This window comes from Terrapene carolina, unplaced genomic scaffold (assembly GCF_002925995.2).
Source record: "Terrapene carolina triunguis isolate 2854851 unplaced genomic scaffold, T_m_triunguis-2.0 Scaffold232, whole genome shotgun sequence".
Taxonomy (NCBI): Eukaryota; Metazoa; Chordata; order Testudines; family Emydidae; genus Terrapene; species Terrapene triunguis.
This window is the reverse complement of record NW_020664583.1, coordinates 3503345-3571265: the sequence shown is the minus strand read 5'-3', so window position 1 is coordinate 3571265 and position 67921 is coordinate 3503345. Positions and strand designations below refer to the sequence as shown.

Here is a 67921-nt window from a genome sequence, read left to right as displayed (position 1 = left end):
ACCTGGCACCTACCTGCATCGTTGGCGTTCCAAATCCTTTTATAAATCTGACATAAAGTGTTTTCCAGTAATGTTACTAGAGAATTTAGGGGCTGATTCTGATATTGTATTTCATGTTGAGTAGCACCTTACTCTGCAAATAGTCCTTTCAGAATTGATAGGGCTGTTTATGAAGTAAGCCACCACTCAGCGTGAGTAAGAGGAACAGAATCTGGTTCTTAAAAGATTTACTCAGCAAACATCTCAATTTTGGGACAATTGCCCCCCTCTCCTTCACACACACGGAAAAAGGTTCCAGGTAGATTACATCTCCTCTAATGGTCAACCATGACTATATGCTCATTTTATAGATGCTAAGCAGGGTAGGTTTTAGGCAATGTATGTTACGGGGTGATAAGAGGGGGAAGTACAAATAGGAATCTTGTAAGTATATGCTCAACGCATGAGATGGTAACCCGCTGTTCCCTTCTGCTGGGAGCACTAGAGAGGCAGACTAGTCTGAGATGACTCTCCTGCAGCTTGGGGAGATAGAGGGCAAGATTTGGGGATATTGTGAAGCTCCAAACTGCATATATCTTTCTTTTAAACATTTTAAATCAATTTGATCTAAGCCACCTCTTCACTACCCCAGTCACTTGGCCACCCACAGGGTCTCAACATTGATATGGCTACAGCTTTAACTTTCAGTGCATCAACTTTGTGTTTTACTCGCCGGCCAAAACAAATATCAGGAAGTCTTGCATAGTTCCAGCTTAGAGTTTTCTAATGGAAAGGGAGGTTTTCCTTATGTGTCATTATTGTACTGCTGCTTGAAAGAAGATGGTTGAAAAATCTGAACCAAAAACAGGAAAAAGAAATATTCCTTCCTTTTTTTGGTTCATCATTTTGTTGCTCAAAGCAAAATGCAGCCCCTGTGTGACAGGGTGCTAAGCAGAAAACTGCTTAGCCACCCCTCTGTCACTCCAGCTCCAATTAGGGGAGGTGAATTGGAGCTGGGTAGATCACCCGGCCCTGACTGGGGAAGCTGAAACAGCTGCTGCCTCCTCAGGCTGGGGCTGGATAAAAGCCCAGGGGAAGGAAGCCAACGGAGGAGCTGGAAAGAGGGAAGTGGCATTAGAGGAAAGGCAGTGAGGGGAAGCAGAGAGAGAGCGTTTGCCCCCTCTCTCCTGCCGGTGGATTGTAAGAAGGGGATTATATGTATGGTGGAAAGGTGGTGGGAACACAACCTGTAAATTAAAGCACCAGGTGAGCACTGCACCAAGGTCTCTGTGTGACCTTCTCAGCCCAGCGGGGGCAGGAGCCAGGAGGGCTCTGTTATACCCTGATTTTCTCTCTGGTGTCAGCACACAGAAATCATAATTTTCAGTACTGCTGCTTACTGTTTTTTCCCCCTATTTTGTTTATTTCATAAAATGGCTTTGTGAAACCCAGCATTACTGTGACAAAACCAATCCTTAATGCCAGCATCAGATCCCCAGCTGAGAGCTCACAAGAGCTGTGGCAAACCCAATCAAGTAAATGCAAGGAAATTGAAGCTAACTTGTTTTGAAACCCATAGTAGAAGTAGCTTGAAAGGTCAGAGGTAGGACAATTGTGGGCAAGAAAAGTCTGGCTCTCCCACAGAATAACCTGCAGGGAGTTTTACATTAACCACAAGACCTGCAAAACCTCATCACCAATGTCCATCTTTGGTTTTGGCCCAAAGGATTTCCACATTGAATTCAGTGGGACTCTGCATAGCTGCAGGGTCCATGTGTAGGGGAGCTCCTTACCGTGTTGGAGCCTTAGATTTGAAATAGCCCTTAGGTTTTAAATAAGTGAACGGCCTGTCTATGCTTATTATTATTTACCTTTTGAAGAGTGCACATCTGCATTTGCCTAAAATAAGTGATTACATAGGTGGTTAGTGTCAGATATGATAACAGAATGCACATTTATGCCTCTCTAAACTGGATGGCAGGTTGCAAGGGGAGTAACTTTAGTACACAATAGGCTAATTTTTTTTAAAATGTCCATTTAGCAAGACCAGTCTAGGGTTTGAATTTTGCCCCCCAAAAGAATTCTGTTAAAAAGAATGGCCATTCAGAGCATTACAAATCTGAGTACCTGCCTACTGAGACTTGCACATCCAGCTGCATTTCCTTCACTACTTGTGGCTGTGACAAGTTCCAAGATTTGTAATAGGAAATGTAAATCATGTAGTCCATCAAACAATACAGGAGGCCAAATCTTCTGTTCGTGTAAATAGGCACAACTCTATCCAAAGAAGTGACACCTATTTATACTAGCAAAGGGTCTGGACTATTATGCATGGAAATGTTTAGCAGATATTCCAAACACATTTCACAATCATTTGCTTGTCTTTACATAGCTCCTACAGAAATCATATTCAAAAACATATGGTATACAACAGTGGATATTATTTTATTTTGCGTGATTAAATATTGCTCATACACAGACAACATGGACATTTAGTCCAATATGCAGTTACCCAGTAATCTGTAAAAAGATGTAGTTACAGTGTACTTACAAAGCATTTACAATTACAGGTGAGCATATAGTGTACATGTGCATTTTTGTTGTTTTTCAGGGTCATCCAATGCATTTACACTTGAAAATTTGGTCTAAAGTGTTTACATTACAAAATGTTTTAAAATGAATATTATCACATCCGTTACCAGGAGTTCCACAAAGGGCCAGATGTTCAAAGGTATCTAGGTGCTTAACATGCAAATAGGAACCTAGGATGATTTTCAGAAGTGCTATTGATAGGAGTCAAGGACTTCTGAAAATCCCACTAGGTCCCTATCTTCATCTTTAGGCACCTAAGTACCTTTCAAAATCTGACCCAAATGAATGTGTGTGGTAAAATAGTACATGCAGTATAGCATCGTATTTTGCATATGTGTATTGCATAGTAAAGAGGTCACTTATGCAGGCAGTAAATGACAACTATGATATTTTGGCCCTAAGAGGAGCTTGCTCATGGATATCATGGTATGGGAGGTGACCATTTCAAATAGATTCAGCAATCCCAGTTTCATGCACCAAGTCTACTTTGGTATGTTGCTTACACATAGTTTGTTTTACAACTAAAAACTTGTGGTGTATGTAGAGTCAATATCCTTTGAACATAGTTCACCAATACAAATAGAATTCTAACAACAGCTTTCACAATAGGCTTAATTCAGCTACCACTCAAGTCAATGGAAAGAGGCAATGAAAGTTAGATCAGGCCAACAGTGTGTGTGCGTGTGTAAGGCAATGGTGTTTAGAATTTCATAGAGCTAAGTTGCTAGAACATAGCCTTGAGCCAGGACCTGGGAGCTGTTACACTCCAGTGAGGGACACAGTGGATAGTATGGGGTGAAGCTAATGGAATCCTTGACATAGGGGGCTCATTCATTAAAAGGAAGCTTTGGTTTTTCATATGCTTGTGTGTGTGTTTCAGTTTCATAGATTCCAAAGTCAAAAGGAACCATTGTGATAATCTAAGCTGATTCTTGTATAACACAGGCTACAGATCTTCCCCAAAATAATTCCTAGAGCATATTGGTTCCATATCCTACCTTCTCGATTTTTGGTACCATTTGTAACAGACGTTGCTGATATCACTGTGTGCTTGAGTTGTATGAGGCCAGTTCTTGCACCCTTGAAATACATCTCTTAGCAGCTTCGGAGAAGGGGATTTAATCCTTTTGTTAATTAAGTGGCAATATAGTGCTCTACCTCTTTCCTGTCCCTCCACTCCCTGATTTATTTACATTACCTTGGCTGCAGTTTGTGCTAAGCTAATAGCCATGCTTCAGGAATGTGGTCACAATGCAGATCGTTCAAATGGCATCCAAAGAACTGTTTGAGGGGGCACGAAGGGGCAAATCATGTCCATTTCAGCCATTGTGAAGACTCCCTGGCATCCGAACCAGTGAGGTTCTGCTATGCAATGAGGGCAGTGAGACAGGAATCCAGGGGGCCACCCAGGAGTGTCCACCCTCAGTGTGACATGGAACTGTAGCAGTTCAGAGTGGGCCATGGGAAGACTGGAAGAGCAGAGGCTTGCTGCTAGATGGTTCTTTCCATTTTCTTCCCCACATCCTTTTTTTTTTTTTTTTTTTTTAAATAGGTCAGGATTGAAGTGCATTGGTCAAACTGGGTTCCCAAGCTTGCTCAGCTTAAGGTTGTTTAGCATCTTCCCACCCTGTGGTTGACTGTAGCTGGAGCTTTTATTCCTTATTATCATAAGCACCACACCCATATTCAGGAAACCATTGCATTGTCCTGAGACAGACTTTCCAACTCACTTGAGTTCCTTTGAAAATTTCAGCCTATGGGAGATGGACACAGATTTGGACACCTGTCTCCATAAAGGCTCCTGGGAAAATCTCAACCTTAAACCCTAAATAAAGGAGTAGGGTGAATATTTTACCATTCGTGTGTATTTAACTAGCCTCCAACAATTCTTTTTTGCCAGAATCAGGGAATATTGGGCCAAATTAATCACTCCCCTGACTTCAGTTGAGCTATTGAAGGGGGAATTTGGACCATTGTATCACAGCATAGATATTGCTATTTTAAAGTGAAAGTTTTAAAATAAATGTCCAGGTTGATAAGCCCAAAATGTCTCTTCTGATTTTTTTCTGTTGACTGGCACAGGCAGTTTTATTCTTTCTATAAGTGGATAATAAAACCCAAAAAAGCAATGTGCATGGAAAACTTAAAGAATGAATCTGAGGAAGCCAAGCAGTCATCCCGCAATGATAAAGTTGTGTGAATTTGTTATGGAAGAAATGACCGCACCGCAGTTAAAGTGGGGGGAACGTTGTCTGGGCTTGCAGAGGGAAAGGCAGCAGTGCTTTATGGTGGAGGGGGAGGGAAAGGGAAATGAGATCAGAAACTGCTGCAAAAGGTGAACAGGAATGTGAGGTCGGAAGGCTCTAAAGGTGCAAGTCCTGGGCATTGGAAGCCCCTTTTTCCATACGGCAGGAAAGGCAGCACCCACCTTCCCCACCTTCCCTCCCCTAGAGGTGGTGAATATCAGATTGGGTTAGGACCTGCTGTGGGCTTTGTGCTAGTCACTCCTTTTTAGGGGGACTGGGAAATAATTTTTCCTGCACCACCAGATTGGCTTTGGTGGAGTGAGGTTTTTTCACCTTCCCCAGAGCTGGTGTCGGGGAGGACCTTTTCTGGTAAGAAGAAAAGGTGGTAGACAATATGTCGCAACTTATTTTGTAAGTGTGGGGCGGATGTCCAGTGCAGGTACTCCATAGGGAAGGCATCCAGTGACCAGATAAGTAGCCTGGTAAAGGACTTAAAAGGAGGTGCTGAATAAAGGAACAGAACAGGGGAGGTGGGTTGGGGACACCTATGATTGGTACGGCAGGGAGCCAATCGCACCCCATTCTTATAGCTCACCTTAACCATTCTACGAGGAGGGTGGGTGGTAAGGTCCAAGCTATGGGTTGGCTGAGGGGAACCTGGATGGAAAATGAAGGGGGGCTGGTGCGTGTAATGATTTGAATAAACATGGATTTGCCTGCACTGTACACTTATCTGCCTGGTAGACCCAGACAACTATATAATAAAGTTGTGGCCCGATTAAAATCCATATCAAGTGTCTCCTGTCCTTTCGGCATACCAGACAATTATTATGTATACATAGTGCTTTAAAGAGCTTAGTGCTTGTCCCAAGAAAGCTTAGAAAGGCACAAATGGGTACAGTACAATGCCAAAAGATAGTACAATGTATTGTAATTCTGACCAGTAGGGCCCACCACCTGTAGGGGTGAGAAAATAGTTTAGTCTCTCTCTGCTTTTTGCTCAGACAGTCCTTGGCTACCATGATAACATTTCCAACAGGGATGCAAGATATGGTGGTGAGTCAGTGATATAGATCTCAGCCATACTCCCAGCAGGAGTATCTATTCTACTTTGCCTTTTCCTCACCTTTCATTAGATTCAGCCCCCTCTTTCTTGAGCACTTAGTATGTGTTAATAACAAGAAAGCACAGCTTCAGTTGAAGTTCCGATGGAAAATGCCACATATTTCAACATAAAAAAGATCTGAATAGGCAGTAGAACACTCAGTACCAGTTAATTTCCCTGTAATATCCTTTGCTGTTCAGCAAATCAGCAAAGTAACATTTGCAGTTCTGTATTTTCATCAGTAGTTTGGGTTAGCAAATTGTACAGTTGCTACTACATAATAGCAGAGTTGCCTGTGGTGAGACACCATGAGTTTCATAGTGTGTCCCTGATGGGGAAGGCCAAATTTTCAAAATGACCTCAACCTCATGTGTGAATCTGACACTGACACACACACACGCTCATTCTTGAGTACATGTGTCTTTGCATGCACAGAAATCCCACATTTTCCCGTGCAAGCTTTGTTTACAGATACAAATCAGCGAGCTAGTTGTTTAGCTATCCAAACTTTGCATATAAATTTAGGGAATGGGGGATTTTGCCTATCCAAAAAATCCTAGCACAAAAACTGCAGATGGAGATTTAGAAGCCACTTTGCAGCAACTGTCCTTGATCTGAGCCTGTGGCAAAGAAAGAGAGGTTGTTAGAAAAGAAATGCGCTATTGTGTGTTACAATGGTACAAAATGGTAAATGAAATGACTGCTACCTTGGAGATGCTGGGAATGATCACAGCTGCTCATCTTTAGCCAATCTCACTGGTGCTCTTGCCATTTACAGTATTGTAAGATTAATCCTTGGTTACCCAGTGCTTACAGCCAGCTGGAGCAGCATTCTGATACCTACATCTGCAATTTTTGGTCCAGATGTTGGCAAAACGATGTTCTTCCCCCCTCTTAAAAATCAGAGATAACACGAAGTTTGCTGTGCTCGCAAACAAACACCAACATGACCAAATGGCAAGGGGAGACTGATTTTTCCCAAGGCCCACACTCCTGCTCCAAAGTTGGCAGCATGCAGACCCAGATGGGAGCCTTTACAAATAATATGGATACAGTGCCAGATGCTCTTACCAAAAGGAAAGTCTCCAAGCCAGAAAATCAAAGTAAATGCATTTATCTTTTAATTTTAATCTAATGGTTGATAAACTGGAAAGCATGGAAGAAATATCTGATATGTGGAGAAAGCTGGAGATACATGTCATCACCAATCTCTGCAGTCAAAACAACTGTACATAAGCATGGAATATGATGGAGAGAAGAATCAAACATCTTGAGCAAGACACACGTCTCAAGGACATGCTTTATGAACCTGGCTGACTTGTATTTAACAAATCCTTATCCATCAAGTATTAAATATGAAATGGGATATTTAGTATATTTTTAGTGCTTGAAACTAATCCTGCAGAAAGATCCAACAGACTTGCACCATAATACAGAATATGGTAATTTAAAATATGACCAGAGATGTATGATCAGAGGAGTTGTGCTCTGAATTGTAGCTCAAAAGGAGGAGGACTTAATAAGAGAGTGATATAAATTGTTGGTAATTCTCAATTTGAGTCTAGCAGCAAAATGGAGAGAAAAGAACATAATGTTATAAAAATGTATTTGTGATTGATGGATGTGTTCTTTCCAGCACAACTCCAAGTGATTTATCCAAATGAAATCTTTCTATTCAGGGATGTGACCTGTGGATCAAAGAGGAATAGAAAGTACTGTGTGATTTGAAAAGTTTCAGAGAAGGACTGTTTATAACTGAGAATCTTTTAAACTCTCAGTTACAATTTCTGTTGATTATAAATACAACCTACAGAGTAAAGCCAATAAACTCTGTCTTGTTTGTTTTTATTTCAGGAAAGTGTGAGTAACTTGTTCTTCCTGGGCTTTGTATCACCCATACTGCTAACACAGTAACAACATGTATGATTTCTATAGGCAGCATCCAAATAACTTTACAGTGAATCTTGTTGCTTTCATTCCAGAGTTCAGTTTTAATGATTGTTAACTAACTGAATGCATGCTCAGCCCCCTCCTTATTAAAATCATTTGCCCCCTTGCAAATGACGTATGGATGTTCAGTATTCAAGAGCTCATATCCTTAAAGATGTTGGTTGAATTGAAATTAAGCCATTGAAGTCAATAGGAATTCCAGATGCGTAGCACTTTGCAGGAGATGTCACAAGTTATTTATAGTACAGTCATGCCTATTTTCTGCTGCTTCTCCTGTGTGTACTCAGGCCACAAAAGAGTAACATGGACATGGTAAAGCTGTGCAGAATGATTGATTCAGTACTAGCAAATGCTGTTTAAATGGCCCAAGGGTGTAACCCATACCAGAAAATACAGGGCAAGGATGGTGTGATCATTATAGCCTGTTACCTTAAATTACAAGGTAGAGTGAATAATCTGTGCTCTGTATGCTAGCCGTTAATTGTAAGAATATATAAGTGTGTGACTTACTTTACTTCAGCCTTTAAGGGTTGAGCCTTGTGGTTCAATATAACCTACTATTTGCAAATTCCTTTGGGAGTCTCCTGGATGAAAGGTGCTGTTATACATGCACCGTCTTAATAATAAGAGGACAGCAATTATCTGTAGAAAATAGCACTGTGATAGTCATGATGGCTCCCTGCAAATAAAGAGAACCTGCAATTATCATGGGAATAAATCTTTAACATGTAAATGTAGAATGTCAATGATTTGTTAAAATTTGAACAATGAAAACATTCCTCTTTTAAACTCTTAAAGCAGCAATTTCATTATTGACACATCATGCCTTGGAGCAAAATTATGCACTGTAATGTGGAAATGCTGGGTCCCTGACCAACCTGTAAATTAATTTTAAACTCCTATTTTCTGCCGGCAAAACTGCTCCAAATTCTAGTCAAAAAATATTCCTAATCTTTATTAAAGCATGGGCACTACTTGGGATGTGTGAAGAGCCTTTGTTTAATTTTCATGACTGTTGCCACCACTCTGCTGCTTTTCTTGGAGCATAAGATAAAGTCAATATAGACCATCACGTTCTGATAAATGTTATGCTGTGCTATTTGGAATTGTTTAATGCATGTTTATAGAAGCATGAGATCTGAAGCTGACTATGTAGTTTCATGTTTGCTCTCTCACTATTTTATCTCTGATCCTGCTATCATTGAGTCAACACCAAACCTCCCATAAGGCAGGATCAAGCCCTTAGATAAAACATACAGCAAAAGAAGCTTAATAAGGAAAGGCCTCAATTCAAAGGCTATTAAATCAATGGACATTGTCTCATTGATATCAACAGGCTTTGGATCAGGCCTCAAACAAGAGGTTACAGTAGAAGCACTTCTGAATTCTGTTTTGATCTTATGTCTTACAGATTAATAGAGAATCTGATTCTGGGATATTTGATTGGATCACAAACCATTCCAGCATTGTTTTATTTTACCAAACTCTTAGCTCCCTAGTTGGGTAATTAAGAGCCGCAAAGCTGCTGTCCACGTGGACTGGTGCTGAAATTTCTCGTCCACCTGCCAGAGCCTCTCCAGCTAAACCCAGAGACATGGCAACGAATGGAACAAAAGTTGCAGATGGACAAATCTCCACTGAACTTAGTGATGCTTCAATCACCAATGACAAGCCTAAAACCTTGGTAGTGAAAGTACAGAAGAAGAAAACAGATATTCCAGACCGAGACACCTGGAAAGGAAGATTTGACTTTCTTATGTCATGTGTGGGTTATGCCATTGGCTTGGGGAATGTGTGGCGATTTCCATACCTTTGTGGCAAGAACGGCGGAGGTACACATTTTATTTTATGCTTGTAGCCTGCAGTATATATTTAGATTAGACCTCCCCACAACATGTTTATTTTAACATTAAAGTGTAAGTTGCTGCTAATCTTTTTGCCACCTATAAAAATAAGAAAATTAATTGTTTGCTTGGTGTGGCAGGGAGGGTGCCATCAAGGAATTGGTTATAGCTCTTTGATTCTCAGGGTGGATTTCACTGCTGTGGGGCCTGTGGAGGTCAGAGCAGCCTGGGGGCTGGCAACTTTAATTAGCCATAGCTGGAGCACATTGCAGTGCCGCTCCTCACCCACTACACCTGGGATGAATTTGTGGGGAGATGGCATGAGGGCTGGCTACACCAGCTGTGAGCTTCCCTATGGCAGGGTAATTCTCATCTGGCCAGATCCAGCTACTTTCCTTCCCCTTTGTGCCACCTGAACTATTTTAAAAGCAAGCATTCCAAATGATATTAGGTGAAGTCCTTTTCTCCTTTACTTTCTACCTCTTAGGGCTACTAGTTGTTCAGAAAGGCATTCATGCATGTTAGCTATTTTGAATAATCAAAATAAAAATGATACCATGAAAAAAATCTGCTGTATAATAGGTATGGAAGTATCGGACTCTTCATAAAAATGTAGATTTAAGATAATTTTTCCCTGTAATGGACCACTTGCTGTATTCCTTTTAGGAGCATTCCTGATTCCATATTTCCTTACTTTAATTTTTGCTGGAGTTCCACTATTTCTTTTGGAATGTTCCCTTGGTCAGTTCACATCTATAGGAGGCCTCGGAGTCTGGAAGCTTGCTCCAATGTTTAAAGGTACAATATGAGATTTGTATTAACATCTACTGTTCTGATACTTCTAGGTCACAGAAACTGTTCAATGCACTTACAGAGCAGATAATGTTCCTTCATTTTTACTTTGCTCATTTTTTTTAAAGAAACATCTGATTTTTTGAACTGGGGCTGAAACTTTCAAAGTCATCTAAAGGATTTAGACACTCAGATTCCATTAAAATTAATAGAAGTTGGGCATCCAAATTTCTTGAGTAGTTCTGAAAATCTCAGAATAAATGTTTTACTTAGTCTTATAAATTTATATTTCTGATAGAATATAGAATAGTAAAGATTGTTTTGAATAGTTCTATGTTGAGGAGGTATAAAATATAATGGTTTCAGTTCATAGCAGTGTCAGACAATCTCCTTTTATCCTGGTTCATATGGGTTTTCAGCCCCTGTTTTTTATTATTATTATTATTTGTATTACAATAATGCCTAGAGGTCCCAATAGAATAACTTTAAGTTTGAACCTCAGAGCAAAACTTAGTCCAAACTTCTTAGTTTTTCCTGGTTTGAGATGCCAACAATGAGAAACCGTGAGTTTTGTTTTGGTTGTAAATGAAACCACAGCACCCAGAACTAGGACTTTGGGTTAGTAGTGAAACCTGAAATGAAACAAGTTTCAAATATGTATTCAAAAGTTAGTTCTGCTCCACACTACAGTACACATTTTAGCTTTCCTGCATTGCCATCTGTGTGTGTGACTTTCCCCGTTGAATGCAGACCATACCATACTTACTTCCACCTTGTCCCCCTCTTGTCTGGATTACTGCAATAGGACTACACCTGGAAAGCATCTTGGAAAATTCAGGCGATGAGGTTACAACTTACATAATGGTGTTTCCCACAGATAACACATTACATCTGTGCTCTACAGTGTACACCAGATCTTCTCCAAGCACAATTCAAAGTACTGACTTTGGTCGACAAAGTCTTTTATGGTTTGGGTCCCATGTACCTCTGAAATCAGCTTGAATACCATACAGTCCCTCGAGGGGTTCCCGTGGGAAGCTGAGGGTGGGGCATTCTCAGTGGATAGCCCACAACTCTGCTCCCTGCCTTTGGTCCAACACAGCCTGAGTTTGCTGGCTGCTGGGGGATAATTATTCTATGTCCACAGGCATTTTCTGAGGGACCAGGGTTGAGGTGTGGTGACTTACTTGAGGAAGCAACATGGTAGAGTGTGGGTTTGTGGGTTGGGAGCTTTTCATATGTATTGAAACATAGTACTGCACATAAAACTAGGCCTCAGTTTTCAAAAGTACCCACTCATTTTGGGGTGCCAACTAGAGACATCTAGGAGATGCTTGTTTTTGTTATTTTCAGAAATGCTAAGCACCACAACTCCAGTGGAAGTCAATAGAAGCTGCAAGGGTTTATCATGTCACAAAATCAGGGATCAGGTATCTCAATTTGGGTACCCAAAACATGAATCACCTAAAATTAGTATCCACTTGTTATAATGTTACTTCTAGAGTTTCAACTGGGTGCATTATCAATAAATCAATACGATGTAATTGTTATGTATATGATGTTTCCCCTTCCAACTGTCACCATTTGTATTAGTGCTGATGTTGTTAAAAACATTGCTAAGAATAGTAGAAAAATCTCTAATATTCACTTTGTTTTGTTTTGTTTTCCTGCAGGCGTGGGGTTAGCAGCTGCTGTCCTGTCCTTTTGGCTAAATATTTACTACATTGTGATTATTTCTTGGGCCATATATTACCTATATAATTCATTTACTACTGTAAGTGTGTGTGTACTTTTGTTTTAATAGAAGAAGCAAAAACTTGTTGCTGATAGCTGCTTAATCCAATCCACCTCCTTGTAAACATTATTGTAGATTTAAAAAATAATTTTTTTGAGAACTAAATTGAACGGAACCTCTTATATTTAAGTAGAGAAAGTTTAAAAAATATAAACAAAGTACACAAAAACTCCCTTTTTCCCAACAAAAATTTAGAATGAAAAAAATGTATTCAGGGTTTTTCATTCAAAAAATTACAAAATGAAACTCAGTGAAAATTTCATTTGGATTCAGTTTTTCTAAAATCCAAAAATTACCAAAATGTGGAAATTTCAGATTTTTTCTTTCTATTTTCAATCATGATTGCATGGAATGAATGAGGTTTAGGGTCCCCTAGACACCCACCACTTTTTTTCTCTTCCTTTTTCTCCTTTTTTATTCTGTAACTTCTCTAATTTTGGAAGAGTTAGAGTGGCAATGTTGCAGTGTTTCATTTTTCCTTTTGCCACTCTGTAACTTTTCCAATGTTAACAAAGTTTTGAAAAGATACAGTGAAAAAAGTGATGAAGGAAAAAAAAACTTTGGACATTATTTACTTTGTTGCACTTAGTGGGAAAAAGAAGGAAGACAGAAAAATGGGGGGAGAAGGAAATTTGAAATGTTTTTGGTTTTCAAAAACTGAAACAAAATAAATTTCAGTTTCAAAGAAGTTTTTGTTTCATTTCAAAATTTCCCCTTAAAAGACCAAAAGTGTTGTCAAAAGACCAAAAATGTTGTCAAAAGACATTTTCATGCAAAATACTGTGTTCAAAGAAACCCTATTTTTCATTAGAAAAATATTTCAGTTGAAAAATTTAAATGAGCTCTAAAGTTGAGTATTGTTTTTGTCAACAAGAAATATCACTAAAATAAAGGTCTATTATAACTGGATCTACAGTTGGCACATTGAAATTTTGGACTTATTAATTTCATATTTATTATTCATAATATATTAAGCACCATTGTTGTACAACTGGACCCACTCATGCAGTTTTTATGAAGTTCTTACCCAGTCAAAACTCCTATTAAAATGAATGAGAGTTTTGCCTGAGGACAACACACTTCTTGTAGAGCGCAGTCTAAATCAATCTTCATTCTCTTCCACTATATGCTGAATTGAATTTCATGGAAATTTAAGTGGTATTCCACCCATATGTGTGATCTATAGATTGTATGAGATGCCTTCCATGTAGTTCTCATCAGAGCAAGCATAGGTAAAACAGATCTGATCTTGTGTTCCTTATTTACCAAGATGCTCCACTCTTCTCCCCCAAAGAGAAAGAAAGAAACAAACAACAATGTAGCACTTGGTGAGCACAGAACAACAACTCCTCTTTAGAAACATTTTTCTCTATGCTGCCATGTTGTTATAAGATAGAGGCCCAGATTCTCTGGGCTGGCCAAGCTCTGTTCGTCAGAAGACCATGGATGGGGAGGACAAAGATAGCTTTTCTGCATCTTTGGGGTTCCCCAATCCTGAGATTGGTTCAGTTCCCCTCAGTGCATTTTAGAGCAGCCTCAAGGCAGTTTGTAACTCCAGAGAGGTCTTTTGGAAGCCCTGGATTGCCAGAGTGCAGTGGCACTCCAACCATGCCCCACACCAATGCAGAAACATGGTTCTGTATTACCGAGGAACCATCTACATAGGGGAAAACTTAAGGAGGTCAGTTAAGACAGCTGTATGACTAATTTGTGCCAATGAAGTGGCTGAAAGGGGCCATGGCAGAGTCAAGAATCTGGCTCAGTTTGTTGATGATGTTTTGTTGTTCAGTATTGTGGATGCCACAATGGAAATTCAGCTTCCATTAGTCTCTTTTGACTTGGCTTTTCTAAGGAAGCTTTACTTTGCTTCTCGTTATTTTCTATAGTTCGTATTTAAGAAACTTTTGTTTTCTATAAATTTTAAAAAATGGGTAGAAAAAACAATTTGGTAAAGCCACTTTCAAAACACATTAAATTGAAATGAATACATACTCCATCAGAACTTGCATCTTGTTTCTGGACAAGTGCCTTAGTTAGGGACTTAAGGTGTTTTCATGATTCATAGATTTAAGGCCATAAGGGACAATTATGGTCATCTAGTCTGAGTTCCTGTATAACACAGGCCATAGAACGTCACTCAGTAATTTCTGCATCAGACTCATAATGTCTGTTTCAGCTATAACATATTTTTTAGTCTTGATTTAAAGATTGAAAGTGACAGAGAATCCACCATGTCCCTAAGTGAGTTGTTCCAATGGTCAGTTACCCCCACAGCTAAAAAAGAGTTGGGCCTTATTATTAGTCTCAATTTGTCTAGCTTCAGCTTCCAACCACTGGATCTTATTATGCTTTTCTCTGCTACATCTATCAGAAATGTCTTCCCTATGTAGGTACTTGTAGACCATGATCAAGTTACCTCTTAACCTTCTCTTGGATAAACTAAATAAAATGAGGTTCTTGAGTGTCTCACTCTGAGGCATATTTTCCAGACCTTGAATAATTCTTGCAGCTCTTTGTTGAACCCTTTCCAGTTTTTCAATATTATTTTTGAAATGGGAACTTCAGAACTGGACACAATATTTCAGTAATAGCCTCACTAATGCTGTATACATAGGTAATACCATCTCTCTACTCCTACTTGAAATTCCTCCTCTTATGCATCCAAAGATTGTTTGCTCTCTTACCTACAACATCGCACTGGAAACTATTGTCCAATTGGCTATCTACCATTACCCCTAAGTTCTTTTCAGTGTCACTCCATTTCAAAATATTGTCTCCCATCTTGTAAGTATGACACAAGTTCTTTGTTGCAAGATATATGACTGCATTTAGCTATATTAAAGTGCACATTGTTCAAACAAAAGTGTACTTGACCAAACAGTCCAGGTCAGTATGTGTAACTGACCTGTCCTTATCATTATTTACCGCTCCACCATTTTTTGTGTTATCTGCAAATGTTACTAGAAATGATTTTATATTTTCTTCCAGATTATTGATAAAAGATATTGAATAGCACTGAGTCAAGAGCAGGTTCCTGTAGAATCCCACTAGAAACACCCGTTAGGAAAATTCCCCATTTATTTATACAATAATTACTTTGAGATATATCAGCTAACCCAGGAGTTCTCAAACTGGGGGTCAGGACCCCTCAGGGGGTTGTGATATTATTATATGGGGGGTCGCGAGCTGTCAGCCTCCACCCCAAACCTTGCTTTGCCTCCAGCATTTATAATGGTGTTAAATATATAAAAAAGTGTTTTTAATGTATTGGGGGGGTCACACTCAGAGGCTTGCTATGTGAAAGGGGTCACCAGTACAAAAGTTTGAGAACCACTGAGCTAACCAGTTATTGAGCCATTTAATTTGCACTATACTGATTTTGCATAGTGCTGATATTTTTATGGGACTAAGTCAAATGTTTCACAGAAGTCTAAGTCTATTAAGTTAATACAGCAGCCTTAATCAAGCAAAACTGTAATCTCAAAAAGGCATCAAATCTGTTTGTTGACTGTCCTTTATTTCTTTACTGCTTGCATCCCATATCAGTCTTTTTATGATCTTTCCCGGCATTTATATCATGCCAACCAGCCTGTAATATCCTAGGTCATCCCATTAACTCTTTTAAAATATTGGTGCAACATGAAGTTTTTTCCAGTCCTCTGGAACTTTCCCAGTGTTCCAAGATTTATTAACAATCAATTTTAGTGATTCAGAGAGCCCCTCAGCCAATTCTTTTAATACTTATGGGTGTCCTGTTGATTTAAAAATGTTTGACTTTAATAGTTTCTGTTTAACATCCTTTCCAGTTACTAATGGAATAGAAAGAATTTCCTTATCGCTGTAAGACAGTGGTTCTCAAACTTTTGTACTGGTGACCCCTTTCACATAGCAAGCCTCTGAGTGTGACCCCCTAATAAATTAAAAACACTTTTTTATATATTTAACACCATTATAAATGCTGGAGGCAAAGCAGGGTTTGGGGTGGAGGCTGACAGCTTGCTTCTTCCCATGTAATAACCTCGCAACCCCCTGAGGGGTCCCGACCCCCAGTTTGAGAACCCCTGCTGTAAGATGTGAATACATCATCCTGCTTCTTTACAAATACAGAACATAAATATTTATTGAAAACTTCTGCTTTTTTCACTCATGATAGACAATTTTACCATCCTTATCTAATATTGAACAAATATAATATTGACCTCGATACCTGGGAAGCTACTAGAGCAATGTATAAAACATTCCATTTGCAAATAGTTGGAGGATGAAGGAGTGATCACTAGCAGCCAGCATGGATTTAATAAGAACAAATCATGCCAAACCAGCTGGATTTTCTTCTTTGACAAGGTAACTGGTTTGGTGATAGGGGGAAGGCAGTGGACATAATATATCTGGACTTTAGCAAGACTTTTGATACAGTCCCACATGACATTCTCATAAGAAAGCTGAAGAAATGGGGGCTCAGCAGAACTACCATTAAGTGGATACATAATTGGTTATACAGCCACAAACAAAGAGTAACTATTAATGGAATGATGTCAGATTGGAGGGAGGTCTTAAGTGGGGTTCCACAGAGATCTGTTATGGGTCCAGTGTTATTTAACATCTTTATTAATGATCTGGATGTAGGAATAGAGAGCATACTGATCAAATTTGCAAATGGCACAAAGCTAGGGGAGGTTGCAAACATTTTGGGGTATAGAACTAAAGTTGAAAGGGATCTTGATAAATTGGAGAACTGGGCTATAAACAACAAAATGAAATTCAACAAAGGCAAATGTAAGGTGCTACACTTAGGGAAGATAAACCAAATGCACAAATACAGAATGTGGGATAACTGGCTTGGCAGCAGCACTGCTGAAAAGGATCTGGAAGTTGTGATGGATCACAACCTCAACATGAATCAACAATGCAATGCTGTTGTAAAAAAAATCAAATGCAATCTTGGGTTGCAGTAACAGAGGCATAGCATGCAAGTCATGGGCGGTGATAGTACGACTCTACTTGGCGCCAGTTAGGCCTCAGCTGGAGTACTGTGTCCAATTTTGGTCACCACTGTATAAAAAGGACATAGAGAAACTGGAAAGGATCCAGAGGTGGGCAACAAGTATGAGCAAAAGGATGGAATGCAGCCATATGAGCAAAGGCTGGAGGAACTGGGTATTGTTAGTTTGGAAAAGAGGAGATTAAGGGGGGGCCACAATAGCAATCTTAAAATACTTGAAAGGCTGCCATTAGAAAGATGGAGAAAAATTGTTCTCTTTTGCCACAGAGGGCAGGACAAGAGGCAATGGGTTCAAATTATAGCATAGCGGATTTAGATTAAATCTCAGGTAAACTTCCTAACTGTAAAACCAATAGGACAATGGAACAGACTGTCTAGGGAAGTCGTGGAAGTTCCTTCACTGGAGGTTTTCAAAAAGAGGCTGGATAGCCATCTGTCTTGGATGGTTTAGACACAACAAATCCTTCATCTTGGCCACTATATGACCCTTAAAGTCCCTTCTAACCCTATGGTTCTATGAGATTATGATTCAATACCAATATTAGGATTTTGTTAGTTGATGATGCATTTAAAGAATTTCTTCCTATTTTCCTTAACCTTACTGGCCATAGATTTTTTGTCATTGATACCTTTCAGCTTTCTTAAACATTTTCTTAAAGCGTTCTTAAACAATTCCCAAGTATCATTCACACTTTTATTTTTTCCTCCCACTCAATTCTGCTCAAGATTGCTTTCAGATCTGGGAAATTGGCCCTCTTAAAGAACCAAGTTTGTTTGTTTGTGACTATTTGCACATAACATTTTCTGGATTTTGCATAACATGTTCTTCATGAAACAAAGTTGTTGGTAGTCTGATATATGCTAGGAGTGTAGGATTGGGGTCTAAATTGGAGTATTTTGACTTTCAATTCCCATGAAGTCTCTGATAAACTCACTCTGTGTGCTGTAACATGTGCAATAGTCTGCAATACTATATAAAATCACTGGCTTCCAAAAGTATGACTATCAACAGGGTATATATTTTATTGACATCAGCGTTGTCCAAAATTACTTGCACAGATATTCAGTCATTAGATTCTGGTTTTTATCAAAACATCAATTCTTAAAGTAAGGAACACTGTTGTATAAAATGCCACTGGAAAATAGCAATTGTAGTTCAAGTTCCTGTAAACATCTCTCCTCCTCAGTCTGAGAGAAAAACTGAAACCTTTGGATATGGTGTGCTCAATAATAGTCACATTTCATTACCTTTAATGTAACAAGGACTCTTGAGCTCCTCTCCAGAGCAGCCATAGCTTAAAGAACTGTCAATACACTCTCACATTTTAAGAGGCATAGCTGATTCTGAAACATTTTTGCCTGATATGGTGAAGAAAGGAGGAAACATTTTCACATTTGATTCATATGACAGAGAAGAAGTTAAATAACTTTTATGGCAGACATTCCTCCAGGGACATACGTGCAGTGCAGAACTCAACCTACATTAGTTTTCGAATCAGCTGTCATTCCTAGTCAGAGAATATACCTGAGGTAATGTTTACTTGTAAAACATTGTTAGTAGCTTGACTCATATTTTTTCTTTTTAAATAGACTCTTCCTTGGAGACAATGTGGAAACGCATGGAACACAGAGCGCTGTTTCTCCAATTACAGTATAGCAAATACCACCAACATGACAAGTGCTGTGGTTGAATTTTGGGAGTAAGCTGAGCAGAATCTCTCTATACATCATTTGTGTGCATATGCATAGTTCAGCTTGTTATAATACATATACATACTTCAGAATAAGCAGTTGTCCAATGCCCCATTCTTTTTGCTGATTCTAGACGCAACATGCACCAAATGACAGATGGACTGGAAAAGCCAGGGCAAATCCGATGGCCATTAGCGATTACACTGGCAATTGCCTGGATTCTAGTGTATTTTTGCATCTGGAAGGGGGTAGGCTGGACAGGAAAGGTAAGATTTAGAACTGTTGTAAGTGCTCTTAAACTAAAACTGTGCCTATTTTGTTCAACCAAGTATTCTGAAAATTCGTAAGGTAAGATGTACTAGTGACAGCCATCTTTCTGGAAAATGCCTCTGAGATATTGAATGCTGCCCTACTACAAAGTTTAAAATCTTCCATTTTTTTCGCCCTGGATTTCTTTGTAAAGCATTTTGTAACAGTGTGTGAAGGGTTTTGATAATTACTCAAAAATTACTTGATAATTACTAAAAATGAGAGCGAGAGAGAGACCAGATTGGTGAGGGAATACCTTTTGTAGCATCAACCTCTATTGGTGGAAGGGGCAAACTTTCAAGTTTCACAGAGCATTTCCTCAGGTCTGGAGAAAGCAATTATAGTCTCCAAGCTAAATACAAGATGGGACAACTAGTTCAGCATAAGAGGTTCACACATGTTGTAGAACTCCACTTAAAATGAAGTGGGCAATTGCCCATTCATCTCCTGGAACCAACACAGTTACAACAGCACTGCAAACAATGACTAAAAATGTCCATACAAAAATAATGAAAAGCTTCACGAAAAATGGGTCAATTTAAAATCATGTAAAATGGATGTAGATGTGATGTACACCTCCCTGCACCACAGTTGGTGAATCTGACCCAATATGTTTAGTAATGTACCTGTACCTGTCACATGTACTTTGCACAAAATCCTGTGTGTAAGAAGAAATTCACAACTTCATACTTTGGATCAACAAGTAAGTCCTTGCTTAATGAAGCAGCTCTGTGTGTGTTGGCAGGGGGGAGAGGTTATAGTTTAAGGACTTAATTCTTAGCTACCCTAAGGCTTCTTTGCACCACAATGGCAGTGTAAAGGGGAGCAGGTTGGTTACATCCAGTTTGAGGCCCCTTTACCTTGCCAGGGCAGGTTATAACAGCCTTCGAATAAATGAGAATCAGGCCAAAAAAACTGAAACATGCAACAGTTTGGATATTATCATTCAGGGTCTTCTGTGACCATCAATACTTATAAATCCCATTCTAGACAATTAAGTCTTTATGTTAAAGCATAACTCTGCCACTAGGACATATGCTTTCCAATACTCCTGTATTCTCATTACTATATACCTATATTGTGAATATCCGCTGGTGATAGTAATATAATTGCAGTGTATTTACCAAAAACTACATTCACTGTACATTAACTACATGCATTTGAAATGTAGCTACAGTATAATTCTAAGGCCTGGCCTTTATGCAGCTGCACACTAGGTTGGAAAGGGTACAAAGAGCCTTCCCCCCTTGCACAGCCCTTGCTGGGGCCAGACAAAATTGCTGTCGTGCTGCAGGGAAGGTAAGGACTACTCCCTCCCTACTTCCCTGGGGATGGCCTGGGACTGGGAACAGCATTTAGCATAGACCCTTGGGCTTCACTGTGTTTTTATGTTGTGCCCACTACCCCTTTTGTGATTAAAAAACACCTCTCCAAATTAGCAAGTCTTGGGAAGAAGTGCCATGGAGGTATGTGCTGCTGTAGCTCATTGTCTGTAGCAGCAGCTGCAGTCTACTGCTGGGTTGGGGTGCAGGATTCTTCACCATCAGTTCCCACATAGGACATTGGCCTTTGTGCAGGGGACCAGGATTTGGCACACCAACAAGATATAAAACACGATCATTCGGCTGCAAAATACAGATAACTGAAAGGAGCTAATTTAGTGACTGTTGAGTGCACGTCTGCTCCCTTGGATCTTGGAGTCATCGAGGATAGTTCTCTGAAAACGTCCACACAGTGTGCAGAGGCAGTCAGAAAAGCAAACAGGATGTTAGGAATCATTAAAAAGGGGATAGAGAATAAGACGGAAAATATATGATTGACCTTATATAAATCGATAGTACGCCCACATCTTGAATACTGCGTACAGATGTGGTCTCCTCATCTCAAAAAAGATATACTGGCACTAGAAAAGGTTCAGAGAAGGACAACTAAAATGATTAGAGGTTTGGAACGGGTCCCATATGAGGAGAGAATAAAGAGGCTAGGACTTTTCAGCTTGGAAAGGAGGAGACTAAGGGGGGATATGATAGAGGTATATAAAATCATGAGTGATGTGGAGAAAGTAGATAAGGAAAAGTTATTTACTTATTCCCATAATACAAGAACTAGGGGCCACCAAATGAAATTAATGGGCAGCAGGTTTAAAACAAATAAAAGGAAGTTCTTCTTCACACAGCGCACAGTCAACTTGTGGAACTCCTTGCCTGAGAAGGTTGTGAAGGCTAGGACTATAACAGTGTTTAAAAGAGAACTGGATAAATTCATGGCTATTAGCCAGGATGGGTAAGGAATGGTGTCCCTAGCCTCTGTTTGTCAGAGGGTGGAGATGGATGGCAGGAGAGAGATCACTTATGTTCCCTTCATATATAGACTGAAGATGACATTCAGATGATTTGCCACTTATCTGAAGAGAGAACTAGGGCTATGTCTACACTACTGCAGTAAGTTAACCTAAGTTATGCAAATCCAGCTACGTTTTTCACGTAGCTTAGGTCGACTTACTGCGGTGTCTACACAGCACTGGGTCGACGGGAGACACTCTCCCATTGACTTACCTTACTCTTCTTGTTCAGGGTGGAGTACAGGGGTTGACCAGAGAGCGCTCTGCCATCAATTTAGAGGGTCTTCACTAGACCCGCTAAATCAACCCCGGGTGCATCGATCATTGGAGCATACAGCGGTAGTGTAGACATAACCATAGTGTAGCTGTCAGATTCAGACTCCACTCTAGTGATGTTACCATACGGCACTGAAGTGAACTTCGCACATAAATTTTGATGTGGCCAATTGAAGGCCTTCTTTTCACTGGTCAGTAAGAGCCACGCTCCACTTTCAGGTTAAGCTGATAGTTGGACTTAGCCTGTTCAAAAGAAATGGTTGCCATCCAGAATTTCCCTTCTCCTCCTCCTTTCATACTTTCCCAGGAGGCAGCCAATCCATTTTTGTGGCCTGACTTCACAACAACCTATCCCAGGGCTTTTGGAAGCCAGATGATGTCAAGAACCAATGCAGGGCAATTCTGTCACCAACAAATGTCTTCCACCTCTCCCCTCTCCCTGATGTAGGAGCAGATCTCTGCTAGCAGGGATAGAGCTCATGGGATGGGAAGAACAGAGCCATATGGTGCTCTCCTCCAGGCTGAGCTCTGCATGGAAGTGCTGGTGCTCACACTGCCAGCAATGAGGACAAGAGCAGTATGAACCAGTGCCTCAGGGGCAACCCTGACCTCTCCCCAGCCTCTGGCCCTAAGAGCAGGTGGCAGAGCAGTTGGAGGGGGGTGTTATTTACATTTGGTGAGTAGAGGATTCTGGACCTGGTATGTGGGAATAAAGAGCAGTATACCATCACTTCCCCACCAAATTTGACCCTTGCCCAGTATTCCGGATTGAAAAACAAATCTGGGTTCCTATCACTGTATTCTTGTGAAGCAAGTAGCTAAAGCTATTGAAAGTTAATGTAAAGAGCCCATTCTAACTCCATGCTTACAATTCCTTGTTTCTTTCTGTTAGGTGGTATATTTCTCCGCTACTTATCCATACGTCATGCTGGTTATCCTGTTCTTCCGTGGAGTGACACTGCCTGGGGCAAAGGAAGGCATTTTATTCTATATCACTCCTAACTTCAGTAAGCTCTCTGATTCTGAGGTAAACATTTAATTCTTGTAAACCAAAGTTCCATGCTAATTGCTCACCATTAACAAAGTATCTAAGCAGCCATCAAAGTGTACATCTACGCATAGTAAAAAAAATTTGCTTTCTGCAATTAGGTCTGGCTTGATGCTGCCACGCAGATTTTTTTCTCCTATGGTTTGGGTCTTGGTTCACTGATTGCTCTTGGAAGTTACAACCCTTTCCACAACAATGTTTACAGGTAAACGTATTGTTATATGTATTATAGTAGGACTTAGACATCCCTACTGAGATCAGGGCCGCACTGTGCTAGGGGCTGTACAAATATGTAGCAAGAAACATTTCTGGATCCTAAGATCAAAGAATCTAAATAGAAAAGACCAAAGTAGTAGTATCCCCATTTTACTAATAGGGAATTGAAGCCCAGAGAAATTATGTGACTTGTCCAAGGTCACAGAGAAAGTATGTCAAAGAATTGAATCCAAAAGTGCTGAGTCCCCAGTCAAGTGCCTTAACCATAAGACCATCATCCTTCCTCTCAATGAGGATAATAGAAAGTACTGGAAGGTAATCAGTATTACTTTATTTATTAGTCTAATGCACCTTTTTCTTTGTTTCAGGGATTCCATCATAGTGTGCTGCATAAATTCATGCACAAGTATGTTTGCTGGCTTTGTCATCTTCTCCATTGTTGGATTCATGGCTAATGTCACAAAGAGGTCTCTTGCAGATGTTGCAGCATCAGGTAGGCAACCTATTTCTTTAAGCAATTCAGTGGCATCCATTAGTCTGTTTACAGCAATATATATTTTATCCAATAATTCCATTTAATTATTTGTTCACACTTAAGATAGTCCAAGAAAGGTTTTAGGGCTTGCTGGAGCACAAGCCTCCCATGCTGCTTTGCAGTTAAGATAAAGATGTCTAATGAAGAATGGAATTTCATTGTGTAGTAACCCTTAACCTATTTTGAAATGTATTTTTACAATGTACTAACTCCAAGATTTGTAATGGATTACATTATCCAGTAAAGGGCATATGAAAGGACTAACTAGCAGGTGTTGAGACAGGTGGACAGTTGCAATGAAACAGGGAACTTTGGAAACACCTGTTGAGTTTTTGCTTAGTTTGATTTCAATGAACTAAAAATAAAAGTGAAGGTTAGTTGAAATGTCCATGTTTCCACCTGGTTTGGAGCTAAACCATGAATCATCCCAGGTTCACTCAGAAAACTTGTGATATTGAGAAAGTTTCCACAAACCTACTCTGAGTTCTGAACTTCCAACAAAATCAGGCTGGTTACACCATTTTTGTTCCAAACGTTTGCACAAGCTGTGTGTACCAAAAGAGGCAATAGCCAGGGGCCAGAATCAGGGCTGTCCTTAGGATTTATGGGGCCCTATGCAGTATTATTAAACTGGTGCCCCTATGACTGACAGCAGCCTGGGCTCACATGTGTATTTTAGATCAGGGTGGTCTTTTGAAGGATTTAGTTAAAAAACTGTATGTCTGAAGATCCAAGCATTTAAGGCTAAAGATGAATACTCAGATTGTGCATCTAAAAATCTATGTAAGGATTTTTTAGATATGTGAATTTATAATCTTCAGCAACACACTAATTAAATATTTTTAAAGCAAATTTTAAACTAAGGTCCTGTAGACTAACATGTTCTGAGTAAAGTAAATATTACAGTAATGCACAACAGTTTTTGTCAGTAAATTCAGAAACTGACAGTATATACCTGGTGGTTGGCAAATGCCTGTTAAATGGCTTCATTACCACTTGAATGGCCCTTTAACAGTTTCAATGTTGTGCTAATAGGCCTGGCAGGCTGGAAGGCTTTTTCACTTTTAAGTACTATATCCCCTCTGGAGGAAGACTCACCAAGCTGCAGCAGCCAGCTGTGTTGGGAGCCTGCAGGAAGGGTCAGAACAGAGATAGGAACTAGTGTGAGGGTGGACACTAAGACTCAGGGGTGCCCCAAATTTTCAGGTGCCCTACGCAGCCAAAACAGCCCTGGCCAGAATAATAAACAGTGAAGGGTAACAAGGACATCATTACCCCCAAGAAATTATGAGGAAGAAAGACCATCAGCAGACTGGACGCATGCTGTGAGAAACTACAGGGAAGTCCTTCCACAGCTTTTGTTAATTATATGCCTCTTTGTGCATGTGCTGTCTTACTAACTGTTTGATTAATACATCCAGTCAAAGCTGACTTATCCCAAGTCAGTTGTTGTTGAATAAATCTGAACTTGAGGGAATGTTACTTATTGAACTTGTAATTGCAATTAAAAATGCTATTGATTATTGGTTCTTGATTAATTTGTTACTGATTGATTATCAACATATTTAATATTTCCCCTATTAGGCCCTTCAGCTCCTTGTTAACTTAGTTGCACCTTATACACACATACACATACAGAGAGAGAGAGATGAATATGAATTGTTTCAAGTCTCTCAAGGCAGTCCAGTATAGGCAGTGCCAGCTCTACCATTTTTGCCGCCCCCCTCAAAAAAAAAAGCCGCTCAGATTACCGCCCGAACTGCCAAAGCAAAAAAAAAAAAAAAAAAAGCCACCCGGACTGTGCCGTCCCAAGAATGGACGGAATGCCGCCCCTTAGCATGTGCCGCTTCCTCCGCTGGTGCCTGGAGCTGGCCCTGAGTATAGGGCCCTAAAGCAGTTAACACTGAACGGGATGACTGCCTAACTGAGTCACTTATTCACAAACCCAGCTCTTAGGGCACCTACTAGTGATCCAGCTTGTGCTAAGGAGAATGGATGACAGGGACTGCTACTTACAGGAGACAATATTAACAAATGGGGACACGTTCAGCCAGTCTGGTGCTTAACTGGGTATTAAACAGGTGTGAAAATCTGCGCACCAGCCCTTTGCTGTGATGGTTCCCAAAGCAGAATAAATACAGATGAAATGCAGCGACAATCTGTTCTGTTTGTCTGTTTTTACTCAATCATTCATTATTTCATTGTCCGACTTTCCAATACGGTCATTACTTTTTCCTTACTGACTTATTTTCTAGCGACATGACCCTGTGCCTCTCCAAGTCAATGGCAAAACTTCTGTTAGCAATGGGAGCAGGATTGGGCCCCTTATCAGGACAATTGTTTTATTAGGACAGTAAGCTGGGTCTCCTGGGTAGCAGGAATCTGCTGTATTTTGCTTGAAATTCAGTGACTTGACCTCAAGTGAAAAAGCTTAGCTTACTAGAGCTGGTGCTTGCCACGACTCAGTTACCATGCCAGATATCCATACAGATACACAGCAACTGTAACCTCATGGAGGAACATGCTGATAACTGTAAGTCACTGGCTGTGGGACACCAGAGTAGTGTGTCTTACCATGTTATTATGAATAACCCAATTATAAAATACCTTCTGGTCTTCTTATGAATAGAACTTGAATTGCAAGAACATTAACTGTCTTAAGCAGAATATAGGCACAGAGGAATTAGCCAGAAACCTGTAAGGACATGTAAAGTTCCCATTTGATGGCTGTGAAAGTCAATGGTGTGAGAAATAACCTTCTTGAGTTGTGCACTTGATTTTTATGTGACTGCATAAAGATTTCCAGTGGCACCTGTGAACAGTTGCCAACAATTCCAAACCTGGGTGCCAAATGTTAGGCTTCTAAATGCATTCTGAGGCACCTGAGGCTCAGATCCACAAAGGTCCTTAGGCACTTAAGTCCCCATTTTAGGCTCTACTGTGGTCCACAAAAGTCCTGTTAGGCTGCCACCGAACACTGTAGGTACCTAAACTCACTTGGTGCCTATGTGTTTGAAGTAAAACTTCCCTCCTGCCTTTGGGCAACTGCACTGCTGCCTCACTCTAGGCATCCAGTCGCCTATCTCAAGTCTAAGTCCCAGAGCAATCCACAGAGCAGGGAAAAACAGGCATTTGTTTGCCTAGCTCATGTGCAGGGCCTGATCCAATACTCACACTCAGTCACCGCCTACTGTATCGGGTCCCATTCAAATTCAGGCCAGAGGTGGTGGTGGCCAAACCCTGCTTATAACTGTTAGTCCAGTGGTTAGATCACTGTCTTGGGATGTGGGAGACTCAGGTTTAATTCCCCCCGCTGTCTGAGGCGGCGAGAGGATTTGAACAGGGGTCTTTTTCTCAGGTGAGTGCTCTGCCCATTGTGCTAAGAGGGGCTCCCTCAATCTCTCCTGTTGAAGCTGTTCCACTGTGGATAAATACTTAAATTTTCCTTGGGCCAGAGAGAGAGTGAGCATCACTCTAAAGCCTGGAGAGGGAATTGAACCTTGGTCTCCCACATCTCAGGTGAGTCCTATTAATACTACACTAAAGGTTCTAAGGTGGGCAGCAGCACCACCATCACCTCCAATTCTTGGCAAGATCTCGTGAGCAGAAAGGAAACAGAAACAGTGAGAATGTTTTCAGTGTGTGTCATTCTCTCTTTACAGTTTGGTTCTTACATTTTTAAAATACCAGACAAATATCAGAATGACCCACAATTACAGAATAGTTATGAGAGCAGTACAGTTATGGGGAAATTATTAAATGACCTTCCTGAATTTTAAAAAACCCACTTTCGACCCAGTTTACAAAAAAGCACTCTATGTTAAGTAAAACACAGTTAATGTGCTAAGAGATCATGAGTGGGCTAGTAATGTTTATTTTGTGTCATAATTATGTTTGGTTTTTTTCCCCAAAATACTGCTTTACCCAATGATGTTTGGACAGTGGAGAGAGAGCTAAGACAGAAGTGGACTAGTTCAGAGAGTTGTGTTGGTTTCTAATCTTGAAGCAAACTCTTCTAATGTTGATATAGGACTTAATACATGGTATTTGTTTTGGATTTTGTCAATATTTTTTTCTTCCACATATTCAGAGCTTCACATCTCCTTGATTCTGAAAAAGTAATATGCAGTATCATGAAACTATGTCTTTGGACTTCGATTTTAATCAATATTATCAGCAGCTGCTCTTGTAAAGAGCCTTTCTGTAGAATCAGAGAGCACCTGACTCTCTGCTCTGTATAGTGCTGTAATGCTACTTCTCTTAGCGATGTTGGTATAATAGAATATGCAAATAGTAATAAAAAATACCAGCCAGATGGCATTCCCTAGATTTCACAAACAGGAGATAGGCTACATAAATTGGGAAAGGCATCTTATGACATTTGCTATGGCTCTGGCTTTTGGAATATTATGTATATTTCACTTGACAATTACACTACAGATGCTGTGCAATAGCCAGATCTGGTTTGGCAGTTCCATGTTCCTGTTGGGATTTGATTTTGGAAGCAGACTCTGTTTTGCTTATCAACTCATGAAGCAACACTGGAAAAAATGTGGTTCATATCCTGCTTTTTATATATATAATCAGAGTGTGATTTGGATTAAGCTGTGAATAATGTTTGCTCCCTTTTGTTAGGTGTAGGGCATCATTATTATTAGACAGGAGCTAGGGTCCACATGTGGATTTCATACATTGTATATTATATGCGCATTAGTTCAAGGGTGTTTGGAGCTGGGATTTTTGGTCTGATCCAGAGATAGGAACCAACCCCCAAATTTGGATGCAGATCCTAGTTCAGAATCCACAACCCAAAATTATGGAGCAATGCAGATCTGCTATATTGGGTTGGGCCCACCTCTAATATTCTTTTTAAACACGTAGGCTTGATAATACATGACATCTTTTCTGATGGGGTTGCAAGCTGCAATCTGAAATATTTGGTCTTTGAGTCTTGATGTATTTATTCCTGACATCATTTTCTCTAAATGCTCCAATTTCATTTTGTAAAAAGTAGTATGAAGCAAGAGAGTTTTAAAGACACTACCATCACAACCTCTACTCTGTTTCATTGGTGCATATGAACACAGCAAAAGCAAGAGCATATTTCTCTTTCTGGGATTTTTGCCATGTGGGAGGCATTCCAATCATATTTAATAATGCTGATCAGCAAAGGTCAAAGTATATGCAATGAGGATATTGGAAGGTAAGCATCTTGGAAGATAACGTTCGGATATCTAATGTTGTTTGCTGCTTTGCTGTTCCAAAAGCTACAATATGTCCCTGCCAGTTATCACAGATGTACTTATTTTCTGTGAAAACTGAATAAAGATTATATTAAATTTACAGTTAATAAGTAGGATATCCACTTTAGGAAGAGGCACTCCAATTTTATTTCTATGATTACTTTAGATTATTATGAGTTTCTCCATCAGCCTACCAACAGCTAGTTCCCAGTGTGCTAGGACAACAAAAACACACTCTTTCCTTTTTTAATAAGGGTCATTTCCCCCTTCACCTTCCACCCCTTGTGCTTCATAGTAAAAAGACCATGAATACTGGGACCAGTGCTGTTCTATGTATTCATAAATGATCTGGACAAAGGAGTGAACAGTGACGTGGCAAAATTTGCGGTTGACACAAAATGACTCAAAATAGTTAAGTCCAAAGCTGAAAGCAAAATATTACAGACGGATCTCCCTAAACTAGGTGACTGGGCAACAAAATGGCAGCTGAAATTCAATGCTGAAAAGTGCAAAGTAATGCACATTGGAAACAATAATCACAACTACACATACAAAATGGTGGGATCTAAATTAGCTGTTACCACTCAAGAAGGAGATCTTTGAGTCATCGTGGATAGTTCCCTGAATACATCTGGTCAATGTGCAGCAGCAGTCAAAAAAGCGAACAGAATGTTAGGAACCATTAGGAAAGGAATAGATAATAAAACAGAAAATATCATAATGCTACTATATAAATCCACGGTATGCCCACACCTTGAATACAGTGTGCAGTTCTGGTTGCCTCATCTCAAAAAAGATATATTCGAATTGGAAAAGGTACAGAGAAGGGCAAAGAAAATAAGAAGGGGCATGGAACACCTTCCAAACGAAGAGAGATTAAAAAGACTGTGACCATTCATCTTAGAAAAGTGACGTTTAAGGGGGGACATGGTAGAGGTCGATAAAATCATGAATGGTTTGGAGAAAGTGAATAGGAAAATGCTACTTACCCCTTCATATAACACAAGAACTAGTCGTCACCAGATGAAATTAATAGGCAGAAGGTTTAAAACTAACAAAAGGAAGTACTTCTTCACATAGTGCGAAGTCATCCTGTGAAACTCGTTGCCAGGGGATGTTGTGAACTGAGTTCAAACAATAATTAGATAAATTCATGGAGGATAGGTCCATCAGTGGCTATTATCCAGATGGCCAGGAATGCAATCTCATGCTCCGGGTGTCCTTAAACCTCCAACTGCCAGAAGCTGGTGCTGGACGACGGGATGGATCATTCAAAATTGCCCTGTTCTGTTCATTCTCTCTGAAGCATCTGGCCCTGACCACTGTCAGAAGACACTTCTTATGTTAGAGTAATGTATATTGCAATAGAAATCATTCCATGAAATAGCAAATGGTCCTATTCAAAATACTGGAAAGTGAATCTGCATCTCTATCAGAGTTATCTTTGATATTCCTTTTATCTGTTCTGCATATATCAGAGGGGAACTGTCTCCACATTTCCTAAGGACTATTCTGGCTGTAGTTACAGCTATCACCAACTGTTTGAGTGTAGGTTAAAGGCAGAGATAGTTCACCAAGGAGCCTGAAGATGATGCAAATTCTGTCCCAGGGAGGCAAGCATATTTGCAGTATCAAAACTCACGAAGGCAGCCTTTTAGGAGCAGCATTTTGAACTACTTCTAATTTAAAACATTTGAACCTGAGGTACCACTTACTTTTTTCTCTATAGCAGAGTTTATTTTCTCTCTATTATTTCCCTGATATAGCTATCCCACCCCAACTTGCACCTCATTTGTCTTCAGACTGGCAAACAAACCAAAAACAGAAGTACCATAGAGTGCAAATACTTTCACCATCCTGTTGCATTGTATCAAAGCTAAAATAAAGATATACAATTAATAACCCATCTCTTGTTTCTGTTACCAGGTCCTGGACTGGCATTTTTAGCTTATCCAGAAGCCGTGACACAGTTACCTGTCTCTCCATTGTGGGCAATTCTGTTCTTCTCCATGTTGCTTATGCTTGGAATTGACAGCCAGGTAATGTTGCTTACTGTTGATTCTTTTAAAAATACTTTATTTTCTGTAATATGTATGACATGACAAACAGTATGCAGTGTTGTTGTAGCCATGTTGGTGTCAGGATATTAGAGAGGCAAGGTGAGTGAGGTAAATATCTTTTATTGGTGATTCACCTTGTCTTTCTAATAACAGACAGTATCTCTTTCTGTGCATTTCACACTGTAAGCTATCATTGAGTACAGGACCACTTCTAGTGCAATGGGGTAGACAGCTGGGGGAGGAGACCTAAGGGTTTGGGATATTCTGAAGGCCAGCAACTGGTACTGAGCCACTTTCCTTTCCACAGGAACTGCTAGTTCCAAACCTCAGAGTCAACGGCTACAACAAAAGTAGGTACAGTATGCAGGATATGTACTCTGCAAACAAAAAGGCCTCCTCCTTAATTATTAACAATTTTATATTGTTGATTATAAACATTTTTGAGGTGTCCATCACTGAGGCAATATTTGGACATAGTTTAAAGGTTTAGATGCAACAAATATTTCCTGACAAAGGAATTATATACGCTATGGCTCCCTGCAGCACCTGATTTAACAGCTAAACTGATAGCTGGAAAAGTCTAGCTAGTAAACCAAGTGGAAGGAGACTCAAGAACCTACAACTAGCAGAAGATGTGGACCAGGAGGCCATGTTGCATCTCATTCTAAATGTAGTAAATTGCAGAATTAAAAGAATAACCCATAGGTGGAAATTCAAGAGGCAAATGTCTACTACTGAAAAACCTTGTCTCTGGCACCTGAGGGACAAACAGAAGAGAGACAGCCTAGCACAGTTGTCATTGTAGTGTGTGGAAAGGAAGCAGGTCTCTGAGATACTGTGGCCTAAACCAGGAAGGACTTTATACATGTTAACCTTAATCTTGAATTTCACCTGGGAATGAATAGTCAGTACAGAGCTCGGCTATTCTGCCAGTTTGCCGTACTGAAAAACAAGATGCTAAAGAATCACACTTTGGAAAAAATCTTTTCGGGACTTAGAGTGCTTAAAAAAAATGGAAAACTTCATACAGCTTCAAGAACATATTTCCAGCACAGAAAGGGACTAGGTGGCTTATATTTTAATTGACAAAGGAGTGATAGTATTTTCATTTTCTCTAAATTCCATTAATTTACAAAATACCTTTGTAGACCATGATTCTGCCACTGGTCACAAGCATGAAATCCCTGTATAAAGCCGTTCTGAAGTTCATCATAGATGCAGGGATCCATAAACACAGTTGCAGTGTAAGGGGCCTTAGCAAATAACAATTCTCCATTTGATTACTAAATCATATGGCATTGATAGTACATATGCGAACCTGCGGGACTGCTTACATATGACTAGTACTGCGATAGTCTTTAATTAATTAGAACCAACTTCTTTGTTTTTCTGATAGCCAAACTGATTGATTGCAGCCATTGCCAAGAAGTGTTTAAAAAACAAAAAAGAAAAGCAAGGCATTTTGCCAAGAGATATGAAAAGAAACCAAAGATTCTTATTTTTGCTATTTCCTTCGTCAAGCCTGGAGTTAACTGAAAAACAATAAACCACAACATTCACTCTGGGGAACTACTGTGAAATTAATTGGGTCAAAAATATTCTTGAGAGAGCTTGTCTCTAGGCTACTGTAACAGCTGAGGAAGATAGTCTAATATTATTACAAACAAGATATGTCCACAGGCTGTCAGGCTTGCTTCTTTTTTCTGTCTAACTCCTCCATCAGTTATAGTGCATGAAATGTTTCATTAATAAGAAGAACTGCAAATATTGGCTAAGTCATGATTTCACTTCTAAAAATGACTGTAACTTCACATACAGCAGGCTTGCATGATTTCAGTTGTCATCACGGAAATAACTTTCTATTGGTAATTTTTCTTAAGTTTCCCTATGGGGTTTCAGATCCTCAGCTGGTGTAGACTGGCATTATTCCATTGACTGAATGGAGCTATGGTGATATACACCAAATGAGGATCCAACCCTGAGTTTTTCACCTTCCAATTGAGGTGCCCAGTCTGGCAAGATTTTATGCATTATTTAATGTTCTGCATGTAAGAAATCCCAATCAAGCACATGTACAATTGTTTGCTTAGGCTGTATGCACTTCTTCCATCACAAAAGAAACAACACTTGAACGTATGAAACATATGTTAATTTGTAAGAGTTGTGCCAGAAGGATAATTTTTTGCATAGATTTTAATAACCAGTAAAAGGGATTTTCAGAAGTGTTCAGCATTGGCCTACGGCTGCACCTACTGAATTTTCCATTGACTTCAATGGGAGCAGCTGGAGGGCAGCGCTGAATGCTTTTGAAAATGTTGCTCTAAATCTAACACTGCAGTTTTATTGTGTTGTGTATAACCTGTAACTCTACTTGCAGTTCTGTACTGTGGAAGGATTCATAACAGCTTTGGTGGATGAATTTCCAAGGTTACTACGCAATCGAAGAGAAATCTTCATTGCTGTAGTGTGCGTTATTTCCTATCTGATAGGACTGTCCAATATTACTCAGGTAAGTTTTATATAAAGGAATTTTTATTTTGCAAGCTTACCTACAATGTTTATAGTTTCAATCAAGTTCACTAAGAAGCTGAAGAATGGAAAAAACCTTCCACTGTGGCTATAAGGTTAATATATTTAAAAGGAAATCTACTAAAGAGAGCAGAAAGTGGAGATCGACAAAAACTATCATTACCCTCTAAAGATTTGCTCAAGACACAAAGATTAGCATATTGAAGTAAATAGAGCTATGCTGATTTACCGCAGTTGGGAATTTCTTCCAAGGTTCCTAAGGATCTTTGAAATCTTTAAATGACAACACTATGAAACAAAAAAGTATTATTATTAACATTTTTTATTATGATTGACTGGTTGCAAATTAGTTCAGAAAAATTACTGAATGCAGAGCCAATCAGGAGTTTGTAATTTACATATGCAAGCTAATTAGTTAACATTATTCTAGTTCTTGGTAACTACTGATCTCTTAAAAGGAAATCAATACAATCTTAAGCATTATATAGCTTTTCAGAAAATTACTATATAAACTACAATTTTAAATAATAATTATAAAATAATAATAGATAACTACAAAAATATTAATGAGAAATGTTAACCTGTCTTCAAAACAAATACCAGGTGAAATGTGCTAACTTCAGTCATTTGTTTCTTGTATCTCGTAGGGTGGAATTTATGTGTTCAAGCTGTTTGACTACTACTCTGCAAGTGGAATGAGCCTATTGTTTCTTGTATTCTTTGAGTGTATCTCTATATCCTGGTGCTATGGTATGTGATGTGTTCGTCTCTTTATGCTGCATGGGGTAGTGAGACTATAAGGCCTGGTCTACACTAGGCTTTTATGTCGAATTTAGCGCCGTTATATCGAATTAACCCTGCACCCGTCCACACCACGAAGCCATTTAGTTCGACATAGAGCCCTCCTTAAATCGATTTCTGTAATCCTCCACAACGAGAGGAGTAGCGCTAAATTCGAAATGGCCATATCGAATTAGGCTAGGTGTGGATGGAAATCGACGGTAATAGCTCCGGGAGCTATCCCACAGTGCACCACTCTGTTGACGCTCTGGACAGCAGTCCGAGCTCGGATGCTCTGACCAGCCACACCCCGGGAAAATTTGAATTCCTTTTCCTGTCTGGGCAGTTTGAAGCGCAGTTTCTGTTTGGACACCGTGGCGAGCTCAGCAGCAGTGGCAGCAGTGGCAACGATGCAGAGCTCTCCAGCAGAGATGGCCGTGCAATCCAATAGAAAGAGGGCCCCAGCATGGACGGATCGGGAAGTCTTGGATCTCATCGCTGTGTGGGGAGATGAGTCCGTGCTTTCCGAGCTGCGCTCCAAAAGACGGAATGCAAAGATCTATGAGAAGATCTCTAAAGCCATGGCAGAGAGAGGCTACAGCCGGGATGCAACGCAGTGCCGCGTGAAAATCAAGGAGCTGAGACAAGGCTACCAGAAGACCAAAGAGGCAAACGGACGCTCCGGATCCCAGCCTCACACATCCCGTTTCTACGAGGCACTGCATTCCATCCTAGGTGCGGCCGCCACCACTACCCCACCCCTGACCGTGGACTCTGAGGATGGGATATTGTCCGCGGCCGGTTCCTCAGCGGACGGGGAAGAGGAGGAAGGAGATGAGGAGGACGAGGCAGTAGACAGCGCTTACAACGCTGATTTGCCCGACAGCCAGGAGCTCTTCATCACCCTGACAGAGATCCCCTACCAACCCTCCCCAGCCGTTACCCCAGACACAGATTCAGGGGAAGGATCAAGCAGTAAGTGTTTTAAATATCCAAACATTTATTTACAACATAACTGGCATATTTAAAATATTAACAGTAGCTAAAGTGCTTTAAAACATGTAAACATTTATTTGCAACAAAACAGGAAGATTGAAAATATTAACAGTGGGTAAAGTGCTTAAAAACATGTAAACAGGAAAGTCAAACAAAAGGGGAATCAGTGCAAAGTGTATCATGATTACTCCGTCTTTGGGCGCCTCAATATATAGTCCGAACCATTTTAAAAAAATCTCACAATGTCCGCTTCATGATTATAGTGCCCAAAACCCTGCAGTCATTTGTCCCTCCAAGGGCACCTAAGCCAAGAACTGGTCAATGTAACCGGGGATCGAGGCGACATCCTCCGGGGAGAACTCCTCATACACCTCCTGCAGGTGTTTTTCAAGCCTCATCAGCAGGTTCCTGGGCAGGGACAGCTTATTAGGCCCCCCGTGGTAGGACACGTTTCCCTGCCACAACGCCAGCAGGTACTCCGGGATCATGGCCTTGCACAGCAGTGCAGCAAATGGCCCCGGTTTCTGCAGGCTGTCCCGGAGCATCTTCTCCTTCTGGCTCTCGGAGACCTTCAGGAGGGTGATGTCAGGCATGACTCCCTGCTGTGAATTAGGTAGGGGAAAGTTAGTATTGGGACTGCTTGCCCGTCCCTTTACAGAACTGCAACCGCCGGTTTACAGCCACGCGGTTTACAGCCGCGAGGGGCTGGGACAGGGCCAGAGTTCATGCTTGCAGGATTGCTGCCAGCAGAGACTCGCATTGCTTTCTATGTGAAAGGAGGCCAGTGCCACTCTTAAAGTTTTAAGCGGCCACAAGTCTACGGCTTACCATGTTTGCCATCTAGACAAAGTCCGGTGTCCTGCCCTGCTCCTCAGCTCGCCACAGCAAGACCGCAGGCAATGTAGGCGAGGGCCGAAAATTCGACCTTGTCCTCAGTGCGCGTGTGATAGGTGCTCTGCATGGTCTTGTTCACAGAGAAAGACTATGTTCTCTGTTCACAGATACATTGCTCTGTCTCAGGAATTCACTCCCTTTTTCCAATTCCCACAGCCACATCTGCCCAGAGGCTAGCGCACATTAGGAGGAGGAAGAAGAGGACACGGGAAGACATGTTTGCTGAACTAATGGAATGCTCCCGAGCACAGGCAGCCCAGCAGACACAGTGGAGGGAGAACTTGTCCCAAATGCACCGGGCAAACATTGAACGGGAGGAGAGGTGGCGACAGGAGGACAGGCAGGCTACTCAAACGCTGCTTGGACTAATGAGGGAGCAAACGGACACGCTCCGCCGCCTTGTGGATGTTCTGCAGGACCGGAGGCAGGAGGAGAGAGCCCCGCTGCAGTCTCTCTGTAACTGCCCTGCCCCGCCACCAAGTCCCATACCCCCCTCACCCAAAGTCCAAACACGGAGGGGTGGAAGGGGCCGGGAAAAATTTCACTCCACCCCTGCGGACTGCTCTACCACTAGAAGGCTCTCATTCCCCAAAATTTGAAAAGTCCTTTCCTACCCGCCTCACACAAGACCCCGTCCAAGTTTCACCCCCCCGTTCCATGTGCGGTTGTTAATAAAGAATACGTTTCTGTTCATTTCTGTTTCCATCCTCTTCTTTTGGAGGGGAGTCTGTCTGGAGGGGGGGGAAGGGCCTTGGTCATTGGACAGGACAGTCACCTTTAGCAGGGGGCAGGTGCAGCAGCAGGGCACATATACAGTGCAGTGACTAGTTATCCTGGTCAGTCTGGGAGGTGGTTTTCATGTTCTGTGTGGTGGGGGCGGTGGTGTTGCTCTGTGACTTGGTGGCGGGGGAGGGCAGTTACAGATCTTATGCAGCGGTCCTTACCCTGGATCACAGAGCCGCGCAGCAGGGGATCTGTAACCCTCCTCCCCCTGCAAGACAGTCACATAGCCGACACATACACGCAGTCCCGGCCAGGAGGGCTGGCAGGCTCCGTTGAAACAACCAGTCCACCATCGCGGAGCCTGTCATTCCTGGAGTTTAGAAGCATCATTTGCATCACAACCCTAAACCCGCTCCCCGCCACAGTCTGCGTCCCAGGTTTAAAACATTCCCGTGAAAACAGTAATAAAGACAACGGTGTCCATGAACAAAACAGAACAGATTTTATTTTTTGGGAAGGGGGTGAAGGGGGTATGTAATTGGAGAGGATAGTCGACGGCAACTGGGTAAAGAAACGGGGGCAAGTTCAGCTTCTGTGTCCACAAACTTAAAAGTCAATGGGTACCCTGCTCAGCCTTGAAACTGGCTTTCAAAGCCTCCCGGATGCACAGCGCGTCCCGCTGGGCTCTTCTAATCGCCCGGCTGTCTGGCTGGGCGTAATCAGCAGCCAGGCTATTTGCCTCAACCTCCCACCCCGCCATAAAGGTCTCCCCCTTGCTCTCACACAGATTGTGGAGCACACAGCAAGCTGCAATAACGATGGGGATATTGGTTTCGCTGAGATCACAGCGAGTGAGTAAGCTTCTCCATCTCCCCTTGAGACGGCCAAAAGCACACTCCACTACCATTCTGCACTTGCTCAGCCGGTAGTTGAACAGTTCTTTTTCTGTGTCCAGGGCGCCAGTATAGGGCTTCATGAGCCAGGGCATTAGCGGGTAGGCTGGGTCCCCGAGGATCACTGTAGGCATCTCCACATCCCCAACAGTTATCTTGTGGTCCGGGAAGTAAATACCTTCCTGCAGCCGTCTAAACAGACCAGAGTTCCTGAACACGCGAGCGTCATGAACCTTGCCCGGCCATCCGACGTAGATGTTTGTAAACCGTCCCCGATGGTCCACCAGTGCTTGCAGCACCATTGAAAAGTACCCCTTTCTATTGATGTACTGGCTGGCCTGGTGGCCCGGTCCCAGGATAGGGATGTGAGTCCCATCTATAGCCCCACCGCAGTTTGGGAATCCCATCGCAGCGAAGCCATCTATGATGGCCTGCGCGTTTCCCAGGGTCACTACCTTTGACAGCAGTACCTTGACGATTGCCTTGGCTACTTGCATGACAACAACCCCCACGGTAGATTTGCCCACGCCAAAGTGGTTCGCGACTGACCGGTAGCTGTCCGGCGTTGCAAGCTTCCAGAGGGCTATGGCCACTCGCTTCTGGACAGTCAGGGCTGCTCGCATGCGGGTGTCCTTGCGCTTCAGGGCAGGGGACAGCAACTCACAAAGTTCCAGGAAAGTCCCCTTCCGCATGCGAAAGTTTCGCAGCCACTGGGATTCATCCCAGACCTGAAGCACTATGCGGTCCCACCAGTCCGTGCTTGTTTCCCGGGCCCAGAATCGCCGTTCAACAAAATCCACATGCCCCATTGCAAACGTGATGTCCTCGGCGCTGGGTGTCGTGGTTTCTGACAGCTCTGTGCTACTCTCCGACTTCAGGCCCTCACTCCGCTGCCGTAGCCTCCTCGCCTGATTTCTCTGCATCTGCCTCTGGGAAAGGTGTATGATAAGGTGCGAGGCGTTGAGAACGGCCACAACTGCAGCGATGGTCGCAGCGGGATCCATGATCGCAGTGCTGTGGCGTCCGCGCTGTCACTGATCAAAAAGTGCGCGAACTGATTTCCCGCCGGCGCTTTCAGGGAGGGAGGCAGGGCGGTAGTGACTGACGGATGACGACAGTTACCCAAAAGCACCCTCGCCACAATTTTTTACCCAGAAGCCATTGGGGGCTCGACCCAGAATTCCACTGGGCAGCGGGGACTGCGGGAACTGTGGGATAGCTGCCCACAGTGCACTGCTTCCAATGTCGACGCTTTCCCTGGTAGTGTGGACTGACAAAGTCGAATTACTGTCCTTAGTGTAGACACACACGTTCGACTTTCTAATATCGATTGCACATATTCGATTTAACTAAAATCGAACTACTCTCGTAGTGTAGACATACCCTAAGTTTTGTGAAAAAGATGGGCCAATTTCACTTAAGACCCATTTTGTTCAGTATTCTGTTTACCTAAATTTGGGGGCAGATTTTGCTTTCATTTACGTGAGTACAACCTCCCGAGGGTCTGGAAGGCTATGCACATCTTAGTGTAGAATTTGGTCTATGGTGTACGCCTCTCTAAAACACCCCAGAGAATAATATCAGCAGTTGTGCGAAGGAAAGTGTTACATGTGTGTCTTCATATTTATTTGTAATCCTGTGTTAGAATGAGGACGTTTTCTTCCAATCCAGCTCTAGTTGCATCTTCGCTGCTGGAGTGATACACAGGAATGCAGAACAGATTGGCCCAATATTTTTTCTTTTGAAGATTAAAAGCCTTGCTGAAAAAAAGTTGCTGCCTGTGCACAAGCAAGGCAACAAAATGGCTACCACAGGGGTCGGCAACGTTTGGCACGTGGTTCGCCAGGGTAAGGACCCTAGCGGGCCGGGCCAGTTTATTTACCTGCTGACATGGCAGGTTCGGCCGATCGCGGCCCCCACTGGCCGCGGTTCGCCGTCCTGGGCCAATGGGGGCGGCGGGAAGCTGCGGCCAGCACATCCCTCGGCCCGCGCCACTTCCCGCCGCCCCCATTGGCCCGGGACGGCGAACTGCGGCGAGTGGGGGCCGCGATTGGCCGAACCTGCCGCGTCAGCAGGTAAATAAACTGGCCCGGCCCGCTAGGGTGCTTACCCTGGCGAGCCGCGTGCCGAATGTTGCAGACCCCTGGTATACCATATTCTGCCCTGGGTGTTTGCAAGTTTGATATTGAATTGGAGCCCCAGTTCCATGCTTACGCCAAAAATGGTCATGTCCATATGTGAATCTTTACGTAAGGGCTTTGCTGACTACCATTTGCCTCATTATGCTTGTCCAAGACAGAATGGTAACAATCATCATTTCTGTGTCATACAGAAACAATTTAGCAACTTTTATTTTCATTGTGGGCTTGATCAAAAGCCCACGGAAGTCAGTGGGAGACTTTCCATTGCTTATAATGGGCTTTGGAGGTCTTTAATAGGAATAAACCATATTTGGATGGAAAGGAACAATACACCATATGAATCCAACATATGAATAAAAAAGAAATGTAACAGTAGGTATCCCAGATGAGGACAATACGCAGATCTGCAGGTTTGCACTTTTTGGAGGATGACAGAATAGTGGTACATCATACACGTAAACAAAAACTGCTGTTTGCAACTAATACATCTGTATAAGGCATTAAAGAACACTCTCGTTCCCTCTCCTACTAGTTAAGGCTGAGATTATGAAGGCTTCTTTAGAAAATCCCAGACTAAGTCTCTTATATTCTAACAAAGCTTGAGGAGTTTTTGCTAACCTGAATGATAGTGTTGTCATTGCAATCTAATGATGTTAAGGAACTTTTCAGCATACTCCTGGAGCTAAATTGACTGCTGGCAGCAATGGGTACAACATCACTGATTTGATACATAGCCTCCTTTCTCAGTGTGGTGCAATGAGAACAATGTATAAAAGTCCTGTTTTTCATGCCATTTGCATGCATTTTTTTTCTCCTGTTCAGTTAACTGCAAAGTTTTTCATAGACTTTGAGAGAAATGCTCCTTGACCACATTACTGAATGTGCATTAAAAGGTCTTTATTATCTCAGACCCGTTATGCTTTCATCATCTGGCATTTCTTCTTTTTATTTCTATGTTCTAGGTGTTAACAGATTTTATGACAACATCCAGGAGATGGTGGGATACAGACCCTGCATCTGGTGGAAACTTTGCTGGTCTTTCTTTACTCCTATCATTGTGGCAGTAAGGAACAAAATTATTATTTATACTGTGATATGAAGGATATAAATGACTTCAATATGTGCTAGAATATAATCATGCTATCTTAGCACATTAATACAAATCCTGACCGTTTAGACCAATATAAGAGCGAGGAGAATCAGGCCCCTGGAATGCCAATCTTTTGGAATTGGTCTAAGAAACAAATGACTTGCAGAATTCTAGGGTTTATGCTTTCAGAAGTGGTAAGTAGCTTGATGGTGGAGATGGCAAATTGTGTATGGTATATCCTGTACAGTCAGGGCCGGCTCCAGCATTTCATTCTTCGGCGGCAAATAGAGGAGGAAATAGAGGGCTAAATTGAGGAGAAAATATTTAATGAACATTGCTGTGTCTCCTTACATCAGAAGGGTCTCAGCCCTCCATTTTTCTGTTCCTCTCTCAACCTTCCCATCTTCAAGCTCATTGTCTCTGTGGGCACTCAACACAAAGACAATGTTGATGCAGTATTAAAATTGAGATTTAAACCCACAAAAATAAGGCAGAAAAATCTTGAAACATTGCCCACTTGTGTGTATATGAGTTATGATTTCACCTTTCCTGGAATAATCAATAGGGTTGGTCAATGGAAAATTGGGGTTTTGACGAAAATGAAAATTTCCACAAAAAGTATCCACTTTCCTAAGAATGTTTTATTAGAAACCCCAAAAGCTAAAAAAACAGAAGCTTTCAGCGTTAGGGGTTTTCTTTTTTTATTAAAAGTTTTAAATTGCTGCTGACAGTTTTGAATTAAATGATTTTGTTTCTATCAATGTTTCTCATAGGTAAGGGAAGGAAACATTTTCTGATCATCTCTAATAACTGCATAGACCCATTTCAGCAAGGTATGTAAGCATGTATCTGACGTTAAGCTTGTGACTTTACTGAAATTACTCTCTTGCTTAAAATCAGACACATGCTTAAGTATCTTACTGAACATTTAAAAATTTGAGTTGAATATGTAGAGATGCAAAAATAGTTAATCAAATGTCACATCATTTTCACATGAATCATGCAGGAAGTCCCATTTGAAGTTAATGGTCCAAATTCTGCTAGATGTTATACTGATGTGAATCTGCAGTAACTCTATTGAAGCCAGTGATAAAAGCAGACTTGATGGAATCTTCTCATCTGGTTCAGCAAATCCTTTCTACTGGTCAAATTAATGAATTTTGTTTATGGTTATGGCCAATATGGTAACAAAATTAATATTAATAAAAGCTAAAAATTTAATTGTGTTGCATCATATATTATATTTAGTAGGGAGAAACACTAAACTAATTTTAAATGTATTTACATTTAATTTCAATTATGTTATAAAAACTACAATTAATCTGAAAGTTTTACAAGTTACAAAAGGACTTTTCATTAGCTTGCTCATAACAAGTCACTATACTCATTACAAAAACATATAATTCGGACTTTTAAGCCCTCTAGCTCACGTTGTTCAATGTTATGTAATGTTCAATATTATGAAAACTGCATAATGCATAAATACAAAAGGTAAAGTTAAAGTTACTTTTCAAATAAATGGGATTTCCTGACTGCTGAGAAGTTTAAGCTTCAGCATAGCATCATGTTAATGTCATTCTTTAATATAAAGTGTATGACTGTATGTGCATAGAAGCTGGATCAAAGGCCTAGATGGAGAAATAACTCTACAAATTGGGAGGCTAACGGTTTGTTACTGGAGTCCATGCCTGTTTTACAAACATGTTGCCATCTGGTTTTCTTGTATAAATTAGAGGTTATGGGATGCAACCTATTCAGAAAGAAGTTCTTTATTTCATATTCAGAGGCAGATTATGCTATCCTTACACTGAAATAAAAACACATTACTTCACCAGTGGTCCTATTTGAAACCAGAAGGATTATTTAGATACCACTCACCATGAGTGAGGGAATCAGAACCTGGCTCTTGGTTGTGTGCAAGACACAGCACACATACAGATGCATGCATTCAGATTCTGGAATCATATATAAGGCATGTGTACAGTTAAAGTTGGTGCCTTACTCATTAAAGGATTAATGAGCAATCATTTGTAATAGCTGAAGGCCACAGCCAAACAGATCAACAATACTAAAGAGAACTGACACAGTATTTTGAGCGTTCCTTGCACTCACCCATTCCCCAAATGCAGTGACCCACCTCTCAATTCTCTGAAAATAATTATTAAAGAAACATTGTTTGGGAAACTGTATAAATTGCAATGGAAGGAGTGAGGGGAGCATAATTGCTTTTTATTGTAAAAATCTTTATTTCTGGGAATCCATTGTTCACATTGAGTTCACAGGTGATGATAATGTGATCTAAAAGCTGCCATCTTACATTTCCCTCTTTGGCAAAACTTTCTATGTGTGGCCTTTGCAAATAAAGGTTGAACTTGTGAGCAAAGTAAGCTTTGCTTTCTTTCTTGATTCAGTTAACAAGGTTGCCCCTGAGGTATGCTGCGTTAGCCATTTGCAGCACGCTAGGAAAGAAAGGACTTTGTTTTGGTGAATTTATAGAAAAATGACTGCATTAAATATCAAAAGGTAATTTTTTCAACATGATGAATGTGGGATTAGATGGACATCACTTGATAGTGCAAGTCCATTTAGTACAAGATGGCATCGGGGTGGTACAAAGCAAATGGTATTCCACATGCAGTATATTGAAAACTTTTCTCTGTCTTACCAACAAAAGTCAGTCCTATTGTACCTGGTGAGTGGAGGTGCTGGCCTTCCATTCCATGTTTTGCTCTGTGATATAGACAAAAATCTGCAACAACTCCACTTTAGCCTCAAGCTTCAGTAGATTGCGCTCCCACTAGAACTGGACAGAAAACTGTTTCCCTGTCCAGTGAGAAGTGGAGATTTCAAAAATTCTCTCATCCCAAATCAGGATGGAGAGTCAAAATTTCACTGTTGTGAACCACTAAACCAAAAAAGCATTCAGTTCAGGTCAATTGACATGTTTTGCTTTGATTTTGATCTGTTTAAACAAACAGAGGATTAAAAGAAAGTTAGACTAAGTTATTGCTACTCGAAAAACCCCAAACTTTCTATTGCAAAAATGTTGAAATGGCATATTTCAAAACATTTTTGAGTTGGTAGATTCACCCAAACTGAGACACACACACTCATGATCTCTTCTCTCTGTTCTTGTAATTGAACAGGAGTAAGAACTTGACAAGAATCACATGCAATATATTTATCCCCTAAATCCAATGCATACAATAGACAGCAACTGAAATAAGAAAGAACTAGGGACACAGTTTCAAGAGGGAATGAGCAGTTCCCTGCAGGCACAAAGACCAAAATTTGGCCATACTTGTGAAAATCTAACCTGTTTTCTTTGTATGTGCAATTATAGCTTCAATAAGTGGCCAGATCCTCAGCGAGTATAAATCAGTATAGCTCTATCAACTTAAATGGAGCGATGAAATTTTATACTAGCGAGTAGCTGACCCAAAGCTATGATTCTTCTTCAGTTAGTTTTTGTCAACATAGTATACCTTCATTTTGGGGCTAAGATGCTACCTGCCATGCTCTAGACCTAAGTGAATGGTTATGGCTGACCTGGCCAACAGCTGTAATATCTGCCAAAGCTGTTTAATTGTAGGATGCTCTGTCCTTTTAACAAGTGCGTTTAATTAAAAACCTATAGGCCAAATTCTGGCAAGTGCTTTGAAAAAGGCCTAATATAAATTGAAAGGAAGAACACCTTTCTCTTAAATTATGTCATCATATATACTGCAAAAGCATTGTTCTGTCTTCTGGCTAAGTTCCACACATGCATACCTTCCAGGATCTATTCCTAAGAGTAGAGATAACCTGCCTAGGGCATATGCATTGAGGATGCTAAAAGGTCAAGGAGTTTATGCACAAAAACATGTAGACCACAGCCGAACTCCTAGGCCAGAACATGGTCTCTGGTCATGGAGCATCTTTGGAGCCTGCCTGGGAGGTTTTTGAAGGGACACTAAACAATGACCGATAACTTCCGCGTCAGCCTGCTACAGGGGGCTGTTGGTTTTCTGGCATGAGCTAGTAGTCATCACAAGTCAAACTTTGGCCCAATGCAGCCAGTATGTACATCACAGATTCACATCTCTTTTAGTACTGTTACGCTGTTTAACATTTTACAGGGTATTACAGTAAAAAGCCTAAAGCAGTTAAATGCCTCCCATTCCTCAAACTAATGCTTCTTGGCATCTCACGGGGTGGACTGGAGCAGGGCAGGGCCAAAAATGGGACTCAGCCAGAATTCAGTTCCTACTTTCCCCTAGCTCTGTGGGAGAAGTGACCCATGCCAGCTGTTTCCCTGCCTCAGTTCAGTTCCCCTTCTGCAGTGGCAGAGCTGTGCTGGCTGGCACAGAGTGTGGGGTGGAGAGGGCCGAGCCAAGGTTCTTCCACCTTGCAGCAGTGACTGCTATCCCCCATCCCCAAGTAGGGTCTGGTGATGTGGGTAGCTCATACAGGGAAGTAAGGGGACACTTTTTGCCTACCTTCCTTTCCTCATCTCTCCATGGGGATGGAGGCAGGCTGAGGATTGAGCCCAATAAGTCCAGCAGAGTGGTTTGAAAGACACAGAGATGAATGTAGGTCACAGCAAAGTCTCACTATTTTTTTCCATTCTTTTTCAGGGAGTGTTTATCTTCAGCGCTGTGCAAATGACTCCTCTCAAGATGGGCAGTTATGTTTTCCCAAAATGGGGCCAAGGGGTTGGCTGGTTCATGGCTCTCTCGTCTATGGTGCTGATTCCAGGCTACATGGCATACATGTTTCTTACCTTAAAAGGCTCCTTAAAACAGGTAAGGCTTTTTTATTTATGTGAGCATGATTATACTGTACTTTGTAAGCTATACGTACAGTGATACTTGACATGTGATTGGTGAGCTTAGTTGCCTTGGCATCAGTTGTCTTAGCTCAGTCATTTTGCAGCGAACGGAAGAATGTGGAAGCCATGATTACTCTTCCTGTCCTCAGTTTAGCATATAGTCTTTCTGAAGACGTCAGATCTTAACATAGCTTGCTACCATAACAATGTCAGCTCTGGAAGCCTGCCAGCTACAAAGTACGAGGATGGCAAACAAAATGGCCGATCTTTAGCTCAATAAGTGCAATTTACTCCTAACACAGTAGGCAGCAGGCAGCTGTAGCACAATAGTACACACAATAGATCAATGATAAGGCTGATATAGTTCTAGGTATCTGAGGGCCAGATCCGCAGCAGCAAGTCAGTATAGCTCCCTTGACTCTAGTGGCTTTAGATAAATTGACACCATCTGAGGCTCTGGCTGTGATTATAGAATATCAGGGTTGGAAGGGACCTCAGGAGGTCATCTAGTCCCAACCCCCTGCTCAAAGCAGGACCAATCCCCAGACTGATTTTTGCCCCAGATCCCTAAATGGCCCCCTCAAGGATTGAGCTCACAACCCTGGGTTTAGCAGGCCAATGCTCAAACCACTGAGCTATCCCTCCCTGTTACTGAAGACCTGGGCCCAAATTCTCCACTGTGTCCAACCTGCTCTGGGCTACAGAGAGTTGGTTGTGGCTGCCTGCCCTCAGCACAATGTAGAGCAGGATCCTGCTCTAACTTGTGGTGCTGGCATAAGGGCACTTACAGCAGTGGAGCTCAGCTTCACCAAGCCCCCAGCCCACCACCTCCATCCCTCCTGCCCCGTTGACGTAACAGCACCAAGTGGCCTTAGCAGACTGGAAAATCTGGGCTCTGCTGCCTTATCTTGCAGTTCGTCCTCAGGCAAAATTCCCAGTGAGGTTGAATAAAAATCTCCCTGTGTAATGCGTGAAGGATTTGGCTGCTGCTGAAGAACATAAAAACCCCCAGAAGTCCATACAGATAATGATTCCCACAAGGAAATTGGTCACTCCTGCCTATATCGCTGCTCTTGATGAGACTGGACATCCCGCATGGTGTAACTGGAGTCCACATGCTGTAGCCCTATTATTTTTGTGTGACTACTCTCATGAGCAAAGGCTGAAGGATAGGCCAGTGCACGCTGCACAGGAGCCCTCACCGGGAGGTCTGGGATCTGTTCCTGGCTTGCCACAAACTTCCTGCTGTCTTGGAGCAAGTCACTGAAAGGCGACATATAAGCCAACGCAAAGTGTTTGGTTTTTACCCTTCCTGGCTCCTTTAGCATGTATGAAGGTGACATCATAAATGTGTATTTAGAAAGGCCTAGATCCTCAAACTTACATAGGCTCCTAACTTCCCTGGGATAGTGATGTCACACGAGGCCATGACATGAGTGACAGCTCTGCCTCTTGAAGTGGGCCCCTCCCTAGGGGAGGGAGAGAAGCTTTGTGCAATATCATTATTTGTACTCTAAAAGATCTTGCCAAAGTCCTCCAGAAATGACGGAAGTGAAGACCTAGGGATGTGGTGGATTCTGTCACTTGAAGATTTGTAACTTGAGAGGAGACCTGTCCAAATTATATGCTATAGCTCAATCCAAAGTTATGGGCTTGATGCAAAAATCACTGGGTTAGGTTTCATCATTTATGCCATGAAGGAAATCAGACTAGGTGATCATAATGGTCCCTTTTGGCCTGAATCTCTGAACCTGAGAGAGAGAAATTCATCTTGAGACCACCCAAACGTATCCCCATACATATTGTCCCAGATCCAGTGGTGTGGTTAAGCTGTGGTGTAGGATAGGGGTTGAGGGGGAAAGGGTGGCAGCAAAGGAAGCCTTAGCCCACTTTTGTGTTCTCCCAGTCTTGGAGCTGTTCTGGCCCCTGACATAGTTGAGCAGCCTGGAGGCTGCTTTAATTTATATCTGTCTGCCCAGTGTCCCAAAGTGCTATTCTGGCAGCAGGGAAATTGCCCCCCAAATCAGGTCAATTGAATACAATTATGCTTTACCATTGTTTAATCTTTCAATTAAACAACTTGAATAAAGGTCTTTTTTTCATTCTGCAAGTGTATTCTTAATCTCTCTCTGCCTCGTTTTCCCATCTATAAAATGGGGATGACAGCACTTCCAATTTAACAGGGATGTTGAGAGGCTTATACCATTAATATTTCTAAAGCTGTTTGAGACCATCAGACAGATGCCTATAGAACAGCAAAATGTTACATATTTCATTACATAACTATCTAACATCATCACCAAATAGATTTTATCTGAGCACATACTTTACACATTGTGATTCTTGTTTCAGAGAGAGATTTCTTCAGCAAAATTGCAGGAATATACATTTCCTCCCTTCATGACTGTAGGAGCCAAAGCTTGTCAGATTCATGTCAGATTTTCTAGAATATTCCTTAAGTCAGTTTATAAACAGCAGTCCTTGCAAGAAGACAGATGACCCTAAGCACAGCTGACTAGTGATGTCTCACCAAACACTTGTCTTTACTCAGCCTTAAAGCCTCACTGATGTTTCATGGAAGACTATGAAAAACTTTCTATTTTTTGAGACACTGATGGTGGTGTGTCATATTTTTGGAATCTCTTTTCCCTAATTATTATTAGTACTGGGATATGTATATGGAAATAGAACCTTAGGAGCAGATCTGCTTTTCGGAGGTGCTATATGATACCATGACAGAAGTTCACCAACTTGGTTACCCTTTATCTTAAGATTCTATTTAGAAAGGATTGATAAATGATTACAGACATGAATAACATTATAGACGTTTAAAAGAATAGCAGTAGATGGTGTGTAGTTATAAATTGGACTCAAACAATAACATTTGATTAGCTATTTTTAAAACATCATTTATCAACCCTTTATAAACTATAAGTAGTAACTGAATATAGAGTTTGACTGCTAACTATAGATAGGCAAACCATGCAGATAAAGTTATAACAATGTTAACCTTTATCCGAAATTCAAAGTGATCTTCTGTAGAGGGTCGAAATTTTCTAGTTAAGATTATTTTTCACTTTTTTGCAGAATGAAAACAAATGTCTAAATGTTGGAATTTCCCACAGAATGGAAATTCCATTTTCTGACCAGCTCTAAAACTTACTTGCTGATCACAGATTCAATCCTGCAAGTCTTTTGCTAAAGAACTCTCACTCAGGACCTTTGACATTACCAGTGCAGGATTATGATTTCAAGTGAGCTACAGAAAGTGACTGAGGATCAGACACGTTATTTTTTTAATATGTCCTGAGTAATAAAAACATCAAGGGAGGAAAAAAGTATAGCAATCGTACAATGTAAGCCAAACTGTTTAAAGTTAGATAGTTAGCAGCACTGTTAGGTCTAAAGCCATGCATTGTGACAGGGGGAATAAGCTCTTCATTGTCATGTACCTACATTAAACATTGTTTTCTTTAACACAATGTCAAAAGCTAACCAAAACCATCAAAGTACGTTGATGTCTGGGTGCATCTTATGCAATAATTGGAACAAGATTTGTTTCCAAAAAAGTATGATTTGCCTAGCAGAAACCCCTTTGTCTTGATTAAGCCAAATTCCATTTACAAATAATTCCCATTCCTGTCCTGATTAAGAAGACCAAATACTCACTTTTAATGGTGTTCGTTACTAAGATGTTTAGCAAATGTGACTGCATAGATATTTAAACCTTTGCATCAGCAGGTGGAATGGACAGGATTGTCTCTCTCAACAGCAATGGCCAGAGAAAGATGTTTAGATTGGACGTGAAGTTTAGAAATATTCAGTGACTTCTTCTCACTCTTTTTTTTTTTTAACTAGCGCATCCAAGTAATGATTCAGCCAAGTGAAGACATTACTCATCCTGAAAATGGTCCGGACCAGGCCCAGCAGAGCAACTCTGCAAACAAAGAGGCATATATCTAAATTTCTGTATTGGAGAGGTACAAATGCTACTCTGGAAAAAAAAATATGGTTGAATATGGCCACAAATTTATGTCTGAGAATATAATTACCTACCTCTAGTGGCAAAAAGAAAAAAAGAAAAAAAAGACCATCACCACTATAAGGGAATTGATGGGGGTACAATCAAACCATTTGGGGGGCCCAAATGTTGGAAGTGTTATGTTTTCTGGCAATCCACAGACTGTTAATGTTTTTATCCTTTCACAATAAGAGTTAACTATCTTGGAATTTGTAAACTAAGGTGCAGGACATTTTTAATCTATCTTTTAGCATAACAATTTGATGTTTTGTGCTGATGATTTTTAGTAGTTTAATGATAATATTTCTTACAGCAGAATCCCAAGACTGTTATTTCTGACTTGGCAGGAAGTACAATTAAATTTGAAAGCTGTTTTTTACAGACAAAGAATTTTGTACACAGATGATTTCCAATGAAAATTTCGCTCTTGAAATTCGTATTAACAAACACTATTCTTTTTTTGGTTCTCTTTAATTATTTTTCAGGCAACTTAAGTTTAGCTATGTTATAAACCACTCCGATACATGTTCAATTCGATTGATATTTCTATAAATACAGTATAAACAATTTCTTACATACTAGCTAAATACATTATCTACACTTAGGCTTTCTGCATTTACTTCCACAAACTCATAATATAGTCTTATAGTGAAATATACTGTATCTTTTAAAAACATTTTATTTCTATTTTTATATTTATAAATTTCAGATACACATTGTAGAAGCAAAATGTTTCATTCTAATGTTTTAGCAAAATGCATAATAATATGAAACTATTATGAGCTCTTCCCAGGTTAAAGCAGTACAAAACTATTTGTAGTTGAAGCCAGGTAGTGTTTCTGTTTATATTACACCATTAACAAGAATATTGTATTGCCACCAAAATAGAAACGAAAACAATAGTTTAAATACTGAACCATCTCCCTATAATTCTAATTTAGAGCTTTAGATCATGGACTGTGGTATTCAGTCTGTTTAAAGGTCTTTCAACACAGTTCGTAACTAACAAGTAAATTATAAGTTGTGGACCACTCTAGCACTTTGAAGACAAATTTTTTATTCTTTTGATTTTTTTCATTGATATACATATTGTTCGTGGTGATGATAAAGGCACAAGGTTATTGCTATAATACAAAAAGCTCCATTATGGGTTCTACTCTGAATTTCCCACACAGCTAAAACTCCCACTGAAGCTAATGAAAGTTCTTCCTGTGTAGAGAATGCAAGATCAGGCCCTATTCAGCGTTTCTTATTTGGCAGCTATAAGTAGGATGGCAAGAGTTATGGGAAATGCAGTATTTGATGTTTGATTGTAAATGACTGTGACAGAACTGTGCAATGAAACATGCTTTTTCAGCAAACTTTTGTGCAACGTACGATGTTAGATAGCACACATTTTATGTAGAACTACTATGTGAAAAACATATTAACTAACTGTGAACGTCGGGTTTTTTGTTGTTTTTGTCTGAAGGTGACAAACATATGTTCCTGCAATAAGGTATTATTCTCAGAATGTCAAGCACATTATTGTAGAAAATATATATATACATATATTTCAACCTATGTCATAAAATCACAAAGTATTGTTTAGTAGCTTCTAAACTGTTTCATACAATAGGTCAACTGTAAAAATATTCTGAAATCTAAGATACATTCTAAATGTCTATAGCTGAATTCATACCTAAATGCAAAAGTCTTGTAAGTTTTCAGGGTTTAGAATTAAAATCATACATACACATGATAATTGTGATTCTCATTAGACTAAGAAGAAAAATTCCAACTTTCGCTTTATTGTTTAATGTTATCAAGTCCCATGTTGTTCTAAGAAAAATGCAGTATTTAATGTTTGATTGTAAACAATTATGACAGATGTTTGGCAGACCTGCTCTTTAGCAGAGCTCTGTACAAACTATTATCATATATAGCACAAAAAATAGTGTTGTAGAACTACTGTGTGTAAACTGTGAATAGCTGTATCTTTTTGTAGTATTTGCCCTAAAGAAGAAAAATTATTGTATGATCATATATGTTTTTTGCAATAAGGAATTATTCTCTGAACACCAAGCAAATCTATCTCTATATAAAAATATATATGTAATATATACATATTCTAAAATATATACAGAGCCTGTTTAAAAGAGTACAGTATTATTTAGTAAATTGCAACCTGTTCTATGGACCAAATGTAAAATATTTATAAATTAAGATGCATTTTAAATGTCTATACATGGTGTCATAATTAAAGCACGGTTGTTATGTAACTTTCCAAGAGTTTAGAAAAAAAATAAAGGTTATATTATACATTAAATGATGTGATGTTTTTATATCCTGCACTAGGTGAAAACAAGGTTTGTTCAGATAGCTTTATTTTCCTATCCCATGAAGCAAATTCTAAACTTTTAAGAAATTAGTGTTATCACACTCTGTATATGTGTACTTATCCATCAGTATGGTGCAATTATAAATTAGTCAATAATTTGCCTGTAATTACACAATAACCAAGGATCGCAGGAAAGGTGTTGTATAACCCCTCCCAAACCAATCGTTTCTTATTTCAGGTCTCTTGCAGCAGCAGTGGCACACAACTGTCACCATTATTGGTTTTCATTTGGAATAAATAGTTTAAGTTAATACTCAACAGCTAACCACACAATACACTTGACAAATTGACATTCAAGTATATCATCTGAACCGGCCTTACTGGTAATTATGTAGAAACCAGAGAATAAAGGGTGCAATTGTGGAATCCTCACTACGGTAAATAACCCTTCCCCAAATGTTCTCAGGGAATGTAGTTGGCCTGATCCCCACTGCCTTGCAAGTAGGGTGACCAGATGTCCTGATTTTATAGGGACAGTCCCGATTTTGGGGTCTTTTTCTTATATAGGCTCCTATTACCCCCCACCCCTGTCCCGATTTTTCACACTTGCTGTCTGGTCACCCTACTTGCAGGTTGTATAGGAAGCATTTTGTATCCACATTGGACAGGCATAAGACATTGATTCAGCAAAGCCCTGAAGGCAATGGGATTTAGCCCCTGCTGAAGTGCTTTGCTGAATAGGGAGGGACTTTAGCACATGCTTAGCTGTATTAAGGCCTAAACAACTACAGAAAATACAAGGCAATGGAGAATCTGGCCCAAGGTATATACCTGTATAAGAGTTATTCACCAAAGTAGGATCGGGTAATGCAAGCCTGATACTTCTTTGTAAATAAAACACTATTCCATTGCCAAGCAATAAAAAAACCAACATGGTTTATGGTGCTGACAAAAAGCAATGTATTGCTCCCAGCTGTGATGCAGCAATGAATTTCAACAACATTTCAGGAGTTTACCATATCAGAGATGACAATGCACCAACAACAAAGTACTCATGATGGGTGCTGATCCATTAGGAAGTTGAAACACAGGAGAGAAAAAAAAAATCAAAATGAAAAAATTGGCAGTGAAAGAAACAGTTTGAGCACATCAGTGTTGTTTAGGCGTTTAAAAAAAGCCACAGAAGTAAAAACTGTGGAAAAGCCTAAAATATCTACTTATTGACTGAAATTTTCAAAGCTGCTTTAGCCAAGCAAGTTCCATTAAAATTAGGTAGCTTTGAAAAGCTAAACCCTTGTAATTACTAGGCAATCCTCGTGTGTATTTTCAAAGGGAAAGCCATTTGTAATGGAATGAAGCATTCTAGCATGAGCTTTATGTTAAAATGCTGCCTGGGATGCACAGAGGCATGGCAGCTACCTCTCTCCCCAAACTGGAAGCAGGAGAACATTAACCCCTGGCCTGGCTTTTCTCCATTGCCTGGGTCTCTGAAAAACAGTTACTTCAAAGCTGGTGCATATACTCCCTTACCTGACAAAGGTGCACTTCCCCAATTAGTCCTAGTCCAGCAACGCCTACACTCAACAGTGAGGCTGCTGCTGGCTTCATGATGAGTGTACCATAACCCTGCTCTGGAGTCCTAATGTGCTCCTAGTTTGTTTGTTTTTTAATTAATTTTTTCCCCCATTGGTGGTCTTCCCCTCATCTTTTTTTAAAAAAACCACTGGGAGGAAAATGGCTTTATTTTACAATTTTATCAGAACATGGAACTTATTTGAGAGGGTGGAGGCAACTTCCAAACACATGTTTCTTTTGAAAATTTTTGACCAAGTCTAAATCTCATTCATGGTATTTTGTGGGCTAGTGTCTTTAAATTAAACATCACATGACAAACACCACATTTCGGGCAGGTAGTAGCATTGGCCCTGAGCTAGGCATGAGCAAGGAAAGCAGTTCTAGTTTAAGGATAGCTAGTTAACACAGTGATATTTCCATGTTCTCCCCGAGGAACTTTCTCTCCCTCTCCTGAAGGAATCCTGACAGCAATTGGATGAGAAAATGCCAATAAGGTCACTTCTTCCCTCCAGCACGCCCCCTATGAACTTCTTATATTTGGTTATCAGGAGTATTCGTTTGAACTGCTTGTGTTTTAACTCTAAAATAATGCTGGTGTTTTAGTGTTCACACCCCAAAAAACCGAAGCTGTGTTGGGAACACAAGACCCTTCTATGCAATGCCTTAAATTTAGTACAACTACTACAATTATTTAGTTGGGCTAAACACCGAGAGAAGACAGTTTAGCATTATCAAGATCAAGTCCGATGTGGCTGCACTTTCAGTTACATTGCTATAACTAATACAGCATGCAAAAGAAAAGCTTGTTCTGCTATATTCAATTTTCAGAGGCACCAAAGGGTTGTCCGATGCTGGAGGCTGCTGCTGTGTGCTATGTACTTGTTTGTACTGTTCACTCCTGCCCTTTTGTGCCATGACACAATGTTGGATGCAGCTGGGATTTGACACTATTGCATGTTGCAAAGCTTTTTGATTATGGTTCTGTCATGGGCCTGCAGGCCCCTGAATGGGCATCCTTGGCTAGGTGGCTGGCTCCTATGGAGCCCTGTCATAGGGGCTTCAACAGCATCCCAAAGTGCATGGGAGCATGCATCAGAGCCAGCTGATCTTTAACCTACCTCATGCCAATCACATTCTATTTGGTTCAGTTCTGCTTTGCTTACCAAAGTGAAAAGGAGAATCTAGCCGCCCCCCACTCCCCCTTTCTTTAACAAGCGGCTAAGAACCCTTTCAGTTGTAAGCTATTAGTTAAGTGGTTAATTTTTACAGACATTTAATTATTAGTTGGGGTGGGGGGTAGTTCAGTGAGTAAATATTTAAAACTGTTCTTGCTCTCCCCCTGTGTGCACAGAAGGTGAAATTCACCAAGCCAGAATAAGTCTCTGAAACACTGGTGGTGCCTGGGTGGCACCAAGGGAACAAAATCCTCACCAAGATTGAGGATAAAACAGAAAACAACTAGATCTACTCAAAGTTTCTTCAGAATTTCCCATTTTTCATTGTTTTCCCCCTTATCTCCCCCCCTCCCCCAACACACACACTTTTCTGTGGCAAAATAAAAAGGAAAAAATGGAGGCCAAACGGGGGAAATGGAGAAATAGCAAAAGTGCAAAGAAAAACTTTGTAATGCTCGTGAAAAATTACACGTGTACAAAAAAAATCATTTATCTTCCAAACTGCTGTAAATAACGTATCTTCAGATTGCTAAATAAGGTTCCCCAGTTTTTCAACCAGTACTAAAGATAACAAGTAGGCCAGCTCTCTTCCCTGCCAAAATTTACCAGAAAGAAGCTTGCATATCACCTTAGGAAAAAACAGTTCACCTGGGGATCCAATTACGCAGAATTGTCCTTGATCCTTTTCCATTTTTCAGTCTTTAGGCATGCCAACAATCTCCTTCCCACAATGCTCAGCTGCACCAGCTCTTGACACAACTAAGATCAGCATGAACATGAATGCTTGTGGCAGGCCAGAGAGAAAATTCCGTGAGCGAATTTTCCTCAACGAAATGCAAATGCTAATCCAATATTTTAAGTGGTATCCCTCACTGTTGGCCTGTTAACACAAAAAGCCCCAACTAGATTTTTTCTGGTAGTTTTCTATGCTTAAATAATAGAATTCTGATATGTATGTATGTGCACGTCAGTGATAAAGTGTGAAAATTTAGAGGCTATTTTTGAAACGATGATTCTTTGTTTCCCTAAAACTAATCTGAAGAAAGCATAAAACAGACAGAAGACAATGCCTTTTGAGTAAGCCTGTAGGTCAGTTGTTCTCAACCGGGGGTATGTGTACCCTTGGAGGTACTAAGAATTCTTCCAAGGGCTACATCAACTGATCTAGATATTTCCATAATTTTACAACAGGATACATAAAAAGCACTAGCACTGAAAAACTGTATACTTTGTCATTTTCACCATATAATTATAAAATAAATCAACTGGAATATAAATATTGTACTTACATTTCAGTGTATAGTGCATAGAGCAGTATAAACAAGTCATTGTCTGTATGAAATGTTAGTTTGTACTGGCTTTGCTAGTGCTTTTTATGTAGCCTGTTGTAAAACTAGACAAATATCTAGCTGAGTTGAGGTACCCCTGGAAGACTTCTGCGTACCCCCAGGGTACGTGTACCCTTGGCTGAGAACCACTGTTCTAAACTTATTATTTCTGTTGCTCTCCCTTGGACTCTCACCACGTTGTTCACATTTTTCATGAAGTGTGGTGCCCAGAATTGAACACAGCTGAGGCCTCACGAGTCGTGAGCAGGGGGACAATTATACAGTGGAGGTAACATACAACAGTCCTGTTAATACAGCCCAGAATAGTATTAGTCTTTTCAGCAACTGCATCACATTGTTGACTAATATTCAATTTTTGATCCACTATAACCCCCCAATCCTTTTGAGCAGTGTTACCACCGACCCAGTTATTCCCCATTTTGTACTTGTGTATTTGATTTTTCCTTCCCAAGTGTAGTACTTTTGTATGGTGCTACTGTGGCTCTAAAGAAAATGAATAGAATCTCCAGAGTGTGGGAGCTAACAGTGGGAGGAGGCAGTTGGTTTTAGGTTGAACTGATGGAGTTAAGATGCTCTGTATATATGTTAATAAAGACTCTTAAGTTACTAGCAATGAATTACTTGAATATTAAAACAACAAATGGGACCAGAACTAGGGTAAGTGATAAAAAGAACCAGAAGAAGTTAAAAACAAAAAACCCTGAGGTGAAAGTTACTCAGAAGTGAAAAACAAGTTTGAATAGAATAAGGTGGATCAATTAAGAGTTCCTGCACTTCTAAAAATGCCAAGAAATGCTGCAGAAAATTGGGAAAGTTTTAAACAAGAATTTGATTTATTTTGAGGGCATCAGGATTTACTCAGGAGGAAGCTGAACAAAAGATTGCCATTTTTTTTGAATATTGCAAGTACTGAAGGAATTTCATTATATAAGTCATTTGAGCTCAAATGTTAGAGAACAAGCTGAAAATGAGTTTGTCTTAAAAAATTTTGAGGAATATTGTTTACCAAAAAGGAATGAAACATTGGAAATATTTCAGTTTCACTCCAGAAATCAAATGGATGAAGAGACTTTTGAATAAGAAATCAGACATGTAATTTCCAAAATCTGTCTGAGTCAATGATAAGAGATCAAATTGTGATGGGTATAAAAAGATATCAGAGTAAGAAAAAGACTTTGTTAGAAGAGCTAGATCGAAAACTGGAAAAAAGCAGTAAGAATTTGCCAATCTGATTAACTTAATCAGCAACAATTGCACATTTTAGAAAGAAAACAAATTGATGTGAATATGAACTTAATAAGAAAAAGTAAAAAAACAAATCTATAGAGGAAACCAATGAAAGTTAAAATATGTGAGCATATGAAAGAATGTTTTAGATGTGGAAGGAGGCATCAACCTAGATAATATTCAACATATGTTCAAATCAGTCATTTTGCAAAATTTTGTAAACTGAGACGTCTGAAAAAAATTAGAAATATTCCTTTAGTTCAAAATTCAAAAGTTTCAGAGAAGATATTGAGTAAGAAAAACAGAGCTGTCATTACAGATGAAGAAAATTTATTTCTGGGTATTTTGAAATACTCTGTGAACTACAAGGAGGATTGGACAGTTTCACTGTCTACTAATAGAACATTTATTTAATATGTAATAGGTATAGGTGCACAAACTAATGTAATTTCAGAAGAAATTATAAAATGCCTATAAGTAAAACCTGTAGTAAGGGAACAAATACATATTAATTTACGAGTGTATAGTGGTGAAAAAAATCCTGTTATAGGTAATTTATGAATTACAGGTGTAAGCTAAAGATAATTTAGAAAACATAAGATTTGTAGTAGTTAAGGGACAAGGAATTTCTATTTTAGATTTATCACTAAATCTAATTGGCAGATTTCAGATTATTCAGGATTCTGAAATACTGCAAACAGAACGTTAATTTACAGTTATGCCCTGGCATTGGTAAATTGGATGCAATGTATAAAATACAGTTAAATGAAGCAAAGAAACCAGTTATACATGCAACTAGAAAAATACCCTTAGCTTTTAAGAAATAGGCTACAAAAGGAATTGGAACGGTTAGTTAATTTAGAGATCACTAAAAGAGTGGAAGAGCTGAGTGAGTTGGTGAATTCATTAATAATAGTAACAAGAAAGATAGATCCTTATGGTTATGTTTAGCTCCAAAAGACTTAAGGTAGTATGTTAAAAAGGAACATTTTAAAATATTTCATAGGAAAAAAATATTTGGACAAATAGGAGGAAAATACTTTACTTTTCTATGCCAGGGCATAACTGTAAATTAACGTTCTGTTTCCAGTATTTCAGAATCCTGAATAATCTGAAATCTGCCAATTAGATTTAGTGATAAATCTAAAATAGAAATTCCTTGTCCCTTAACTACTACAAATCTTATAATAGGTTTTGGCAAATACCATTGGCACAAGAAAGTCACTTGCTATGTATGTTTAGCACATCTTTTGAATGCTACTCTTTTAAAAAAGATTCCCTTTTGGATTATGTTCAGCTCCAGAGGTATTTCATAGAGAAATACAAAAGATTTTTGAAAATATAGATGTCACACAAGTGTACGTAGATGATATAATGATGAGGAAGAAGTCTAGAAGAGCATGATATAAGATTAACTAACTAAAGCATTATCTAGAGCAAAAGAAGCAGAATTTGAAATAAATGTTATTAGAGTGCAGGAATTAAAGTTTCTAGGAGAAATACTGACCAGTCAAGGATTACAGATTGCTCCACAATGAATACAAGCCATTGATAATATTGTTTACCCAATAGAAAAGAAAACTTGACAGAACATTTTGGGTATAGTTAATTTAATAGAAAAATACATACCTATCCTATCAGAAAAAACAACAACAGATTTAATGGCTTTACTTTGTAAAAATAATCAATGGATCTGGGACTGTCAACATCAACAAGAATTTAAGCAGCTTAAGTAACTAATAAAAATAGCAGCAGTATAAAACTATTTGATAGTAAGAGATGTTCAAATTGTCTTCCAAACAAGGCCTAGAAGCAGTTCCACTACAACAGTATGGTGATCCATGGAAACCAGTTGCTTATGAATCTAGAGATATGGCAAAAACAGAATATCTGCATGCTCAGACAGAAAAAGATGCTTTGGCATTAGCTTTTGCAGGCAAAAAAAAAATCACATTTATATTTAGCAGAGCTGTACTGGCAGAAACAGAGCATAAATCATTAGTTAATATTTCAAAAAGGAACGTGACATCCGGAGCCATGATAGAGGATTGCACAAACTACCTTATTTGAAACTGAATGATAGACTATGAAGCTATAATGGTAGAAATTGGGCTCAGAAAGCTACTGTAACAAAAGAGGTAGCATCTCAATCTTATGATGTCATGACTAATAATGGTCAAATGTATAGATGAAAGTGGAGACATTTGCAATGGTTACCTGGAAGACCAGACTCAGCTGAAAGAAGAAATGATACAGTACAGCAACAAGAGTGCCAAGAAAATGAAAATGACATAATTCCACTAAGCAATAGGAACAAATTCAATATGTGGAAGAAAACAAGTCCTCACTCTGCGTTTGCTAGCAAGAAGTCAGAGACAGTTTCTTACGAGCAATTGCAAGGGAAGACTGCGGTTGGACAGGGGGTCCCCCTGACCTTAGGCAGATCTTCCCCCTACAAGCAGCATAAGACAAGTATTTATAGGTTCCAGTTACATACATCAACGGCTAACGGTTAGTCTTTGATTATACAAACTTTTTCCAGACACTATCTTATTTCAAGGTTTTTGCTTAAGTCAGCATTCCATTTTTATTAACTAAAGCAAGGCGAAAACTGTATCACTTACAACTCTCGCATTGTTAGAATAAATAACAAGAATAAATTTGTGCTAAAAATTGAAAGAAGAGGTGGTGTTATTGTGGCTTTAAGAGAATGAATGGGATCTCCCGGAAGTTGGTTTTAGGTTAGACTGATTGAGTTAAGATGGTTATCACTACATATCTAATAAAGACTGTTGTTAAGTTACTACCCATGAATTAATATTAAGACTAGTGGATTACTTGAATATAAAACAACATACTTTGCACTTTTCTTTACTGAATTTGAGCATGCTGATTTCAGACCACTTCTCTAATTTGTCAAGGTCATTTTGAATTCTAATTCTGTCCTCCAAGGTGCCTGAAGCCCCTTCCTCCCTCCAAGCTTTATGTCATTTGGAAATTTTATAAGCATACGCTCCATTCCACTCCAAGTAAATTATGAAAATATTGAATGGTACCCGACCCAGGACTGACCCCATGAGTCCTCATTAGATACACCCTCCCAGTATGACAGCAAACCATTGATAACTACTCTGAGTATGGTATTCAACCAGTTGTACACTCACCTTATAGTAATTTCATCTGGACCACATTTCCCTAGGTTGCTCATGTAAATGTCACATGGGACTGTGCAAAAGCCTTACTAAAATCAAGATATATCATGTCTCCTGCTTTCCCTCCATTCACTAGGCCAGTAACCCTGCCAAAGACAATTAGATTTGTTTGGCATGATCTGTTCTTGACAAATCCATCTGGCTATTGCTTATAACCCTCTTAGCCTCAAGGTGTCTACAATGTTTTTGTTTAATAATTTGCTCCAGTATCTTTCCAAGTATTGAAGTTAAGCTGAACAGTCTATAAATCCCTGGGTCCTTTTTGTTCCCCTCTTTAAAGATAGATACTATGTTTGCCCTTCTCCAGTCCTCTGGGACCTCACCCATCCTTCCTGAGTTCTCAAAGATAATTGCTAACGATTCTGAAATTGTTTCAGTTAGTTCCTTAAGTACCATAGGTTGATTTCCTAAGGCCCTGTTGACTTGAATACATCTGACTTATTTAAATATTCTTTCCCTATTTTCGCTTGCGTCCTTCCCCCTTTCTAATTGTTTTGAATATCTATATTAACCTTTTTAGTGAAGACAGAAACAAAATAATCATTAAACACCTCAGGTGTCTTGATATCATCCATTATTAGCTCTCCTTCCCTGCGAAGTAGCAGACTTACACTTTCCTTCATCTTTCTCTTGCTTCTAATATATTTAAAGAACCTCTTCTTGTTGCCTTTTATGTCCCTTGCTAGTGTAACTCATGCTCTTCCTTAGCCTTTCTGCTTTTTGTCTTTATATGGTTGTACTATTTTTTTGTACTCCTCCTTAGCAATTCATCCATGTTTCCACTTTCTGTAGGATGCCTTTTTTATTTTCAGGTCATTAAAGAGCTCCTGATGGAATCATATTGACCTCGTACTATTCTTCCTATCTTTCATTCACATTAGGTTAGTTTGCAGCTTTGCCTTTAATATTATTTCCTTGAGAAACTGCCAGCTCTCCTAAACTCCTTTATCCTTTTCTTCGTATGGGACCCTTACCTACCAGTTCTCTGAGTTTCTGAAAATCTGCTTTTCTGGAGTCCACTGTCCTCATTCTACTGCTCTCACTCCTTCCATTCCTTAGAATGAAATGAATCATGAATGCGAGTGACTAATCCTCTAAACATTTGCATTGTATGTTTGTCAGTTCTGTCCTGTCTGGCTTACTTTTGCTCTTCTAAGCTATGCGGGCGTCAATCCAGCAAACTAATCCTAGAATGCAATAAGATGTGACATTTCTTCCTGCTTCAGACATAAAGGCAGAAGACTTGTGACTAACTAAAAATACTTACCGATTTTTATAAAATAATAACTGTTTTCCCCCTTTGTTGAAATTTCTATTCTCGATTTGATTTGAAAAGGCCTTTGTTAGCCTAAAGGGGATGAGTTTGAGCCTTTCAGTAGCTGACATCTTTTTCGTGAAGATTTAATTCATGTATGTATTGCTGGTCTTCTGTGCAAAGATTAGTTTAAACATGATACAGCTGATACTGATATTTTCATGTTTTACATGTACTTTGCAGGGACTGATTCTTTATTCTGCAGGAGAAAAAAAAATACATTGAGCAAAACCCCAGCATTCAGTTTAGAGTTGTATGTCATTGGAGCATTTTGTTAGAAGGTGTGGTATTTCAGTGATGACCAAGGATACGTCTACACTACACACCACTTGTGGTGGCATATAGCGTATGTGTATCCACATGCCACAGTGAAAAACAGGCTGTGTCCACCTGTGGCATGTACATGTGTCAGTGAAAGGCTCTGTCAGGGAGGAAGCATCTGGGAGCTGATGGAGCCTTTTTCTGCTGCCTTTCCCCTGCCAGAGTCTTTCCTTTCAGTGAGGAAAGGCTTCGGCAGGTCCCCACAGCACGGAAAGTCTCCTGCTGCAGGGAGGTAGCTGTGGGACACTACACAGCTAAAAACAGTAGTATAGATGGGGGAGTCACTGCTTGGGCAAGTAGAGAGCCGTGTAGGGTATGTACCCACAAGGTTCAGGTGTGTCTTTACTCACCTAGGCAGTGCCTCCCCATCTACTATACTGCTATTTATACCCATGCTTGGGGGAGGTGTAGTGTATGTATTCTACACATCACTGAAAGGAGTGTGCATGTAGACACAACTTTTGGTAGATATAGATACTCTGAGTGGAAGGATGGTCCAGTGGTTAGGACACTAGTATATCACTTGGGAGACTAGGGCTTATGTCCCTGTTCCACCACAGAATGCCTCTGTGATTTTGGTCAAGTCACTTAAGGTCTTAAATACCTTCAAGGATCCAGGGTTTAGTTTCTCTGTACATTAGTTCCACATCTGCAAAATGGGGATAGCAGTAAATCCCTAGTTCTTCTTCAAGTAGTGTCCCTGTGGGTGCTCCACTGCAGGTGTTGGTGCATCCCTGTGCCTTCGCTCTGAGATTTTTACAGCAGTACTCATACCAGTCACGCATGCGTAGAGCCTGCCCCCCCCCCACTCTGAGTGTACCTTACTAGTACGCGTGCGCGACCGGTCTCCTCAGTTCCTTCTCTACTGTCCCTGGTCTGAGATGGCGCTCAGCAGACTCATTAGAGACTTTTCTCTTCCATCATTCATATACCTTCCCTGTTAGTTAGTTTGTTACCAGTAGTAATTAGATAATGTTTTCCTGTCTTTTCTCGCTAAAACTACAAAAAAAAATATTTTTTTTCTTTGTTCTTGTCAGCGGCAGCCGCTTCTGACATGCCTGGCTCCCCAGGCTTTAAGCACTGCTCTAATTGCAATGATGCCATCCCTCTTTCGGGTGGCCATTCCAAATGTATAAAATGTTTGGGGGAGTCCCACATCCCCCCAAAATGTGCTCACTGCAGCAAACTTCAATCCAGGGAATGTAAGGACAGGGAGCTGAGATTAAAACTGCTCCTCCTTCCAGGTCCCAACTCAACTACACACCACAGCCCCCCTGTGACAGATTTTTGTTACCAATCTGCCTGAGGCCACAATTGATCAGGTTGGGGCCACAGGATCTTTTGGGGAGGAGATGACGAGGAACACCAACTGTCTACATTTTAAAGCTTTATTGATAAAATAATAAAATAACAGCAGAGAGTGCTGGGAATGCTCCCACGTCACTCAGGGGAAGAAAGAAAGCGTTAAGAAAGAAAGAAAGCGACTTCCCCCCTTCTGTCTTGGCAGGTAGCAGTGGCCTTGGGCTGGAGTCAGCTTCTTATCTTCGGACTGAGCTTGCTAGCTGCAGTGTTGAGTTAACTGTTCTCTGCTTTCTTCTTTCTCTCCCCGTCCCCCCCGGCCTCTCGTACTCCTGCAAAAGAATCTTCCACTCTCCAATCACACACCTTTAACCCTCTGCAAAATGCTTTGTGATTCTTGCAACAGTGTTAGCAATATACAGTGCTGATCTACCTTCCCAGGGGACTTCCTAATGGGAGGGGGCCATTGGGTTGTGACACCCCCACCTCAAAGAAAGACAAAAAGACTTCAAAAAAAAGGGCACCCTCTCTCACCGGCAAAGAGTTCTTTGTGGGATAAGACTTTTCCGGGCAGGTCTACAGCCTCCCTCCCGGCACTTCCCTGACTGAGCACTTTTGAAACGTGGAGCTCCTCCGGTGCTGCGCGAAACCCGCCTATGGCTGCGGCAGTAATGCGAAGCTCTGGTGCCGAGGCTTCAGGCTTCCAGTTGCCTGCCTCTCTCATGGCACCATTCGGCACCGTGACGGAAGCGGTGCTGACACATGTCGAAATGTCTGACCTACCACAGGCTATTCTTGCTCTCCCGACACTGTCTCCCACTGAACTGACTGGCAATGAAACAATGCTCAGGACACCAGTGCAGAGGAACCTTTCTTCACAGCAGATTCCTCTTGCACAGCACTCAACTCCAGCACCTCAATTTACACAGCCGAGGGACCTGCTGGTGTCACCTATCCTGCAGTCACCCCTACTTAATGCCTATTTCTCTCCAAATGCTCAGTCAGGATCCAGACAGCCTTCCTCCAGTGATGAGGAAGCTGGTCTGCAGGGGGAGTTTTCACCATATCAAATCTCCCACCCTCAGACCCCAATCAATAGAGTTCATAGAAAAATCACCTCGTCATACTCTCAGGAACCTGCCCCGTGGTGCATGAACCCCTGGATGGCACCACCCATGCCCTTCCCACCACAGTGGCAATATTGGGCTCCATGGGCATCTTATCCTCGAGACAACACTCGCTATATCACCACAGCCAGGCGTGACACCTGCCCGCCACCGCCGGCTGACGAACCTGCCACTGACGTAAGGGTCCAGGCAGCACCATCACAACTGCAGGATCAGTCACGACCTGCCTCCAACCCAGTAGACCCACTTGTTATGCCTGATGAAGCCCTACTGCTTCCTCCCCAGTCATCTTCAGACGACTTCTCAAAATTTCAAGATCTTTTCAAAAGAGTTGCAAGTGAATTAAGAATTAGCTTGGAGGAAGTTCCTGAACAACAGCATGAGTTAACGGACATCCTGCAACCCTCATCTTCCTCTAGGATTGAATTACCGATCAGCGCAGCCCTTTTGGAACCTGCTAAGGCCATCTGGCAGACTCTCACTGCAAGCCTACCAACTTGTAAGCGCGCAGACTGCAAGTACTTCATCCCTTCCAAGGGCTGTGAATTCCTTTTTACACATCCAGCACCAAACTTGTCGGTAGTAGATGCAGTCAACCAAAAGACCAAGCACCAGTTTCCCCACTCCACCCCATCTGATAAGGACAGTAAGCGATTAGATCTGCTCGGACGCAAAGTATACGCATCTTCTATGTCACAATTTTGCATTGCTAATTATACTGCCGTTCTGGCAAAATATGACCACAAAAATTACAACAAATTCATAGACTTTATTGATGAAATTCTGGAAGAAAAGAAACAACAATTTACGGCTCTAGTTTCCGAGGGACAAATCATCTCACATACCACTCTTCAAGCATCCCTCGATGCAGCCAATACTGCAGCAAGATCTACTGCTACAGCAGTTGTCATGTGCCAACGTTCATGGCTCTCCTCCTCCTCCTTTCCTCGAGAGGTCCAGAGTACCATTGGAGATCTTCCCTTCGATGGCGACAAACTCTTTGCCTCCACGATGAACGACGTACTTCACTCAGTGAAGAACTCAAGGGCAACTCTCTGGTCCCTGGGAATTCAAATACCTATGACCAGAAGGTGACAATATAGATATCAACCTTAACAGCACCCACGGTACCCTGCATACACCCAGCAATTCCATAGGTCACCTGAGCAACAACAGCAGCAGCAATGCCAGAGACCCAAATACCAGCATCGCTGCCCCAAGTCTTCGGCAGCGTCTCAACCCGCTCCGACTAATAAGCAAATTTGAAGCCTTGGTCGAGGGTATAGAAAACAACATTCCCACTTCAGCACTTACACCCCATGTCCCTATTTTTGGACACCGCCTACGGCCATTCTCCCACCAATGGCAAAACATTACCACTGACAAGTGGGTTATAGAGGTTGTCACAATTGGCTATTCCATCCCTTTCATATCCTTGCCTCCCACCCAACCACCCTCCCCGTCCCTCTTCAGGGACTCCTCTCACGAGCAACTGCTCCTCCAAGAAGTACAACACCTTCTTCTACTAGGAGCAGTGGAACTTGTGCCCGAACAACACAGAAGAAAAGATTTCTACTCCCATTACGTTTCAACAGAAAAGAAAACGGGGATGGCAACCAATTCTCGACCTCAGGCATCTCAACAAATTCATCAAAAAGCAAAAGTTCAAAATGGTTACCCTCACCACCATAATCCCAGAGCTGGAGCTGGATTGGTTTTCAGCCCTTGACCTACAGGATGCCTATTTTCATGTGACTATACATCCAGCCCACAGACGTTTCCTTCGTTTTACCCTCGGCTCGATACATTTTCAATACAGGGTGCTACCCTTCAGCCTATCCACCGCCCCCCGAGTTTTTTCCAAGCTCCTAGCCATAGTCACTGGCTACCTCACAAGACAAGGGGTCATAATATTTCCTTACCTCGATGATTGTCTCCTCAAAGCCACAATGCTCAACGAAGCGCTTCGATTCACGCAACTCACCGTCGCTTGCTTCCTATCCCTCAGCTTACAAATAAACAAAAACAAATCCAGGTTATCTCCTACCCAGCACCTGGAGTTCATAGGAGCTCACCTTGATTCCTGGACGGGATTAGCATCTCTCCCTCCCGACCGCTTCAACACCATAAAACTACTGGCCACGAAACTTCGCAATAGTCCTCAGGTCACTGCTTGAGATGGTCTACATCTATTGGGTCACATGGCTTCATGCACTTTCATGGTCAAAAATGCACAACTATACATGAGGTGCTTCTGAGCTTGGTTGGCCACGGTTTACAGACCAAATGTACACGCTCTAAACAAGCATCTATCCATACCCTTCAGCGTCAAAGACTCTCTCCTATGGTGGACAGTTCCCTCCGCTATAAAGCTCTGGAATTGGAGCCTTGCGAACAACATCAGCCACCTATCTTCCCAGAGCTATGAATACCACAGCGGACAAATTAAGCAGATGCTTTCCCTGGGATCACGAATGGGAGATAAACAACACAATCATCCGCAACATATTTCGCATTTGGGGATACCCAACCATAGATCTTTTCGCAACAGTGAAAAACATGAAATGTCCCAAATTTTGCTCCAGAGCAGGACTGGGCAAACATTCCCTGGGAGACGCATTCATGATCTCATGGGACCGGGACCTACTATATGTATTTCCCCCGATACCTGTCCTCCACAGAGTTCTGACAAAGATATGAACACATCATGCCACAGTAATTCTGATTGCTCCGTCGTGGCTCAGACAACCGTGGTTTCCGTTCCTTACCAGAATGTCACTTCGCCCACCAATTTCGTTGCCCCTCACTCCGAACCTCCTATCACAGCAACATTTCTTCATCCCAACCTGTCCATGCTTCATCTCAAAGCTTGGTTCCTACATGGTTCTCCCAAAACGAACTAGCATGCTCTGAGCAGGTTCAAAGAGTGCTCCTACATAGCAGAACACAATCTACTCGAATCACTTATCTCTGCAAGTGGAAGTGATTCACACAATGGTGCTCAAGTAAACAACATCCTCCTACTTCTGCACCTCTTCGGCTCATACTCAACTACCTTTTAGACCTCAAGCAATCGGGCCTTTCTTTCAGCTCCATCAA

At 40.8% G+C, this 67921-nt stretch overlaps 1 protein-coding gene across 1 annotated transcript; it reads left to right on the top strand.

The window, feature by feature from the left end:
• The first annotated feature begins 9466 nt into the window (after positions 1-9466).
• On the top strand, positions 9467-49844 carry SLC6A1 (solute carrier family 6 member 1). The gene is made up of 14 exons (XM_026656688.1): positions 9467-9704; positions 10383-10514; positions 12182-12282; positions 18896-19005; positions 19131-19263; positions 22816-22950; positions 23073-23176; positions 23556-23680; positions 30892-31004; positions 33403-33534; positions 34202-34304; positions 40944-41044; positions 45688-45855; positions 49740-49844. The coding sequence occupies exons 1-14, from the start codon at positions 9467-9469 to the stop codon at positions 49842-49844; spliced, it is 1800 nt and encodes a 599-aa protein (XP_026512473.1).
• Positions 49845-67921: the final 18077 nt, after the last annotated feature.

What these genes read in the sequence shown, in the direction of transcription:
- SLC6A1 (XM_026656688.1), top strand. Translation starts at nt 9,467, where the DNA reads ATGGCAACGAATGGAACAAAAGTTGCAGATGGACAAATCTCCACTGAA. An exon ending in GCTTGCTCCAATGTTTAAAG is followed by an intron (nt 10,515 to 12,181) that starts GTACAATATGAG and finishes GTTTTCCTGCAG; the next exon opens with GCGTGGGGTTAGCAGCTGCT. An exon ending in GTAAGCTCTCTGATTCTGAG is followed by an intron (nt 22,951 to 23,072) that starts GTAAACATTTAA and finishes TTCTGCAATTAG; the next exon opens with GTCTGGCTTGATGCTGCCAC.